Here is a 72,089-nt window from a genome sequence, read left to right on the forward strand (position 1 = left end):
ACAAAGGCAGAAACAGAGAGCCTGGAACTTTTATTCTTTTTCTTTGGAATGATCATAGGTCCCAGGGAAATAAGGGCTGGGAGAGACCCTGGAAGCTGCCAAATTGTGGGAAAAGAGGGTTAGGAATGTGAGAATACCTACACAGGACATCTCTGAAGGCCTGGAATGCCCTTGTGAGGCAGGCTGCCAGTCTACCCAAAAGCCTACAAGGGGGCATAATCCCTAGAACACAAGGGAAAAGTAGATCAAAGAATCCAATCAACTAAATTCCTCCCCAAAGAACTGCTCAAGGCTTCATAGGTATTTTGTGAGTATTGTAGGGGGTTGGTAAAGGGTGGAAGGTATCTAGGGATACAATCTTTCCTAGAAGGACCCAAGGATACAACCTGAGGAACATAAAAAGAAGGGGTCTACTGCTCAGGTTACAAAAATTAACACTGTCCCTACCAGTTATAGGGTTCAAGATTAGGAAGCACAGTACAGCAGATAAAGACAGAGTTTCCCCCATTAGATTACATGGGTTCAAATTTTGGCTCCGTTTTTCTAGATATATGACTATAAGCAAATTGTTTAAGTTTTTTAAGTAAGTTTTGGTTTTTCATCTGAAAAATGGGAATGGAAACTACTTCATGCAGTTGTGAAATTAATGAAATAATACATGAAGAGAACCTAGCACTTAGAATATCTTCTATGAATGTGAATTATTATTTAAGTACTGTATGCAAAAGGTATATAAATGGAAATTGTCATAATGGGTTATCTTAGGAACAATATTCAGGTATCAATTTTGAATTTATATGGTCAACCTGTTTATCAGGTTGCCTGCTTAATAAATAGTCAGTGAAAACTGAAGGGTAATTTTTTCAAATACTAATGATGAAATTAGATACCCTTACTTGGTACTTAATGTAGAAATGTTTTGATAAAACACTCAGATACAGTCTCCTTTCTGAGAGAAAACAGGATTAGGGGCTATGAAAAGATGTTGAGAACTCAGAAGTTATTTCCTTCTAAGGGTTCATTAAATAAAGTCCATACTAGAAGAATTACTCTAGATAATAGAAATCACTAGTAAAAAAGAATCTATAGGAATGACAACGTGACATTAATACTCTGACAAAAAAAAAAAACTAGTTATCTCCAGAGTTTTCTGATTTGTGATACTCTGTCATTATTGGTTCTGTTTTTTATAACTTCCTTTTCCAAAATTTGTTATGATTAATTTTAACATAAGCGTTCATTAATATTAACATTTTCCCCCATGAGAATCTTTTAAACTCCTTTGAAATAACTGGAAACACCACAGAATATTATGATACCAAAATTGGAAATACCCAGAGAATAAAAATTGCATTTAAAAAAGTCACATTGGACAAATATTTTTATCAATATCCAATTTTTTGGACTATTAATTCCTAAGGCTCTCTATACTGTGTTAAAATAATATAGGTTGATGTGAAAGCTGGGGATAGGATACTAGGACGTTAGAATATAACATACCAAATTTTTGCTTCCTTAAATCTGCTTTAGAGTTCATCACAAATTAACAGAAGACACATTTTATGGTTTCAAACTGAAAATTTCATCTGAATCCAAAACAAAGATACTGTTTACAGTACCTCAAATGTATAGCTCAGTTTCCAAATCTACTAACAAAGATGAACACAGTTGAGGAATGAAGTAGATTAACAGGTCTGGAATGATCAAAAGGTAATAAAAAGCAGACAGCTACTTTGAATTCAATGCTGCTTGTCTTCTTAAGCCTGAACTCTAAACATGTATCTTAAAGCCAATAAATTCAGAATCCAATTTTTTCCACCTAGAACATTGTGTTCAATGTTTACACTCTAATTCTATTTACTTATGTAAAAGAAAATGAAACAGAACTTCCAAATTGTGTAAGGTTAACATTAATACAATAGCGCCACCCAGTGAATATGCTGTGCAAATAAAAATGTTACTAGAATTTACCACTTTAAATATTAGTGCATCTTCAGTATACCTATAACCCCAACCTTTTAAATAAAATTATACACTAAAATGTCAATTCACAAATATATAAAAGCATTTTTACCTATTCATTCATAATTAACTACAGTTAGGACGTGTAAAGGATATTCCAACAGTTGTAAATAAGGGTTTTGTATATTAGATACTACTTGTAATGTTGGCAAGCAATAAATGGTAGGTGCCAGGTCAAAGAGGCACACTGTTTCCTCTCACATGAACTGTTAGGCAGATGTAAAACTATGATACTCATTTGCTTTAGTAGGTTTTACCTATACCTCATGATACATTGTTTCAAAGATTTTTTGATGCCCTGAATATAAAGTATGTGTTCATAATTTCACTTTAGCCTGCTATTCATGGTTAGTCATTATTTTTAAGACATGAATAAATATTAATTATTTGTGTAAGTGAATTGAACAATGGCATCAATGATAGTCATCAAATTTGTAAACCAACTGATAATGTGATGTGGTCAAAAAATGCTAGTATGGGGCTTCCCTGGTGGCGCAGTGGTTGAGAATCTGTCTGCCAAGGCAGGGGACACGGGTTCGAGGCCTGGTCTGGGAAGATCCCACATGCCGCGGAGCAACTAGGCCCGTAAGGCACAATTACTGAGCCTGCGCATCTGGAGTCTGTGCTCCGCAACAAGAGAGGCCGCGATAATGAGAGACACGCGCACCGCGATGAAGAGTGGCCCCCACTTGCCGCAACTAGAGAAAGCCCTCGTACAGAAACGAAGACCCAACACAGCCAAAAATAAATAAATAAAAAAATTTAAAAAAAAGCTAGTATGACCTCAGATATCATTACTATTCTACTCTATACCAATCAGATCATAGTTGGAGTACTGTTTTCAGTTTAAAGTTCATACAAATAGAACACTTCTTTCTCATCTTTTTATTTTTCATAGGAAATATAAGCACATGGGGGAAAAGTATAAAGAACCAAAGTATATTCAATAAAAAGAAAATCTTTTCACTCTGAGCCCCAGTCTCCCTCCTCAGAGGCTACTACTATTACTAATTTCTCCTGTTAGATGGACCATGTTTAAAAAGGAGTAGCTCACAATTCAACAACAAACACTGACTGGGTACCCAGTTTGTGCTAGACACAAGCGTTAGGTGCTAGGGAATCAAGTCATTTAGAATCAGCCCTGTGCAATAGTGGAGACAGACACAAAACTGATCATTTCAATAAAGTATAAACTTTTATTTTTTTTCAGTATACAAAGAATACACGTGAGATCTCTCCCAATTGCATTGTATCTATCATTTTCATGTGTATCTTCCACAGGCATCTTGAGCTAGACATGTCCAAAACTCAATCACCAGTCACCTCCCAAAATGAGTTCACCTCTATATTTCCTAAATCAGAGAATGGCATCCCATTTATCTAGGGGCTCAAGCCAGAAAACTCTCACTCAGCAGATATTTATCAAGCATCTACAATGTCTAATGACGTCTAGACCATGAACATATGATAGCAAATAGGGTCCTCACTAAAACTTGTTTATGGAACTCATTCTTGACTTCTCTCACCTCTGCCCTCCCAATTCAGTCATCAAGTCCTGCCACTTCTACTTCTTGAATTCCAGTGGGATCTATTTCCATCCATGCTGGCAATACCCTAGTATAGGCTGCCATCTTCTTTCCCCTGGATTACTACAATGAGGTCGTAACTGGTTTTCCTTCCTTCAGTCTTGCCACTCTTCAATTCTATTTTCTCACAGCAGCTAGTCATCACCTAAATACAAACCTAATCTTGTTGAAACCCTTTAAATGTCTTATTACTTTTAAGAAGAAGTCCAAATGCCTTAACATGACTAGTAATACTCTTCATGATCTGGTGCCTCTTTACCTCCCAGCCCTGTGTCTAGAATCTCTGTTCCTAGGCTGTGCTCTCCTCTCATGTCTGGGCCTTCACGGTTGTTACCTCTCTTGCCCTCCACCTTTTAACTTGGCCAGTTTCTAGCTAGTCTCCTGCATGGAGCCACTCAGACTAAACCACAATTTTTTTTTTTTTTTAATTACTTGTCTCCCTTCCCTATGAGAGTATAAGCTCTGTTAGGTCAATTATTAGATTATTATCACATATGCTTGTTCATTATTATACTTCCAGTACCTAGCTTAGTGTCTGGCATAAAATAAGAGGCTCAATAAATATTTTTTGAATGAATAAATCTATACCTAGAAAGTCAGAAGGAAAGTCAACTAGTTCAGACTGTGGATTAGGGAAAGGCTTCTTAGAAGACATCTGAAAAGTAAGTAAAGAAAGTAGGGATCAGGCAAAGAAAATCAAGACAGTCCAGATGGAGTCAACAAGAATAAGAAAAGGTCTCAAAGTATAAAACAGCTTCATGAATGGGCAGTGGGTATGATGGGAGATGACAGTGGAAACATAAACAGTGGCAAGATCATGGAGGTCCCAGGGTGCAGGTTATGGAGTTGGACTTTGTCTTGGAGGTGATGGTGGGAGGGGTTGTAGAAGTTTAACCAGACCAGTGAAATAGTCAGATTTACATTTAAGACTGATCATTACGGCTGCTACTTAGAAGACAAAGTGGGGGATGCAGGTGAGGGTTGTAAGGCCCGAAGCAACAGTGAGATAGATTGGGCAGTTGAAAAAAAAGAAAGGGATAAATTAGAATTTGAATGGCTCATGAGCCCTCCCAAATGCATCTATCTAGGAGGCAAGGAAATAAAAATCTGAATCTCAAGGAAGAAGTCAGGGATAGCAGTAGTTTTTGGATCCTTAAGCAAATAGATTAAAACAATGAGAATGGATGATACTCTGAAGGAGAAGATTTATGCAAAAAAAAAGAAAAATCAAGGTTGAAACTTACACTGTATAAAGGGCAGGCAGAGAAAGAGCCCCCTAAGAAGCACGAGATAGGCAGAAGACACAGGAGAGAAGCAAAGGAACTTAGGTTTCAAGAAGGGTCTGATTAATGGTGTAAAATGTAGCAGAGAGGTCTAGAAAGTGGCACTGATTAATAGCACAGGAGGAGTAGGCACTATTCATCTTCTGAGATCAATAAGAGAGAGGCAGATAAATGTGGTGGTAAGGGAAATGGGTGGGCAGGAAGTTAAGGAATGTGCTGCATGATGGCTTGAATTTTCTCAATTAACTGGGAACAAGGTTGCTGGAAATGTCTGTGGCCCCTGGGAAATCTCTATATTCAAATAAGTGGGTGCTTGATGGCAAGGAGGGTGTAGGACCCAGTCTGAGTATTTCATCTATTCCTACCACACTAGACCAAGTGAATCAACTGTTCATCCTCACTGACCCACTTAAAACAAAGCAGAAACAACAATTTGGAATTCCTGTCACTTAAAAAAGATTTTAAAAATTTTAACCAAAAGCACTAGCTACCACAGGACCACCACCTGAATTAAAGATAAAGTCCTAGTTGCAGGCTGCCATGGTCTCACTGAGCATCCCATCTTGTCAGTCAAAGGTCTGCTCAGTCCTTACAGGTCTGTCATTCAGGATCTGAAGTGCAATCTAGAAAAGGAACATGGAATTAAAATTAGAAAAGAAACTGGCATAAAAGTCGCAGATGCATGTGAATGTGTGTTAAGTGCTTGAAAAATATCTTTTACACTACTCTAGTCACCTTCAAATAAAAATAGAAGTTGAACCTGAGGATGGCAAGGTAGTTATGAGAAATCACTGCAAGTTATAAGACAGGGAACTGACAAATGATAAAGGAGTGTCAAGAATTGGGGGTGAGCTGAAGCTGCAGACCAAGAACCTGTTGTATATCACTTTGTGTGATTTTCTCCAGGGTGCTCAGCTGGGGATTTATGGGACAGATTCAGGGTTAGGATTTTGACAGGCACTGGGGTCAGAGGCAAGGGATGCTGGGAGTTTGGATGTTGATAAACCATGCAGTCTAGGCTGGGAAGGGAGGTAATGGGAGGAGAGCTGACAGGGAAAATGAAATATAAGAGCAGATACAGAGCATGTGAAGGTATATAGGTCCAGGGGAAAAAAGATGCTACAGCCATAAAGAGTACTGGAGTCTAATTTTCTGCTGTAGTTAATGTCTTTATGGATAATGACAAAACTCTAGAAAGTTTAGGTTGGGATTTCTGGATTTCTGCCCTCTACTTCACAATGACCAGTAACAGACAACTGAATTTTGAAAAATCAGATCTACCCTTATAATCGAGACAATCTGAATAAATACCCATTCGTTTTTTTCTTAATTTTACTTCTAATATAACTATCAATTTGCCATATCTACAGTAAAATTATCCACCAAATAAACAATTATTTTATTGTAAATAGAGTCATCCTGCTCTTCCTTCACCTCATTTTTCTCTCTCCATATGGTCCATTCTATTCTTCGTTTACATATAGGTCACTCTTTCCTTGTCTGGACTCTTAACAATGGTTCAGGCATTTGTCGAGCACTTACCATTTGCAAGATATTTTACTAGGACAATGTATAAATAATAATAGTCAAAATAACAGGTAATACTTATCGAGTGCTTACAATTCTGCCAGACACTTTACCTGAATGAATCCATTTAATCTTCATGACACCCTATAAAATATTATCGCTACTTTAAAGATGCATAAACCAGTTTACTTAGGTTAAACAACTTGCCTGAGTCCATACAGATAGTAAGCAGTGTGATGAGGGATTTTTTTTTTTTTGGCTGCATTGGGTCTTCGTTGCTGCGTGCGGGCTTTCTCTCGTTGCAGTGAACAGGGGCTACTCTTCGTTGTGGTGCGCAGGCTTCTCATTGTGGTAGCTTCTCTTGTTGGGGAGCACAGGCTCTAAGTGCGCAGGCTTCAGTAGCTGTGGCACGCGGACTCAGTAGTCATGGCTCGCGGGCTCTAGAGCGCAGGCTCAGTAGCTGTGGCACACAGTCTTAGCTGCTCTGCGGCATGTGGGATCTTCCCGGACCAGGGCTCGAACCAGTGTCCCCTGGGTTGGCAGGCAGATTCTTAACCACTGCGCCACCAGGGAAGCCCTGTGATGAGGGATTTAAGCCCAGCTCTTTCTGACTCAAGAGCTGAGCTCTCAGCCATTATGCTAACTATGGTCCTTTACCCTGCCTCTAAGAAGATACCGCCTAGTGGAGTATGTACATGCACAAGTAATCAGTTTGATTTGGTAAGTGCCAATGAGAAAGGTCTTTTTTCTCTCCTCTCCTCACTCCAAGTATTTTTTAAAAAATCTATTTTCTAACTCACTTTTGAATTTTACTAGATTCTGACTCTTGAGAATTACATCAGTAAGTGGACATAGAAAAGGGAAAAGGAAGCCCTAAACTACTGAATATGAAATGTATTTTTATTTCAAATCGGTATAAATTTCTATATCAATAGGTATAGACTCCACCACCCCCCTACAACAAAGCACCAGAATTTGTGTACTTTCAATACAGTCTTTCCAGTATTATTTTTCACTTGATTCAGTGCAGACTTCCCACCCAATACACCACCCTCACTAGATAATACTGTACGCTGCAGTCAGAAGCAAGTCCTATTACGGCTTCTAGAGCTCCAAGCCATAATAAAACTAAATGATCCCCCCCCCCGACAATTAGGCCAGTCGTATCTTCTGCTGCAAGACCCAGACTTGTGATCATGTATGAAGTGCCACACATCATCTGAAGAATCCAATTCACTCCGGGACGTGCAAATTTGGGGAACAGTTCAATGTTGTTAGCACCGGGAGTGCCTGGCTCCTGTATAGGGATGAATGAATGAAGGGAGGGAGAACAAAGGACACGGGTTCTACACTAGATAGTGCCACTTACTATACAAGTGGAAACAAATCACTTCTGAGCCCCAGGTTTCTTGCCTGTAAATGTGAAAGGATTTGACCAGATGAACTGTTAAGACTGCTCCCACCTTTTGAAGTTAGGCTCACCAACGCAGAATCAGATGATCTGTGTCCAAATCCTGGTTATGCTACTTGTGAACTACTGCGCACAGCTTTGGGCTAGTTGCACAATATCCCTGATTTAATCCCTCATTTGATGATAGTATCTATTAGCCCCCTTTCCCTTTTTCATGAAGCCTAAATGAGATAATGCCTATAAGCATCCAACACAGAACCTGGTGTCTCAATCAACGCTCAAAAAATATCGGTGTTATTACTCTGAGACTCTGTGACTTACCCTGCCCCACTGAGAGCCCCACGTCCTCCTTCCCTTGGCCCCTTGAGTTTAGCTCGTTTCCAGAAACCCTCTATTCACTTTCGCTCTTCACCTCGGACGCCAAAACTGTTCAAAGGTCTCGCGGAACTTCGTACCAGCCCCGGACTCCTCCCCCAAACCGCGGCGCTCCCGTTTCCTGCGGAATTTAGGTCCGACTAGACGCCAACTCCGCGAAAAATAGTTCCGCTCGGAGCCCGGCGTCCTCTCTCGCAACTCCAGCACCAGCCGTCTCGTGTCTTTTGAGCCCAACCGGCACCCGGCGCGGCGGAGCGCAGGAAGTGGGCGGGGCGGAATGGGGCGGGACTTCCAGTAGGAGGCGGCAGGTTTGAAAAGAGACAACGGTCGGTGTTTGCTGATTTTTGAGTTCGCCTGTAGCTGCTCCGCGGACTCGCAGCCTTCCTGTGGGCGGCTGGTGCGGTAGGTGAGCGTAGACACTCTCGGACAGAGGACGCGAGACTGAGTGCGCCCTCTCGCTCCGGAGCAGCCAGCCGGAGCCTGGCAGTGTTTTCGTTACGCATAGAGCTGGGTAGGAGGCTGGAGAAGCCAGCCCCTGGGAGGTAGGGGAAAGCTCATAGGTCGTTTTTATTGGATTTTAGTCCCCCAAACAACCTGAGCCCAGTTCCTACGAAACGAATGGGTGTTTGCTGGTACAGCATAGACTACGGGAAAAGAAACTTGAGGTGCAGCTGGTCAGTTAAATCTTGTATTTGTATATTTTTAACCCAGTTATTGAGAAGGTTATGGGGTTGCAGATGCTGGTCCACTGTCTTTGTAGACAAGTCTCCGTTGCTCAAACATCGCTTAACCAAAGTCAAACCCAAAAATCAAAAGGCAAAAATATCATGCTTAATCCAAAAGTCAGAGGAAGAGAGCGGTGTATGCGTGGCGCTTTGCATGCGTGGCACGATCATTTTCCCTGAATGAGTTCAGGAAACTTTTTACTTAATTTTTTGAGGTTGGGAGTCTTTTCTCTTTGTTTTTGTTTAGCCTCTGCTTCCTGGGAGTTTGATTTCCACGATCTAGTTTATTTTAGAAAAATGAAGTGTCTGAAATTTAATCGGTATTCTTTCAATACCTACTGTGCACAGGATCGTGGTGTTGCAAATAAATGAGGAACGGAGGGGTAATTAGTAGTAAATGCCTGCTACTTGGTAGGCGATCTGAGGGTCACTTTACATATACTAGGTCATTTATATACTTTATCCCACCAGAGCTCAAACTGTATTGGAAGGCCTCTCTCCCCCTCTCTCCCCTCCGTCCTTTTCTCTCCCTCTCCTCTGTCCGGCTCTCCCTCCCTCTCTACACACACACATGAATGAATTGGAACTGAAGTTGTACTATCAAAGAAAGATAGAAATTGGATATGGGAGGTGGTTCCAAAAGGAAACATTGGAAGTTTGGGAAACGTCTTGAAGGAGACTAACTTGTAACAGAAAATTCATGAGGTTATTTGATGTGGTGGGTAGGATGAGTAATTAAAGTATTTTTGTAAAGATGTTACATGATGCATTTGGTGTTCTATACAGATTCATCTGATAGCACAGTGTGCAAGACTTTAGAAGAGAGGGATGTGCGATAATAATTAATGAAGATATTTTACACCTCTTTCTCTATTGTGATCATCTCTGATCCAGATATAGTTTGTTTTGGAAAGTTGACTTTTTCTGCAGTCTTTGGGCAATTGATGATTTTTAAATCTATGACTTAGGTGAAAATATAGAATGCATATTTATGTTGAAAATGACATATAATATATGGGGTGTCAGAATCTGGATCCAAAAAGATTCTGGCTGTAGAAGGAAAGCTTGGAATTATGAAATTCAATAATAGGAAATAGGAATAATAGGAAATTCAATGATAGGAAATGCAAATTACAAAGTTCAATAATAGGAAATAGGAATAATGGGAAATTCAATACTAGGAAATGCAAATCCTTGCTTAAGTTTCAAATAATCAATTATGTAAAAAGAACATGGAGAAGTCCTGGCTTGTTGGCTATGAAGTCACGTAAGAAGTCATGGAGAAGCGGGCTATGTTGAAGAAGTTCTGGGAGTTTCAGTCAATCACACACACATATATATATTTGTCAATAAGTGTTATAGTAGCACAAGATCAGCAGTGACCATCATCAACTGTGTTGATATTCTGCCCTAAGCAGACCATATCTGGAGTATTGTGTTCAATTTGAGCATTACACTTTAAGAAGACATTGACAAAACAGTTTCAGAGGAAAGTGAGTAGAATGGTAAACTTTCTAAAACAAAGTCATAAAAGGAGTGGCTATTCTTAAATTATACTTACCTTAGACAAGACAGGGCTAAGCAGAGATATGATAGCTTTCTTCACGTTTTTCAAAGTGGAGTCATAAAAACAAGGATTAATATATTCTATGTAGTTGCAATGACAAGAAGTAGGACCAGAAGGTAAGAGTTACAACAAACATATTTCTACACAGTATGAGAGAGAGTTATCTGATTATTAGAGACATACTAAGGTAGACAGAAAGTTTCCCTGAGACAGTGAATTCTGTGATGTTTGCAAGTGTTTAAGCAGGACTGAGAAGTTATTTGTTAATTGTCTTTTAGAATGGCTTCCTGCATTTGTCAGTGGTTAAAGTTGCCAAAGCTGCCTTTTAACCCTAACATTCGGAGAAACATTAGGAGCCTAAAGAAATAGATTTCCAGAATTGTGGGTCATTTCAGTTTGTTTGCAAAAGTGAGTGTATTCACTTTGGATCTCTGGGCTCACACTGATTCCCTAGAGAGTAGGAGATCCGTAAGTAATGAACCAAGTATTGTTAACTGAGTGGTGGAGAAAGTGGCTTCTGTTGCTGCTGCTTCTATTACTATTGCTATTCTGTTAGGCATAGCTAGAGATATGGAGAAAATGAAAGTGTCTTAGCTTACTGTTGGCTCACAATGCAGTGCCAGAGTTCTATAAACATTATCACAATACACTGTGGCAAGTATTATAACAGAGTTCAGTGCTAGCTGTAGGGTAGGATTTCTTAACCTCAGCATTATTGACATTTTGAACTGAATAATTCTTCGCTGTTGATTGGCCCCCTTTTGCATTGCAGGATGTTTAGCAACATGCTGGGCCTGCTACCCACCAGATTCCAGTAGCGTCCTCACTCTAGTCCTGACAACCAAAAGTGTCTCCAAAGTTGTGAGAACTACTGCTCTAGGAGAACACAGGTGGGAATATTTTACTATCTAAGGACATTAGGGGAAGTGGTTTTTTGTTTTATTTTATTTTATTTTTCAAGTTCTCACTCTGGTGATTGGAATTCCTGCCAATTACAGTTGTTTTTTTTTCTTTCTCTTCCTACTTACATCTCAAACCTTATTAATCATCTCACTGTGTGTACATTGAATAGAATGTTAAATCAGAGTACAGTTTTATTATTTATGCTGTTTTGCTGTTGTTTGTGTATAGATTCTGCTGATAGTGTTGCCTATATATCTTGCTTTGAGGATTAATTCTCAGGATAGATCTTATTAAACTCTGTGCCCCCCCAGATTTAAAGACGTTTCTCATCTGTCTGTTCAACCTGTCTTCTTTCCCATATGAAAGAAAACAGCATTAGGAAAACTAGAAAATGACTGTGTTGCTTTAGAATAAAAGTTATTTTAGGATATATATATATATATATAGATATATAGATATATATCTATATATATATATATGTTTGTCTTTAATGTTATCTTACTAGGATGTTTGATGATTTAATGGTAGTTAACACTACTATGAATATAGTTCAACCTTGGGTTGTTAATTTTGTCCTTATGTTTATCAGCTTCTAGATAATGAAAACTGCCTGTTGTGCCATGTTTCTGATTTTTGTTTTCAATTCCTTCAGACTAACAGGAGACTCCCAAGATGGAAACTTTGTCTTTCCCCAGATATAATGTAGCTGAAATTGTGGTTCATATTCGAAACAAAATCTTAACAGGAGCTGATGGTAAAAACCTCTCCAAGAATGATCTTTCTCCAAATCCCAAGGTAAAATGTGATCGTGTTTGCATGTGGTTAATGTTATTTGAAAAGAAATTAAACTACTAGGTCTATAGAATGTGGAGAAAGGCATGTATATTACTATTTGATATAGGCTAGTCATTTTAATCCAGAGGAACTCTCTCACCTAGTGTAATTTTAAAATAACATTAAGTTTATATGTGGGGCGACTTCTACATTCCCATTAGGAATTCAAATCTTTAATATGGTTGTTTTCTCCCTCCGCCCTGAAAAAAAAAGCTTCTAAACCATAGGCATATTAAAGTATATTAAACTTTTTATTATCGGAGTAGTGGTCTGAGGGTATCATTTATTGGTAAAGCTTGAAGGAACTTAACTCCAAGTGGTTTCCAATCAGAAAAAGTGCTTAGAAACAGTCTTCTTTGGAAGCTTACAGATTAATTTTCTTGCATTATGCCCCAAGGGGGAATTGACTTGTTTTGACAGAAAGTGTTCTTTATATCTTTAGTTATTAAATGCAAAAAAGAACTATTCATGTGTCACAGAAAATCCCAAAGTCTCCTTCCAGTTTCCTGTGTTCATCTTGAAGTGATAACATAATAAAACCTGGTTTAATGATGTAGAACTTAAACTTTTTGATATTGATGCCTCTAATTCTTTAAAATAGAACAAATAATCTCAGAATAAATGAACTTGTATATGGATGAGAACAGGTTCTTATAGGCCAGCATTTGGGAACCACTGATTTAGAAGATAAAAGTTAAAAATCCCATACTATCCTATTAAATTTATACCTCCTGGATCATAGTAGTCACTTTAACAGCTAAGGCATCTTAACCTTAACATCTGAGGCATCAAACAAGGTTTCCCATGTTCTTTTTAAAAAAATACACCCTCATTATTTTTGTCATATGTCTGACAACCTGTTTTGAAAGACTAACCCATCTTCCATTCCCTAATGTGGATAGATTGCCTGGACTGGATTTGAATATACTTGCTAACATTCTGTATATAAGCTTAAACAACTGATCTTATTGACACTTATCACATGTGAGCAAACTGGTAAATATATAAGGTGTTTTAAAATTTGGAAAAATTAAGAAATATTTCAAGGGGATTGGAGTAATGTTATGACTCTTTTCTTCTTTGTATCCATTTACTATAATATTGGACAGTAATGGGGATAGTGGTGCAACAGAGTATTAAAAGTTATTTTTCTATTGTAGCCTGAAGTCTTGCATATGATCTACATGAGAGCTTTACAGATAGTATATGGAATTCGACTGGAGCATTTTTACATGGTGGGTTTAAGATGAGGCAAAATTATGTTTTTTGCTGCATTTCTCATGTTCACATTGAGTACTGGTTTTCAGGATGGGAAGTTCTTGACTTTATTTTTAACAAAATCAAGGCTTATTTAAAATTAATGTCACTTACACGGGAATCTTAGGCATAATAATGGCCTATACTGATAGCTTTAGTAAGATGAAAACTATTACTAAAGACCTAAATGACACAAGTTATTGATGCTATGCAGTTATTGACAGATTTACAGTTTGTCTTCAGAGACTATAGTAAGCAACAACAAAGTCTTTACAGATACTGTTCTCTTCTCAGGAAGGACTCCCAAATTAGAGTAGGAGATACGCACTAAGATTGAAAACAATTGAAATAAGGCAATTGAGCTTTTAGCAAATTAGGTATTTCTAGTAGGAAGATTACTTTTCTTAATCTTTTTTTGCTGTTGTTGTTAAATCATCAGGGCATCATCTGAAGATGTACAAAAATGTTATATCTGTAGAGTCTCACCAATATTATATATTATTTAAAAATCAAAGGGTTTGTCACTTATTTGCTACGAAACCTTGCTAAAGCTTAGTTTCTTTGTCTATAAAATAGGGATAGTACTCTGTCCTACTGTGGTTATAAAAATTAAGAAATAATATATTGAAAATGCTTAGCATAGTACCTGATATTTTGTAAATGCTAACCATTACCCCTTTATTTTTTTTTGACATCTTTATTTGAGTATAACCCCTTTATTTTTTAATTCATTTAAAAAGTCTTTATTGAGCACTGACTGTGAACCTAGCATTATTAATATTAATGACAACTCTAGTTTTGTGGCAGGATCTGTATTGTTTGCTTGTTTGTTTTAAATTAATGATAATAAGTTAATATATTTTGATTGTAATCTATGATTAAGATTTCTTGAGGTTGAAGATTTTTCTCATTTTGTCTAATCAATGTGTAACTTCGATTTTCTGGTTTATTTCATTTAGATGCCAGTGAACTCTGAAGTCATGTATCCACATATAATGGAAGGCTTCTTACCAGTCAGCAATCTGTTTATTCATTTGTGAGTAAAGAGTCATTATTTTCTTAGTCCACATTCGTATGTACATTACATTCAGCTTTCTTAAAGACATGATTTTCTTTGGGAGGGAATTTCTACTATTTTTCTTTCCACTCCATCCCATAAATATCCAAAATTGTACACTTTCAGCAAACACAGCTAACTGCCTCCACCTGTGGCAACTTCAGTTCATTCAATTGATGTATTAAGATATTGTGAGTCTAAAATTGTTGGAGGGTTTTGCATTCTTGGAGAGTCCTAGTACCTCAAAGATTGTGGGTTGTTTATTAGAATCTGTAACGATACCTTGGTATTACATGAATATTTGTGTAATATGCAGAAAAAGTAGATTTCAGTGCTGTAGGATTATATATTGTAGTAGACTTCTGACTTGGTCCTTTGACATTGAGAAATATATCCAGAAATCTTTTTGAAAATAAGATGTTTATGCCCTTTGGCTTAGTATGTAATTCACAGTACACTTTTCAATATGCTTGCTCCACTTTATCTTCAAGGGACTCATTTCTGCCCATCTGTCGGGTGAATGACTTCGAGATTGCTGATATTCTATATCCAAGTAAGTGAGAATTTAAAACAATTTTTAACGTTTGGCTTCAATCTAACATTTTACCTTTCCATCAATAAATGTGAAAAAATAAAGAGAAAAGACTTCAAGGAACTTGGATTTAGAAAGTATATCTGATTCTCAAGGATGGATTTTTTCATATCCTATTATTGGAAATTTTTCCTTTGTAAAGCCACAGAAAAGCTGTTTTTCTGATTAGTTTTTTTTAACTCCTTACATTTGAAAAATATCCTGTAAATTTGAGAATATGAATACAAATAATATGCAAGCTATGATGTTGCATAGTGGGTTAATTATACCAGTTTTATCAACTGTAGTAATTACTTTTTACCATGGAGAAAGTACCTTTTAGCACTGATAATAGTCATGATATTATATTAAAATGTAAAATTCTCCTAACTTTGTGTCCGTTTATTCATTTGACCCTTTTGTATTTATATATCAGGTTATCTTATGTTGGAAGATATTTGGTGTGCTATTTAAAAATTTGTTTTTATCCTCTTTTGGATCTCCTCCTTTTTTTGTTGTTGTTTATTGACATATAATTTACACAAAAGTTCACCAATTTTAAATTTTAATTGAGTAAATCTTAACAAATATATACAGTTATATAACCAGTGCCACAATCATGACCCCCGCAAAGGTCTCTCACATCCGTTTGAAGTCAGTTTCCTTTGGTCACCCCCTTTTACCTGCAATCACTGATCTGCTTTTTATCACTATAATTTTTTGACTTTTCAGAACTTCATGTAAATGAAAGCATATAGTCTGTAGTCTTTTGTGTCTGGCTTCTTTAACTTAGCATAATGCTTTTGAGATTTGTCCATGTTATTGCATTTACTAGTACTTTGTTTCTTTCATTTTGGAATAGTAGTGTATCATAAGTATATACCACAATTTGTTTATCCATTGTCCAGTTGATAGACATTTGAATTGTTTCCAGCTTTTGGCCATTGTGAATAAAGTTGCTGTGAACGTTAGTGTACAAATCTTTGTATGCACATGTTTTCATTTCTCTGGGTAAGTACTAGAAGTAGAAATTCTGGTTCACGTTGTAAGTATATGCTTAGCTTTTTAAGAAACTGCCAAACTGTTCTTCAAAGTGGCTGTATCATGAAGCTAGTGCATTACCACTAGCAATATGTGATAGTTTCAATTGCTCCACATCCTCCCTGGACTTGATATTGTAGGTTTTTAATTTGACATGCTAGAGGCTGTCTAGTTGTATCTCATGGTTTTAATTCACATCTCCCTGATGACTAGATAATAATGAGCATATTTTCATATGCTTATTTGCTATCCATATGTCTTTGGTGAAGTGTCTATTTGAATCATTTACCTACTTTTTAAAAATTAAATTGAGTTGGAAGGCTTCTTCAGATATTTTGGAAACAAGTAGTTTATCAGGTATGTGTTATGAAAGTATCTTCTCTTGGTCTGTTGCTTGCCTTTTTAATTTCATAACTGTGTCTTTTCAAAGCAAAATATATTTCAATTTAGGATATTCTAATTGATCATTGTTTTTCTTTTGTCATTCATAAAACTATTTTTTGTGTTCTACCAAGAAATCTTGGCCTTAAGGATTTATTTGGCTAAATTTTATCCTATATTTTGCTGTAAGCGTATTGTAGTTTCAGCTATTATTGTTTAATGCCTGAATTTTTGTATATCATCTGAGGCATAGGTCAAGGTTCATTTTTTTTCCTTTATGCATATGGTTATAAAATTATTCTAGCACCATTCATTGAAAAGATTATCCATTCCCCATTGAATTACCCTGGCACTTTGGTCAAAAGTAATTGATTAACCACTGTACATCTGTTAGAATGGCAAAAATCTAAAACACTGACAATACCAAATGCTCATGAGGATATGGAGCAACAGGAACTCTCATTCACTGCTTGTGGGAATGCAAAATGGTATAGTGACCTTGGAAGACACTTTTCAGTTTCTTACAAGACTGAATGTATTCTTACTGTATGATCCAGTAGTCATGCTCTTTGGTATTTACCCAAACGTGTTGAAAGCTCATGTCCACACAAAAACCTGCAAACAGATATTTGTTGCAGCTTTATTCATAATTGCCAAAATTTAGAAGCATCCAAGATGTCCTTCAGTAGATGAATGGATGAACTAGTACATCCAGACAGGGGAATATATTCAGTGCTATAAAGAAATGAGTTATCAAGCAATGAAAAGACATGCAGGAATCTTAAATGCATATTACTAAGTGTAAGAAATCAATCTACAAAGGCTGTTTACAGTACCATTCCAATTATGACAATCTGGAAAAGGCAAAACTTATAAAGATAGTAAAAAGATCATTGTTTGCCAGGGACTAGAGGGAGGGAAGAATGGATAACCAGGGCACAGAGGATTTTTAGGGCAGTGAAACTATTGTGTATGATACTGTAATGGTGGATACGTGTCATTATACATTTGTCAAAACCCATAGAATGTGCAACTCCAAGAGTGAACTCTAATATGAACTATGGTCTTTGGCTGATAATGATGTGTCAGTGTAGGATCATCTTTTGTAACATATATACCACTCAGGTGTGGGATGTTGATAGTGGAGTAGGCTGTGCGTGTACAGGGACATAGCGTATATGGAAACTACTTTCTGCTCAATTTTTCTGTGAACTAAAGTGCTCTAAGAATTCTGTTTTAAAAAGTCAATGATCATATATATATATGAGTATATTTCTGGCTTCACTCTTTGCTCCATTGATCTATATGTCTGTCCTTACACCAACCATACTACCTTGATTACTTTATCTCTATAGTAAGTCTTGAAATCAGGGAGTGGAAGTCCTGCAACTTTGTTCACTTTTTCAAAATTGTTTTAGTTTTTCTGGTCTTTTGTATTTCCATATAAATTTTAGAATCAGCCTGTCACTTTCAACCCCCCTCCACTCCCCATAGCCTACTGGAATTTTGACTGAGATTACTTTGAATGTGTAGTTCATTTGGGGGATAATTGACAACTTGATAATATTGGGTCTTCTAATCCATGTGTATATCCCTCCATTTATTTAGGTTGTCTTTAATTTTTCACAACAGTGTTTTATAATTTTCAGAGTACAGGTCATATACTTTTTGATAAATTTATCCCTAAGTACTTCAATTTTAAGTGATATTGTAAACTTCTTTTAGTTTAAATTTCTGATTGATTGGTTATTGCTAGTGTAGAGAAACAATTGATTTTTATATATTGACCTTATTTCTAGTAGATTCTTTAAAATAGATTCCTTAGGGTTTTCTACACGGACAATCATATTGTTTGAGAACAAAGACAGTTTTACTTCTTTTCCAGTCTAGATGTATTTTACTTATTTGTCTTTCCTTCTGCAGTGGCTAGGACTTCTAGCGTAATGTTGAATTAAAATGGTGAGAGCAGGCATCATTGTCTTGTTCCTGATCTTAAGGGGAAAGCATTTAGGCTTTCACCAGTAAGTATAATGTTAGTTTTAGGATTTTCTTAGATTGCCTTTATCAGGGTAAGCAACTTCTATTCCTAGTTTGTTTCATGAATGGGTATTGACTTGTTTTAAATTGCTTTTCTGCATCTAGTGAGAAAATCAAATGGTTTCTCTTTTTCAGTCTAGTGGATTACATTGTTTGATTTTTGAATGTTAAACCAACTTTGTATTCAGGATGAACCCCATTTGATTATGATGCATTATGTTTTTTAATATATTGCTGGATTTGATTTGCTAATATTTTGTTGTGTTTTTGTGATGATGTTCATGAGGGCTATTGGTCTGTAATTTTTTTGTAATTTTACTGCAGTGACAGACTTTGGATATCAGGGTATTGCTGGCCTCTTAGGATGAGTTTAAAAAGATTCCCTCTTTCATGTCCAGGAATAGTTTTGTAAAATTTGTGTTATTTCTTCATTAAATGTTTGGTAGAATTCACCAGTAAATCCATCTGGGACTGGAGTTTTCTCTGTGAGAAGGTTTTAAATTAATTAATAATTCAATTTTTTTTTTTAATAAATAAAGGGCTATGCTGTTTGTTTATTCCCAGAGCTACTGAATGAGCTTTTGTAGGCTACCTTTTTCAGCAAGTTTATCCATTTCATTTAAATGGGCAAATTTATTAACATAAAGTTGCTCCTAATTTTCCCGTATCATTTTAATAGTCTTTGGGGTTAGTAGTGATGTCCCGTCTCTCATTCTGACATTAGTAATCTGTTTTTTCACTCTTTTATTTTTCCCTGATCAGTCTGGCTAGAGGTTTATCAATTTTGTTGAGCTTTTAAAAGAACTAGATTTTTGTCTCACTGATTTTTATGTATTTTATTTCTATTTTCTGTTTTATTGGGTTTTTGTGCTATTGTTATTCCTTCTTTTTTCATGCTTGCTTTGGGTTTGCTCTTCTTTTTTTTTTTTCTCCTAGTTTTTTAAAGGTTAGAAGCTGAGGCCATCAGTTTGAGATCTTTCTTCTTTCCTAATATAGGTGTTTAGTGCTAATAAATTTCCCTTTAGCCCTGCTTTAGCTGTGTCCTACAGACTGATTATAGATGGTTTCATGTGTGTGTGCACACGCACGTGTGTACACGCGCACATGCATTTTGGATTATAAATTTAAGCTCATCTTCAGCAGGATAGTCCTGTGCTTCTTTGGCTTCTGGGGTTGAGGCCATATCCCTCCTGAGATATCTTTTGCTTTTGGAAGTTATTCCAGGATTATCATAGGCTAAAGACCACTTTTTATCTTAATTCCTAATTTCGATAGTTCTTGGATCAAATATATAGTTTAATTTAAACCAAAAACCCATATGGCAATGAGCCCAAGGTTTAGAATTCTCAGAGGAGACTATTTCCTTACTAGAGAAAAGGCTGAGCCACTAGTAACTTTGTCATTTCCCTGCACTGTTATGAGAAATTTTTCTTTCCTGAATCTACCTTTTCTCTAAGGATGTAGCCTTTCTAGAGTCCCACATCTAGTAGCGATCTCAGTTCCAGTTCCCTGTGTCATGTGAGTCCAAGGCATCATCAGCCGTTCCTATATGAAAGTTGATAATCTAAACCACTTGCTTACTCAACCTGGAGTTATTCTCTCTTGGTTCTCCTCATTTCTGGCTGTTTGTTTGTTTTTTTTAATAAATTTATTTATTTATTTAATTTTTGGCTGCGTTGGGTCTTCGTTGCTGTGCGTGGGCTTTCTCAAGTTGCGGCGAGCGGGGGCTACTCTTTGTTGTGGTGCGTGGGATTCTCATTGTGGTGGCTTCTCTTGTTGTGGAGCACAGGCTCTAGGTGCTTGGGCTTCAGTAGTTGCAGCACACAGGCTCAGTAGTTGTGGCTCGCGGGCTCTAGAGCGCAGGCTCAGTAGTTGTGGCGCACAGGCTTAGTTGCTCCGCGGCATGTGGGATCTTCCCAGACTAGGGCTCGAACCCGTGTCCCCAGCATTGGCAGGCGGATTATTAACCACTGCGCCACCAGGGAAGTCCCTGTCTGTCTGTTTTTAATAAGACTTTCTCTTTATCACACATTTTCAGCAATTTGATTATAATGTGTGTTTGGGGATTTTATTTTATTTTATTTTTTTACCCCCACTTAGATTTGCTCACTTCCTTGGATATGTTTATAGTTTCTATCAAATTTGGAAAATATTTAGCTATTTTATAAAAGTTTTTTCTGCCATTCCTTTTTGTAGGACTCCAATTACACATTTGTTATGCTGCTTGATATTGTCCCTCAGTTCATAAGTTCTCTATTCTTTTTTTTCTCTCTGGCCTTCATTTTAGATAGCTTTTATTGCTATGTCTTCAGTTTCACTAATCCTTTCATCTGTAGGTCTAATCCTATCTAGTGCATTTTTCATTTCAGGTATTTTATTTTTCAACTGTAAAATTTGATTCAGGTTTTCCCTTTCTCTCCTTATAATGCTAATGCTTTTCTCTACCTTCCTGAACAAATGGAATATATTTATAGAATATATTCATAGGCTGAAAGAATTCAAAGGCTGAATCAAGAAGATAGAGTTTTTATAAATTTTAGTTGCCTTGGCCTCTTCAGACTCTAAAAATTATAGTTGCTTTGTTCTCTCCAAACTCTAAACTCTATCTTCATGACTCAGCAGAACCATGAGTTCTGTTTATATTCTACCTCCCTGGGGTACAGCCTGAAAATTCCCTTAAGTGGTGGGCTAGTGCATTCATTAATAGGGTTCACCTCATTTTACTTCTCTTGTGGATTGCTGTCCTATATTGCTTGTTGTTCAGTGTCTAAAATTTGTTGTTTTATATATTTTGTCTGGTTTTCTGGTTGTTTAAGATGGGGTAGTAAATCTGGTCTCTGTTGTTCTTTCATGGTCGAAGTACTTTTTTTTTTGGTTAAGATAATTCTGATCATCAAGTTAGAGCAGAAGTTCTTCACTTTGGTTAATTAGCATACACACATTTTTGTTCTGTAACTATGAGCGGAATATATGGTGGAAAAAGGATAAATTTTCACTTTTATATTATATTGTTTCAAAGATTTATTTAAGGAGTCTTTCTATTTTAGAGGCAAAACGGACAAGCCGGTTTTTAAGTGGCATTATCAACTTTATTCACTTCAGAGAAGCATGCCGTGAGACATACATGGAGTTTCTTTGGCAATATGTAAGATTTAAGTGAATTTTTTGGGTCACATACCAGATCAATAACATCATTTATGCACCACTAATCTGTTTTGAAATGGTTGTCACAGATACCTAATTGTTTTATGGCCATTAGAATTAAATTTACATATCAATATTATATTCATATGAAATTGCAGATTTTAGTAAGCTGATCTCAGAATGAGATTTTCTTCTATATTTGGTATCATTAGGGAGAAGCTGGGGTTTTTGTTTTAATTTTGTAGCTGAGACTCCTTTTCCTTTATTAGGAAATGTAAGAGAAGAGAATAGTGATAACCCATTCCTCTTCTTTGAAGTTTAATAGATAATGTAGTGTTCTTTAAATAATTGAGATATTTGACGTTTATATTTGCTTTCTAAATAATGGCCTAATTAGGTGTTTTGTTCTATGTATCATGCTTACTCAGCATTGCATTATAAGATTCAGTTCAAGTAAATCACTTTAACTGCTAGAAACTCATTTCATCAACAATTTAGGGAATTTGGAAAGATTATGGGTCATCTGTGTGATTTGTTCCCATCTGTCCTCAGCTTGAGGGTACCATGCTTTTAGAAAAGCACCGGAGTAACACCAGAGAATTAGGCCTTTAGTGACTGAGCTACACTGATAAATATTTCCTTGTACAAATCATGTTCAGCTTATACCACCTAAACATCACATACTCTCCAAAGTGTACAGATGTATGTGCCGACACATACAAACACACAACTTTGTTTGGCTAATTTCGCTTCATTTTTTTAAGACATGGCTCAGACAGCTATGATTTCTGTGAACCCTCTGCGATACACCTTCCCAGCCATTGCCCAAGTTGGATTGGATGTCATTATATTCAGTTCTATGACAAGTTGTTTTGTAGTTTTATATTCGTTTTTCTGACTTGTCAAGGAGACTGAACTACTTACGTCAAGGAACTACAAGTTAGTCTTCTTGGAAATTATTCCTGGTACCTAGCACAGGGCCTGACTGTAGTAAGAACTCAGCATTTGTGTGTTGAATAAGTAAAGGAATTCCTAAGTCACTTGTCGTAAATGCCAAATTCTTTCTTAAATTTCTTATTTCTCATGGTGAAAGTTGTGGAGTGAGGAAGCATTTTGTAGCCAGTACCGGTAGATACTTTTTTAAACATGTCTCTGATTTTGTTGAAAAACACTAATATGAAATTGTTAAAATTGCTTTAATAGAAATCTTCTGTGGACAAAATGCAGCAGTTAAATACTGCACACCAGGAGGCAATAATGAAATTGGAGAGACTTGAGTAAGTAGGAGATTTACAAATAAAATAAATGCAATTTCAAAATGCAAAATGAATGTAAGTAGTATTTTACAGTCTACAGTCTACTTCATCTCTTTTATCTTCCTTATTAAATAGCAGAGTGTTTAAGTTTACCTTTTTTGAAAAAGAAAAACTAGCTTTTCTTCTTTCTAACTTTTAGTGCATAATTTACTCTTTTACTTCTTTTTTGTTGTTAGTGCATCAGCCAGACATGTTTAAAGCCATTAACTTACTCTCCTAAATTATATCTAGTGGTATTTATCTTACGTAGGTGAGCAGTTACTGACAGGATTCTCTTTTTTCCTTCAGATCAGTTAATTCTGTTAAAATTTTTATTCCTTCCACAGAGGTTTGCTGTTTTGTTTTGTTTTGTTTTGTTTTTTGACTCAAAGGTCAGATAGGAGAAGGAATCATTCAAGGGTTATGATTTCTTGGCTTTGTATATATTGATTTTGAACAAAAGGATTTTTTTATCCCTTCTAATATGTTGATGTCTTTGGATTTTTCCGTTTCAGGTGAGAGCTCTTTTTTAGCCTGCCCTGGCATAAATTGCCTTTAGAGACAGCAGTAAGCTGAAAAGACTGGGAGTAGGAGGCAGATATTAAAATTTAACATGGTAAATTCACCATAAACCACGTCAAAAGAGAAATGACAACCTGGAAGAGAATATTTGCAACATATGCAGCGAAGCCTTACTATCTCTAATAACAAAGGCCATGTAATATTCTTAATCTACAAAGAACTCCTACAAACTGATAGGAAAAAAGATAATAGAAAAATGGGCAAAGGCTATAAACAGGGAATTTACAGAGGATTAAGTGCAAATAGCTAATTAAAAATACGTAAAGATTGTTAAACTCAATAGCAGTCAAGGAAATGAAAATTAAAGTAACAATTCTACACCATGTTTTAAAAACTAAAGTTGAGCACATTCACATGGAAGAGACTGAAACATGTGTAAGTGCTGTTAGGAAGGATTAGGAGAGCAAAAGAAATGGGTGATACAGGAGAGAGATGTGAGAAAATGAGGGCCAGAGCAGAGGTGGAGGAATCAACACTAAAATTAGGAGTGGAGTTAGAAAGGGTAGGAATGTATGCAGATGAGTCCGCACAGAGATTTGGTGGCAGGAAGTTGAAGGAGCTCCTCTGATTTTTATTTTCTCTTTGTAGTAGAGGCCAGCCAGATCATGGATTTTAAATTACTGTCATTTGGAAGAATGAGAACTCATAAACATGAAAGCAGATAGTTTTTTTCATTTAAGTTATTGGAGAGCAGAGACTGTTTTTGTTCTTTCAAGGTTAAGAACTTGATATATGTTATTTTAATTTATTTTGCTGTGTTCAGTTCTGTTCCAGTTGAAGAGCAAGCAGAGTTCAAGCAGCTTTCAGATGATATTCAGGAGCTGCAGCAATCGCTGAATCAAGAGTTTCGTCAAAAAACGGTATCTGTTGTTGGACACCTTAAACTTTTTTAAAGTTTTTTTGGAGATGTGGAGGAGCTAAGATCACATTGCTTTCAATTTACTAAAGAAATGGGGTATATCGCTGTGTCCATTTGTGCACCTTATAACAGATATATACTTCTGTTGTCCAGGTCAAACCATGATTATTTATTGATGTTGTCAAAGGTATATGCTATCTTATTGACTAGAATTTTTTAAGATTTTTTTGTGTCTAAACCTGATGTTTCCAAACTGTATGCTGAGGCACCCTGGATACTGCAGCATACTCTCAAGGGTGCTTCAGGATATTTTAAATTTTAAAGGGAAACAACATTCAGCATCTGTCATACACTGCTTGAACTTTTCTAGCTCAAGGTAGTTCACAGTTTCAACATGAACTCACGTTACCTTCCTTTCGTATCTTTGTGAACATGGGTTTTTGGCTTTTGCCATGATAAAAAGCAAGTGCTATGTGAAAATCATCGTGCAACAGGAAAATAAGAATCGTCTGTGTCCAATGATTATAAGATGTGTGAATTTGTGCAGTGCCCAATTTTTGCAGTACACACATCCAATTTGGAAGTAGTTGTGGCTGTTTAAGAATAAAATAAAAATAGTATTTTTCTTTCAATTTGTATGTATTCCTTTTTTAAAGGGCTACTAAGTTATTAGGACATAAATACTTATTCAGTTATTTGGATTTAACTACTTAATAAAGGAACTGTTAGGTGTTTCTTTTGTCCTTAAGGTCATAATGAACAGAAAGTTTGAGATTATCTGGTCTAATCCATTTAATTCATCTCCTTTCTTACTTTTATTTTATTAAAAAGCATTGACTAAATTTAAATCTGTTTTGAATCATTATAAAACAGTTGTTTGCTTCTTTCCCTAGATAGTGCTGCAAGAGGGAAATTCACAAAAGAAGTCAGATATTTCAGAGAAAACCAAGCGTTTGGTAAGCATCTTTTCATTTAACTAGCATTTAAGGTTTGAATCTTTTGTTTGGAGGAGTATTTTAACTGTGTGTTATTATTGTTAAATGTTTCTCTCTTTTTCCCTTAAAGTGAAACTAATTTAACTTTTTCCAATTTAAATATAATAGATGACTATTGTTTTAAAAAATATGGAAACACAAAAATGTATGACAGAAGTGAAAATCACCTGAAAGCTCACCATGCAGATACATGTCATAGATTACATTTCTCTGTGCAAATATACACATATATGTGTAATTCTACATAAATGATATTACACTCTACATGTCTCAAACCTGCTTTTTTCTCATTTTACAATATAGTGTAAATAGTTATCACATCAATATATAGCCTCATTATTTTAATAACTGCATATAGTTGTGCATTCTATGTATATACCTTAATGTAGATTGTTTTAGTGTCTTATTGATAGACATTCACATTGCTTCTAATTTTTTTGCTATTGAACAATAGCACATGTGTGTTACACACCTACCCATGTACCTGCATATTTGTGCACCAGGCTGCTTTTTATCATACAATAGATTCCTAAATGTAGGACTTCTGGGTTAAAGGGAATCACACTTAAATTTGGCCCACATTGCCAAACTGACTTCTAAAAAGATATCAATTTGCACTTCTACCAGTAGAATATGAGAGTATTCTTTTCCCTACATTGTTGTCAAAAGTGGATGTTTTTACTTTTCTTTTCTTTTTATCTTTGTCATTCTTATAGGGGAAAAAAACACCTCATTTTAATTTTGATTTTTTTGTTGTTGTTGTTTAGTGATTTAGACCACCTTATTCAGTGATTTGTTGTTATTTCTTACTTTGTGAACTGTCTGTTTATGTTCCTTGTTTATTTCATTTTTTTTTTAAAGTCCATGAATTAGGGGTATTAACTCTATTTGTCTTTCAAATTCATCATTTTTTCCTATTGGCAGGTTTATGTATTTTTGTAGTAAAATTGATAGATATAGTGTTCTACATTTGGGTTTAACTCGATACAGAGAAAGGCCTATCTCATTCCTCATTTTTTTAATCCCATATTTTCTCTTGTACTTTTATTATTTCCCTATTTTTTTTTGTTGTTGTTTTTTTAAATAAATTTATTTATTTTTGGCTGCGTTGGGTCTTCGTTGCTGCATGTGGGCTTTTCTCTAGTTGCGGCAAGCGGGAGGCTACTCTTCGTTGCAGCGCACAGGCTTCTCATTGCGGTGGCTTCTCTTGTTGTGGAGCATGAGCTCTAGGCATGCAGGCTTCAGTAGTTGTGGCTTGCGGGCTCTAGAGCGCAGGCTCCATAGTTGTGGCGCACGGGCCCAGTTGCTCCACGGCATGCGGGATCTTCCCGGACCAGGGCTCGAACCCGTGTCCCCTGCATTGGTAGGCGGATTCTTAACCACTGCGCCACCAGGGAAGTCCCCCTATTATTTTAATGTTTATACTTTATAGCTATCTGAAATTTACTTTGGTATAATATATTCCTTATTTTTCTGTCACTTTTTATTGGCAGATGTTTTCATCAGAGTAGTATTGACTATGGTTCAATTTTATTACTCATTTCTCTCTGTCCCATTTAAATCTATATTAAAACAAAATCACTTTGTAGTTAAAATAGCAAATTTAGGCTTTTTGAAAAGGGAAGAAAATTGATGAAAGTCAATGCTAATGTAAGGAAAATGATCTCTAATTTTGTAGGGTGTTAAAAGAGTAGATAATGTGGTGGTGTGCTAAATTCTAAGAATAAAGTAAATAATATTGTTTCAAACATTCAGTTTTGGCCTCTGAGTTAGTTGATGAAAAGGTAAGAACTTTTTAAAATTTTTTAGTTAAAAATAATTTAGGCAAATTATACAAGCTGTATAGTAATACATTCCTATTGTAAAATACTCATATAACACACATATGCATATATAAAGAGAGAGAGAGAGAGACCTGAAAGGCCCTCTTCTCTCTGCGAACTGTACCTAGAGGTTACACTTTTCCAGTCCTTTTTCTGTGCCGTTACATGCACAGATGGAGGTGCATATAGACATTTGTTGCTGTTTTGTTGTTCTGTTTTCATAGGAATGCATTTGTGTTATATAAGAGAATTCTCAGATACCCTTCATCTTAATTCCCCAAATGGTTTGAAATTCAGGAGAAGGAAATTTGTTTTAGTTTAGTAACTGTGTACTGAGTACCTTCTCAGTGCTATTACTTTCACTGGGTTCTGGGAAAGCAAAGATAACTGTTCACAATCCCAGGTTGCTCAGTTAATTCAGAAACACATATTAAATACATAGTTACAGTATCACATGTACAATAACTGTTTATAGAAAGAATACAGAGGAAGTAGGAACAGGATTTTCAAGGATTAATAGAAACTCACTTGCAGTACAGGAATGGGATGATGGTACTCAGGAGGACCATACTATCAGAGAGAGATCACTTATAATTGTCCAGACATAAGACTGACTATATTACCAGATTGTAGAGTATAGTAGGAAGCTGGTGGAAGATGACACTGGAAAGGAGAGTAAGAGCTACATAATGAAAGATCTTGAATGGTGTGTTAAGGAGCCTGATCTTACCCTGCAGACAAATGTGAGCAATCAAGCAGGGGAGTGATGTGGTCAAAATTTAATTTAACCCCCACTACAACAAACACAGACCCATTTCTTTGTTCTTTTCCATTACTGTAGTGGCTAATCACCAGTTTTATTATTATATCTAACAATATAAAAATGTTTTCTCAACAGAATGAACTAAAATTGTCAGTGGTTTCTTTGAAAGAAGTACAAGAGAGTTTGAAAACAAAAATTGTGGATTCTCCAGAGAAGCTTAAGAATTATAAAGAAAAAATGAAAGATACAGTCCAGAAGCTTAAGAATTCCAGAGTGAGTTTCCTTTTAATTTTAATGCTTTTCTCTTTTTCTTTTTAGCAACTCTTGTTTAATTGTGTGTTAATTTTCTAATTTCCAGATTATCTGTACATCTCTTCTTCTTAGGCTTTTTGCCCTTGTCTTTAATTTTTAGCTCTTCTCTAAAATGGATGTAGAAAAAGAAGTATAATTTCAAGATATTTGTTTAATTATGCAACAAATTTTTGAGGCTTTTGCCCTGGGTGATCAAAACAGAAATGACCTGTCCTCATGAGACTTAGTTACTTTATCTTAAGTGAGAAAGGTGTTAAACAATTTTAAAATTAGTTATATAATTATAAATTATAATATGTATTATGAAAAATTATAGGGTGTGCATGTGTAGAGGCAGGAAGTATATGGGAACTCTCTGTACCTTCTGCTTAATTTTGCTGTGTACCTAAAACTGCTCTAAAAAATAAAGGCTATTTTTAAAAAAGCACCAATAAGAGAAACAAACAAATAAAAAATAGGATAGGGTGCTTCAAAATAACATAATGAGAGTAGCCTAGTTTAGTATTTTGGAAATCAAGAGGTGGAGGTGGGAAGGAATGGAAATTTATGTTGAGATCTGAAGGATGAACAGAGGTTATATTAATAAATTGATATTGGAAGAGCATTCAAGGCAGAGGGAACAGCATATGCAAATTCTATGAGTTAGTAGTAGAGAGTAAGTTATATTCAAGGAAGAAAGCATGATGTATAAGAAGGAGAATGGCATGAGATGATGATGGAAAATGGGCAATGGGCAGATTATTCAGGGTGCTGGATTTTACCTTAAGAGCAAGGGCATACCACTGGCTAGTTTAAAAGGGGAGTGTTGGAACATGGTATGATTTAAGTTTAAAAAGATTATGGGTTACTCTGGGAGATGGATTGAGGTATGTGGGGCAAAAGTAGAAGTGGGTAGACAATTTAGCATCCTTTATGAGGAAAGGTTTTTAACTATTAATTAAAAAGAACATTTCTGGTTTATCTCTGAATTTGTTATTCAAGTCATTCCTGATAATTGAGAATTATCACACGGGAATAGACAAAGATTACTAGAACAGAAATGAGAGCTCAGAAATAGATCTGAGTATTTATGAGATCTATTTATTTAATAAGCAATTCTGATTCAATTGGCAGTTCATCTAGACGAAAAGCAAGTTGAGTCTATACCTTGCACTATTTACAAAAATAATTTTTAATTGGATTGAAAATTTAACAAGTTTACAAATTTTAGGAGAACACTTGTATTATCTTGCACTGGGGTAGAATTTTTAAATTAAGATTGGAAACTCAAAAGCTATAGAGAAAAGTAGACGTGTGGAACATATATATAGTGCATATGACAGGTAAAGGGATTATATCCATGATATGCAAAGATACAAGAGTATTTACAAATTAGTAGGAAAAAGACAACTTAATGGAAAAATGAGCTGAAATATGATTAAGCATTTCACTGAAGACAAAATCCAACTGGTTAATAAGGCGGGAGGAGGGAGAGACTAGTGGGGAAAGGAAAGAAGCCTTTGTATTGTTGCAGTGCTTGTGGTAAACATGTGCTCATTTCCTAATTTTAGAAGATTAATCTTTTTGAAAGAATTAGCTGTAGTAATAGTTATTACACAAATGAATAGGAAGATTATAATTGGTAATATAATTGCCCAGGAATAATCAGGAGTAGTTTGAGTATTAGCAGAAATGAACTCTTTTAAAATCATTATGAATAACCTTTGGAAGGTACTTCAATGAGTGATTTAGTAAAATTATGGTAGTTTTTCTTTGTTCAAGGATATTTGGCAATTAGGAAGCATAATTATGTGTGCTTAGACACATGTCAGTAATAGTGCTTTGTTACTGACCTAGAAACTTAATTGTTCTCTGCTCTTAAGCTTTCAGTATTAAGTACAGAAATTATTTAAGAGCAAACAAATTGACATTACTGCAGTTTCATAAAGAAGAGTGTCAACCTGGTTTCTGTGTTTTTTTTCTTTCAAAGCAAGAAGTGATGGAAAAGTATGAAATCTATCGAGACTCTGTTGACTGCCTGCCTTCATGTCAGCTGGAGGTGCAGCTATATCAAAAGAAAATACAGGACCTTGCAGATAATAGGGAAAAATTAACCAGTTTCTTAAAGGAGGTTTGTATTGTATGGAGTTTTTATGTCTTTATTATGTAATAGTTTACTGTAGTCCCTTGGATTTGCTTTTACTTTCTGTTGCTATTTTCCTACAGAAAAGCTGGGTCATTCTACATTATAATAGATGTGGCAATGTGTGCTCAAGGATAAAACACTGTTGTTTTTAAACATAGCAATAGTAGACCCATTTTAACCTTCAGATGAAATGAATAATAAATTAATTAACATAGCATATTACCATGTATATTTTGGAAAAAAGTAATGGAATTTTAAACTTGTTCTGACAGTTGGAAATGATCTTCTAATCAGTAAGCATAAAGTGCCAACTTACTGCCTAACACTGTAGCTAGGATCTATAAAGAGATTTAAAGTTTAAGACACAGACCCTGCCCTGAGTGAAGATGGACAGCTAAGGCCAACGTTTTTAAGTTTCTTAGGCTAGAAACTTGAAAATCCTTTTCACTTCATTGTCCTAATCCAGACTGTCCCCAGGATCACTGACATAGCGTTTGATGAAAGATTTCTTTCTTGAGGGAAAAAGGGGTTGAAGGGTGCATAGCCTGAGATATTCTTTCCCAGCTACACACTTCCCTTATCTCCCATCAAGAGTCAGCACAAAAAAAGATTGAGATCCACTGCTTTTGTTTCTAGGGTCTACTCTTTCCTCTTTATTCCTACTACCTTAGTTCAGACGCTCACCCCCTCAACTTAGCTTGTTGGCTGATCTTATTAACGTGTTCCTCTATTCCAATCCTTGCTGATAAAATGACATGATAACTAACACCTCTCTAGGTGTCAGATTCTTTCTCAGTATCCCTAGTGCCTTCCTGTTGTCTGTTTTGTTCAGTCTGTGTTCTTGTGCTGGGCTTTCAGTGTTTAAACAGTTTTATCACATTTTAAAATTGTATTTTATTACAGCTCATCCTAGAAAATAGTCCTTCATTTTATTTGTAAATCCTAATTGGTTGTATTGACTTTAAATACATCTCATAAAATACAGAGCCTGAACTTGGAGGACAAAATTGAGAGTGATGAGTCAGAACTGAAGAAATTGAAGGCTGAAGAAAATTCCTTTAAAAGACTGATGATTGTGAAGAAGGAAAAACTTGCCACAGCACAGTTCAGAATAAATAAGAAGCATGAGGATGTCAAGCAGTACAAACGCACCGTGATTGAGTATGAACTTATTTTAAATTTAATGCATTAGAAAGTAATTAGAAAAACCTAATTCACTTTTTCCCTAAGATTCCAAATCTCCTATAATTTCAAAAAGGTATTCCACTGTTAGGTGACTAAAACAGATGAGTTAATTATGAATCTCATAATGTTGCTATATCTAGATTTAGAGATGTTTTAGGTACTAGTTTTTTTTTCTTTTCCTGATATCACAATTCCAAATCCTTTGCATAATTCTTCAAAAGGGTTCTGGTGCTACTGCTTATTTCAGTGTACTTTAGAGACAGTGGTCTAGAGTTGTATTAGAGTGAATCAACTGGTTCATTTTATTGTGCAGCTGGTCTGTAACATAGCATATTTTGAGAAAAAGTCTTATTTTTTTATTCATATACGAAGTAGTACTTTGCTAAGCATTTTGTCATGGCCGTCGTCATCGTTGTTGCTGGCCAGTATGTTTGGGTGTTTCATTGGTAGAGTCTTCTTCCCATCCGTTCCAAAAATGTGTTTTTAGAATAAATGCCCCAGATATGTCTATGAGATGACACTATTTCAGCCTCTAAAAGGTGTATTAGGATGGTCTGAAGATTTCCTTTGCTCTTCCTCATGCAGATGAAGAAAAAGGGCAGAACCTGAGGGTTTTAATTTGTTGCCACATGCCTTGCAGGAAAGTTGTGCTGATTCGCACTCCTAACAACAGTACATGAGTGAGCACAACTGGGGAGATGTGACTTAAGATCTCCATGTTAAATAACAGCTTTGTGTGGAAGAGCTTACTGTATGCCATGACCTGAATATAGCGCCACCCTGCGATTCTCATCTGTTTGCTTTTGTATCTTGAGAAGAGTTTTAGGTGTGTCAGTCAAATACAGACAGTCTCTTTGGAATCAAAATTAGAGTTAAATGCTTGACTGTTTAGATTCTTAAGAAGAATTATAATTTAGCTGTCTCTATTTTCCTTTAGAGACTGCAATAAAGTTCAAGAAAAAAGAGGTGCTGTCTATGAGCGAGTAACCACAATTAATCAAGAAATCCAAAAAATTAAATTTGGAATTCAACAACTAAAAGATGCTGCTGAAAGGGAGAAGCTGAAGTCTCAGGTGAGTATATGTTCATAAGAAATTAATTTTAGATAATCTCACAAGTTTAAAATGTAAATTGTGTCTTCCTCATTTTGAAGATTTTGTCAGTTCTCCAGAGTAGAAATTGACCCCTCAGGTCTGTTGCTTTTATTTCCATTTATAGCACCTTTTCCATTACCCTGGGATAGTTTGCATGTATGTCTCCTCATACCTTTTTTTTCCTTGCCTTTTTTCCCTGTTAGCACCTAGAATCGTGCTTTGCAATACGAGTAGGTGCTCCATAAAGGTTCTGAATTTTTTTGATACATGAATTTAGATGGTGATTTAAAGTAATGTCTTCTAAAAAATTTTTGCAATTTTTCCTGATAAAAGGATCTCAAAAGTATTTCTTATCATCAGTGTTAAATGTATTTGAGTTATTACTGGTATTTTGAGATTTTTTTTTTTAATGATAACTTTATCATAATTACCTAAAGTTAGTCTGCTTGTTTCAAGTGTATTTATTTTATTGTTTCATAAACAGTCTCAAGTTTAATGAGGACAGGCATCTTGTCTTCTACATTTTTATCTTCCAAAATGTCAGTATAATGCCAAACATAATATGTTTATTATGTTTATTTCTCTTTTTTTTGTTGACTGCCAAAGACCCAAAGAAGTAGTCTATTCCTGCTGCCTTTATCATATCTCATTCTATCCTCAGCCTTTAAAGTTTGTCCAGTGTCCTCAAGATTGTCCCAAACTGCTCTACCAGAAGTCACTAAAAACAGCCCTTTATCATGTAAAATCCCTTAGCCTCTTTTTCTTCTCATTCTTCATCTTGCCTACATTGATATCTTATCCTAAACCTCTGAAACCTGAAAGATATTTAAACATGCTGTCATTACCTTTCACCATTCACATTTAATTTGCAAGGATTCTTAATACTAAAAGAACCACAGTAGGAAATCCCCTCTCTTGTTCTCAGGAACTTTTATCCTCTGAAATATTAGATTGTTAGCACGTGCACATGTAAGTGTATATATACGTAGTGAGGATTGTCTCAAGGCTACTTTAAAAGGAAGGAAAGAAAGAAAGGAACAGAAGAAAGAAAAAGAAAATGGCTGGGTTTCCCCTCCCATGGTCTGCCCAGTACACTGTCCTGATTTTTTCTATTCTTCCTTTCCTTTCTACGTTCAACTACTTTTTTTTTTTTTTTTTGTTCTGCCCCTTAACTGGATATCTACCAAGCCTTTGGCCCTCTGTTTATCTCTAGAATGGGGGTTAGAAGGACCTTAGGAGATATTTAATCCTGCTTCTTAACCAAATCAAATGAGCAGATATTTATTTGTTATCACATGGTCAGATGCAATTAATGAACCAGTTACTAATGTAAGTAAGTACCTTTTGTCTATAGTTCATAAAAGGTGCCCGTGCCTGCCTTAAATTCCTTTTAGTTTTGTGCATATATGTCTTGCCAATAACATTTTAAGTTTCTCAACAATAGCAATCTTATTTTTTACCTTAGTATGTCATGTCAAACCATGCCTAGAATGCTGCCTTATATGTAGTATGCTTTCCATAAATATTTGTAAAATTGGAAAGCCATCTAGCATGCTGTTTCTAAAAATTAGCCATGTAGTAGAACTCAATGAGGAACTTAAAGATGAGCAACCCCCCACCAAAATATATTGAATTAGAATTACCAGCAGTGGGGCCCATGAGCCTAAATTTTTTAGCATGGCTCTTGAGAACCACTGATGTGTCCTGCTTCATTGTTTTCAATATTATAGAGCTCATCACTACCCAAGCTGTTCTACTAGGACAGCTATAGTTATTAAAATGTTACTTCTTATTTTGAGTTTAAAAATTTTCATTTCTGTACTCTAGTGAGCCAAGATCACCTCTCTGGAACAAATCTGTGTCCTCTTCTACTGAATAAAACTGTACTTAAGACATTTGAGGGTAAAGATCATGGGTTCTTTCAGCCTTCTCATCCAGGTTAACTAGCCCTCGTTTTCCAGCCATTCTTTATATAGTTTAATTTTCAGATTCATTATTCTGTTTACTGTCCTCTCTACTCTGTTTCCTGCTTTTTTTATTCTGTTTAACATGTAGAACCCAGTACTAAACATAGTCTTCCAAGTGATGGTGTGACCAGCCCCAGAGCACAAGGCTACTGTTAATGAAGCATAATATTGGGCTGGATTTTTAGCAGCAGCATCTTGCCCTTGGCTCATATTGTGCTTGTGATCAATTAAAGGACTTCTGTCTTTTTCATGTGAGGTTCTGCCAACTTAAAATTTTTTCACCACACTTTAATGCAACTATTTCTTTGAAATTTTAATTCTGGATTTTACTGTTATTTATTGTAGGTTTCATGTTATTTATTTCCACCTAGGTTTCCAAAATTTCAAGGTCAGTTTAAATCTATGTATCATTCACATTAACTATTTCTCATGGCTTAGCATCACCTACAAATGTGACCAGCATGCCTTTTGCTCCAGGGGAGATAAATGTTGAGTAGAACTGGGCCCTTTGCTGTGTTGTTTTTCTTCCTTCAGAATGGCATAGAACTATTGATCAAAACTTTGGATACAGTTGTTCAACTTGCTAAGTTGTTCTAACCATACCTCTACCCAGACAACACTGTGATATCCACTTGTTCCAAAATAGCTTGGGAGAGTCTCTAAGTCCCCTGGTGAAATCAAGATATATTTTGTCAAAGAACCCTCTTTAGCTTACTTCATAATCATCTTTCATGAAAAGGAAAGAAGGATATGTTAAGATTGCCAAACTGTTCTTTGTGTAATTCTGTTGGATCCTAATGATCATCATATCCTTTTTTTTCACTAAATATTCTTTTCCATAGATATTTCATCTCTTCTAGTTTCAATCATCATCTTTATTTAGATAGCTTTCAAAAAGCTGTTTCCTGTTCTGTCCACCTCAACTCTACTTCTTATTTTAGCTGCCTGATGGATGTTTTCAATGGATTAGCTTATCACAACAAAAATAAACAATTATTAAATTACATTCAACATCTTTAGTGTCTTTCCTCTTCCTCACTTTCTCCTTCCCCCTCTCTCTCTCTTTCCCCTTCCCTTTCCTTCTCTCTTTCACTTAGTTTCTTCATATTCTTCAGTGGCATCATCTTTTTCAAAATATCACAAAGAATTGCAATTTTGGATTTTCTTTAGATAATCCTGATACCCAATCACCAAGATAATGTCATTGATACTGTTCATAACAAATCCTTTCTAATCATACTTCTATCACATAATTTTCTAATACTCATGAATTCCAGCAAACACTGGCTAAATTTCTTCCTTGACTTAAGATTCTCCTGCATCAAATCTTCCCTGAATCCTAAGTATTGCCAAATTTAACCTGCTAAAATATCACTCTTATTACTACACTTTCTCGTTTAAAACAGGAACTCGCTGTTTTCCTGTAGTTATTCATGCATTTAGCCAGTCATTCAACATAATGGTCTATGCACCTACTAGGTGCCAGCCTTTATATTTGATTCAGGGAGTAAGTATGAACAAGGAAGGCATGCATGATCCCTACCTTCTAGGATTTTTAAAGTTTTGTATCTAAGTTAATCATTTTCATTGTTTAAGGTTTAATGGAAAGTGTATTCTCAATACCACTTTCTCTGGCTCCTTTCAGATATCTTTGATTTCTCTCCTTCTCAAATACTGTAGCATTTTTAGTCTATTCTGATCTGTGCTGTCCAATGGGGTAGCTACTAGCAACATGTGGCTATTTACATTTACTTTTAAATTAATTAAAATGAAATAAAATTTAAAGTTTAGTTCTTTGTTTATACTAGCTATATTTTAAGTGCTCAGTATCCAGTCTGGTCTGGATTGTATGTTTTTTTAGGGTAGAAAGCATAATTGCATGTTCCATCGTACTGTTGTACTATTTACAGTGCTACTTGTAGAAGGTACTCAGTAATATATTGGTTGATGAATGAATACATACTTGGTGGGTAAATGGCTACACTGGCCATAAAATTCCTTGGATGTTATGTCATCTTGAATTTCTCTGATTTGAAAAGTGAGATAATTACCTAGACCAATGCTGTCCAAAGAACTTACTGCTAGGAATGTTCTGTACTGCTCAGTACGGTAGCCATTAGGTACATGTAGCTACTGAGCACTTGAAGTGTGGCCAGTGCAACTGAGGAACATGTAGCTGTTTAAATGTAAATTTAAATAATCACGTGTCCCTAGTGGTTGTCATGTTAGGCACTGTAGAACTAGAGTTTGAGTTTAAAAATATTTAACTTCAGCCAAGCTATCACTGTAAGACTTACTTATTATGTGAATGAATATGATAAAGTTCCACTTGGATACAGAATTTAATTGGAAATTGAAATATGTAGCTTTTGTGAGGGCTGTGATCTATTGCTATTAATATCCTGTGAGGGTTGGCTTAGAACTTCAAATGTTTGTTTGCTTCTGTGGATGTGCCAGTGGAATTGGGCTTTAATGTTTCATTCATTTATTGTGGCTCTACCTGTAGGATTTGGTTCCTCCTTGAGAATATAGTTGTTCTCAGGAGAAAATTGTTCCTCTGAGTGTGTTGAAATGGTTGGTTCAGATATTTACAGATTGTATATCTTTATTTAACCACACTTCATTTTAATAATTTCTCATGAGTAATGTCTTTCTACCAAATTTATTCAGCTTTCTCTTTGGAATGAATAAATACGTATCTCTGTAGAGCCAGGAAATTAAATTGATCTGTAGCTGCTGAATGTGCTAATTTTTTTAAAAAAATGGTGTTTACATAAGATAGCAACTAATTCACCTTATTTTTCCTACAAGATTTAAGAAATAAAGGTATCAAAAACTTTTGATTTATTTTCCTAATGATTAATATTCCATCACAGTTGTGGTAATTTGATGCCTGATTTAGATCTTGGGAATCTAATTACCCTCTTCTATTTTTGTATTAGGATTTAATAATGATCTATGTTTAGATTTTGGGAAAATGTTTAGCCTTAAGCATCTATTTATATTCGCTTAATCTAGAGCAGTAGTTCTCAAACTTGCATAGGTGGCAGTCTCTGGAAATAGTGTCGTCCTTTTTTGGAACATTTTGAATCCATACTATATTAAATTATAATCTATATAATTTGCTCAAAATCAGACAGTATCTACACTAGAATTTAAACTAAGATAAATAGTAGCCAAACTATGGGTTTAAGAAAAGTTTAATGGGAGCAGCACTTAAAATTGAGAACATTTATACCCATTATACCCATTTACTGCTTTTTCCTTCCATTGGAAAAGGCCTGCTGTTTTATTTCAGTGGTGAAACACCTTTTGTAATCTTCCAGAATACTACTTTTTCTTGTATCAAGGTTTGAGAATTGTTTTGTTTAAGAAAAATCAGTAATAAACGGATCAAAATTGGCATTTGATGAGTATGAGATAGAATAAAATGTATGCAAAGTGGTTCATTTATTATTTTATTCAGTCTATAGAAATTGTTTTGTAATTTTTTTCTTAATTCTTAACACATCCATATAGGTTTATATGAAAACTCACTATTGCTTATAGTAGGACTGCCTGATCAGTTTGTTAAAACAATTCTAAAAGGTATTCCTATATTTCTCAGTCCTGTAGATTACTTACTAAATCTGTTTACATATCATTTAAATAATGATCAGGGTCAAGTGCAGAGTACAGTAATCTAGGTATTTGCCAAGTAAACATGAAAAGCTCCAAAGTAAAAATTTTTATTTGATGATTAAAAATATGTTCTTAATGTCTTGGAATTCAAGCCATTGTTAATGTTTCTGCTTTGTTCTTTCTAAGTAGCTGACTTTCTGATGCATCTGCACAGCTTAATAAGAGTAGGCATATGAGTGTGTACATGTGCATAAGGTACTTCAGGCTTTAAAATATTATTAATAAATATGAACGAGACTGTTGGAATTCTTGTAACTCATTTTTAGTTTAGGTCATTGCATCGAATCATTCTTATTATATTTCATTTTCTACTTAGGAAATATTTCTCAGCTTGAAAGCTGCTTTGGAGAAATACCATGAAGGCATTGAAAAGGCAACAGAGGACTGTCATACTAAAATAGATGAGAAAACAGCTGAACTGAAGAAAAAGATGTTCAGAATGTCAACCTGATTAACAAAATTACACATCTTTTTGTAAATAGCTTGCCAATTTTTAGTTTTATATTCGGAAAGGGAATAGTTAAGTTGAAGTTAATGGAAGTATCAAAAGTACCAAATAATGTTGGCTCAGTTATTTTTTATATACTCTCATAGGTTATTATTTTGTAAGATAATGCATTTAATGTAGACTTTTGTGAACTTAAAATTAAAATGGCTTGTGCAGCCATTCATGTCTCTACTCTGCTCCTTGTTGTAAGTGGTGGTTGGAGTAAAACAGAAATAATTGCATTTGAAATATATAATTTTTCTCTGTTATTATCATGGCTGTTGCTGCTTTGTTTGTTGACATACAGAGGTATAGTATTATTGAGCCCTGACTTTGCACTAAGCATTGTGGGATCTCATTTGATCTTCACTCAAGCAACTCTAGGTAGACATTTTTATAACTACTTTATAGATGAAGTAGCTATGAAGGTCCTGAGCCAAAATTTGAACTGTGCTCTGTATGAGACTGAGGTCTGGAATGTTTCTACTGTACCACACTTTCTAATGTAATTATTTAAAAGAGAAAGTATGAGTGTGGTAGTCTAATTCTTCACTGATGCTGTGGCATTTTTATGAGGAAAATAAGTTAAAATGTGCAAACTGCTTAGAACAGTGCCATGGTAGACATATGTATATATTAAGTATTGGTATTTGGAGTTCCAGGTACTTTTCTCTTTGTCAGAAATACTAAAATACTACGGTAAGTAGAGAGTAGGCTTTCAGTGAGAGGAAAAGCCCTGGAATAGGAGGAGTGGAAAGAGCTAGGTGTCCAGGGAGGAAGAGTTGGGACACGAATTTGAGCTATTGCTCTATCCCTTTCTTGCTTTTTTAAAATAGAATTTTAATCCATAGAAAGGTCTGTTCAGGAGGCTAGGTAACGGGTGTAAACATGACCATGTCTCTCATTTTATATTTAAAAAATTTTAACTCCCCGGGACCCACCTCCACCTTCAGCTCTTGCTCTTTTTTTTTCCCACAACCAAATTTCTAGAAAACCTAATCTATACATGTGCTTCTACTTCATTCCCTGCCCATCATGGCATTGTTATTTCTCTGCATACCAATTCACTGAACTTTCTAAGATCACATTAATAGTTATCAAAATTCCCTGGACGTGTTTTAATCTTTATCGTCCTTACATTCTACCCGTCCAGTACTTTCTTCCCTTTGTCTCAGTAACACTGCTCTCTTGGTTCTCTTAATTCTCTGTTCCTTTTAAATGTTTTTCCACGAGGGCCTCATTCTCTGTTCTTCTCTGATGTGTTTGTGTTCTCTAGACTTCTGCCCTTGACCCTCCTCTTCTCAACCTCTGTACCCCTCCTTGAAAACTTTTATCAACACCCACCACTTCAATCACGAATTAAACATCCATGCAACTTTTACTGCATTATATACATTTAGTTACACTTGTCCTATTTTTCCGGAATTTCAGACTTGGGTATCCAATAGCCAGTACAGTTTACCCTTGACAACCCTGCTTTGAACTGCAAGGGTCCACTTTTACGTGAATTTGTTTCAATAGAACTACATGATCCACCGTTGGTTGAATCTGTGGATGCAGAACCACAGATACAGAGGACCAGAGCGTAAGTTGACAAAATCTGAGGTGGGTCCTCGGACCAATCTCCAGCAGATACTGAGGGATGACTGTAAATGGTTTTAACCTTTTGGCATTCTGGTGAAGCCTAAATGGACCTTTTCAGAGTAATGTTTTTCATGCATGAAATAAAACACAGGACTGCAAGCGATTAGATTCAAATATGATTATCAAAATACTTAAAAACATGTTATGGAAAAGGAACTCACCCACTTTCCCTCTTATGCCACTACCCCTCACTCCTTTATATCCATTTAGTTAGCAAGAACTCCATTGATGTACCCAAGTCTCCTTCTCTCACAACTTTGCCCATGTTGCAGTTTACATCATCATCATTTCTCAGCTAGTGTACTTGCAATAATCTTTTTTAACAGGCTTCCAGTCTCTAACCCACCTCTACAAAGGTATTAGGTTATTCTAAACATGAAAATTAGATTATGTCAGTAATTTTTACAAAGTTTTTTAGATTTTCAAATTGTACTGCTCGGGTGCCATAGTGAACTCACAGGGAAACCATGCAATATTTAAATTTGCAAAGAAAGCAGAGTGATAGTTGCTATCTATTGGACACCAGTGCAAACTACTAGCTCAAGGACGTTCACAGTTTCAATGTTAGATCACACTACATTCCTTTCAATGATCTATCTTTATGAAGCTGGGTTTTTGGCATTTGCTGTGATACAAATCACATATCACATGAAAATCATTATGGAATAAGAAATGAGGGTGGCAACATCCAATCTGATTTCAGGATCTGAGAATTTGTACAGTGCCGGATAGGCATGCACATTCAATTAATAATTGGCTATCTAAGAGTAGAATAAAAATATTCTTTCAGTTTGTGTGTTTTTCTTTCTTAAATACACGTTGCTAGGGCATAAATACCTATTAAGTTGTTTGAACTTAGGTTCAACTTGATACTTGAAACTGCTTGATAATGGAACTGTTAAGTTTCTTGTGTTTTGATTTTTTTGGCCAAGGGGCACAGTAAAAGAATTTCTGATATACTAAGGGCTTCATGAACTGAGGAAGTCTTGGGACCTGTCACTTACTGGAGAAATTTGCGTGAGTTTCAAGACCTTTCATACTCTAGACTCTCATGTCTTTTCTCTTGCCAGTTCTCATTTGAACTTTATCCTCAAGTAATACTGAACTGTTTTAGCTTCCTTAGCACCTCACACTTCTCTGTGTTTTCACATTGCTTCTCACAGTTTTTCTTTTGTATGTCCAACTGGAAAATACGCATTTTTCAAGTCTCCTCCCGAACTACAGCTGTAATACTATAACTTGTATCATTATACTGTAATTTTTTACGCATCCTCCACTGTGCTAGGCTTCATGTTTCTTGAGGCCAGTGACTGTCTCTTTTTTTAGTACTAATAGTATAGCATAGTGCCAGGCACCTGGTTGGCCACTTTGTTTACTTAAGGAATAGCCATTTTTCTCTCCTATGACCAGATAATATAGCCATTGAGGCCAAGTTATCTTAATCCAAGAAGAGATACTTATCTTTCATGCATTTTTTTTCACATCAAACATCAACGGACGTTCTAGTAGTTCAGTGTCTTCACTCTCATCTTTTTTTTGCCCCCGAACAGGTAAAAGCCTTAATTAAGAAGCCCTTAGTATAATCCACATTAAAACCTATATTTGGCTGTTTTGATTGGAGAACAAATGACAAAATTTAGAACTTTTTTCTAACACCTTCTTGGAAATGACTATTTGGGCTGTGTAACCTTTAAAAGTTTATTAATATAGAGAAATGAATGCTCTGAAAGAAGGCAGTGGCATCGTATATATGTGACATATGCTGAGGCCTGATCTTGAAGGAAATTCTGTGTGTATATAGACTTTAGTTATCTTTTATGAGTCCAGCTACTTATTAGCTATATGTAGAGCAAATATTTAATTTCAGGTTCAACTGACATATTTCAAGGAGCTAATCCATTTTATGACAAAGCAAGGGAAATTGAAATATGCACCTTCATAAGGCCGAAGTTAATACATCTGATTTTAGTTTAACGGGATGTTTCCTATTTTTAGTAAGACCAGAAAAGTTTTATATGAAATTCCATTTCAAGTTCAGGGCCTGCCACCTATTTCAATTAAGTTGGCTCTCTTTTGATTGAAATATGCTTCTCATCTTCCTATCCATATTGCCACCAGGGGGCATAACACAACTTGTATAACCAATGCTAGAATAACTCAATTTTAATATTTGAAGCAGCAAAGCTGAAAAATTTTAAAGTGGTAGTAACTCAAAAAATTGTCAAAAGGAACTTAAAGACAATCTATTGGATTGTTGAAATCTATAGAATTGAAATAGGTTCTAAACAGTATCTTAAAATTATTTTAAAAGTTTGCTAAAAGGATGATCCTTAGGCCAAAGCTCCAATCCTGATCCTATTTTATTATCTTTTTTAGATTATCTTGTCTAAGTTATCTTCCTAGTACTTGTTCAGGATTTCTAGCTCAGATTGCATGCAACTCTTAAAACTGAACTTTCCTGAGACAAGAATTTGAGATACTCATAAAACAATGCAATGAGCAAGTCACTTAGGGAATGAACCCTAGACCACCACCTGGCACTGACGTCTCAGTGTGACATGCTTTTTTTCTGATAAGATGATAAAGTCAGTCTCTACTACCACCATCCTCCTCTAATCCATTCATAACTGCCACTACATAGATCTCCCTAAAATACAAATTTAATCATCTCTTTGCCACTGCTTTACAAATCTTTGCTGCTACCCCATTTCAGGGTAAGATCCATAATACTTTGAAGGCCAGTACTTTGATGGAGGCAGTGTGGTGTGGTATAGTAGTTCCCAAACTGTAGTGTGTGTAATATTTGCCTGGGGTACTTGTTAAACATGCCTTGATTTGGTGGGTCTCTGGGAATCTACACTTGAAACAAGTGCACTAAGTTCTTGTAACAATGATCTTTGGAGATCACTTTAAGAAGCTCTGCTGTGTGATTAAAAGCATACACTTCAGAGTCAGTATTTACATTTCTTTTCTTATAAAATGAGGATAATAAATACATCTATAGTTCATAAGGATTGGGTGAGTTTTATAAAACAGCACACCGCCTGCTACGCAGCGAATACTCACATGGTAGCTGGTGCTGTTATAAACATAACTGGTAGTAGATTGCTCCAGGGACCAATCTGATATGTTTTCTATTTTCTGCACAACCTCTATCGGCAGTCCTTTACACCTACTTGGTGATGAATGAATAAATGTTTGCTGAATTAAAAACCCTAGTCTGCTTGACCAAAATGAATGCAGGATCCTAAAGCAAACAGTTTACAGGGAAAGAAATCAGCTTTATATTTTCAGTGCAAAAAACATAGATCATGACGGTTTTATCTTACCAGGGGAAAATAGCAGGTACACTCACAGAAAACGTGCAAGCTTCCCTTGGTTCCACAGGGTGTCAACTGCTGACTCCTCTTTCCAGGTTGAGCATGAGTGTGAGGACAGTACGGCGTTTGGAGGAGGGTTCTCAAAGCTCAGGTTTCATCAGAATCACATGGAGGGCTAAGACAGATTGCTGCCCCAGAGCTTCTCATTCAAAAGGTCTGGGGTGGGATTCTAGAATGTTCATTTCAATCAAGTGCCCAGGTGAAGTGGACACTCCTGGTTCGGGGATCCCACTTAGAGAACCACTGCAGTAAAGAAATCCACCCACAGCTGGGGATAGGTTTTTTTTAATAGGTCTTCCACAGCAGTAGGGGCACATTGGTGTGCTTACAAGTCCCCTAGAGATCTTGCTAAAATACACATTCTCATTCAGCTGGTCTGGGTGGGACCTGAGATCCTGCATTTCTGAAAAGCTCCTGGGTGATACCGATGCTGCTGAACCACAGACCACACTTGGAATACGGAAGTCAATAGCCCTCCCTGTCTCTCCTCATTGATTCCACATTCATATCACCAAGTTCTTTGCCCTTCAAAAGAGATGGTATATGTAAAATGCTTGACACAGCACCCAGTGCATAGCCCAGCACTTTATATTGTGTTAACAATTATTAAGATGAGGTATTTAGTGCAGTGGTGAAGAATGTGCGTTTTGGAGAGACTTTCAAATTCCATGTTTGCAACTTACCAGCTGTGTAAACTGGGTCATGTTACAGAATGGCATTGAGCCTTGGGTTCCTCATCTGTAAATTAGGGATTATAGTAGTCTTTATTTCACAAAGTTCTTGTAAGAATTAAATCAGAAAATAATTGTGAGCTACTTAGCACTCTTTGTAAATGGCTATTATTACTAGTGAAATCCAAGAAATAGATGAGACAAAAATGGCTGCAGCAGATGCTAGGTGAGATTTTACGATTTGAAAGAAATATAATCTAAACAGAAAAAAACACCAGATACTCATGATTATGACCTACCCACTAGTAATGTTTATTTATTGCTCTCGGGTATGTCACCAGGCATACCTCAGAAAGGATTCAGAAAACACTGAGATGCTTAAAACCATCTTTTAGACTAGACTTGAAGAAGAAAATGTTACAGAAATATTAATATCTTTTTAAAAGTTCTCAGAAATCAATTGCATTTTATCTCAGAGGCAAATTTGTCCTCATGTAATCAAGGCAATTTTATATCAGCGCTCTTTCAAGCCAGAGACTGTAATTTATCTTTTAATCTACAGAATTTAGCATACAATGGAAGCAAAATAATATTTGGTGAAGAAACGAATGAAGAAACCCCACTGTATTCAAAGGTGCTAAGGCTGTCCCTTGTTAAGTTCTCCTATTTATTTTCCATTTTTCTTAGAAGGGTTCCTTTAGTTCTCTCACTGTCCCAGTTTTAGCTCTGAATGCCCCACATTCCGGGAAACCGGCTTCTGAGCGAACCCAGATGGTTGGTCTCCTTAGACATATATATTACATGAAGCCCTATTTGCTCCCTTACTCGTATCCATGGTTGGGCTCCCTTTACTTTCACAGAATTTAGGTCTCATCTTCAATCAATATCTCAGTGGTCATTTACTAAGAGTCCGCTTTATACCAGATGCCATATGAGTATATACACTGGAAGAAGTCAAGTGAAAAAGATAATTCCTGCTCTCAAGAAGTGTCCGTGGACATTGTCATCTCTTAAGGACCTTCTCTCCACCCAAATGTTGTTAGTCTTTTTTTGCCCAAATCCTTTATTAATTATCCATTGCTGTGTAACATATTAGGTTACCAGGCCCCAGACACTTCTGGAGAAATCTCTCCCATCCTCTACCAGTACAGAGAAGTCTGACTATTTTTTTTTCTTTTTTTGCTTACCTTTTATGTTCAGGGTGAAGGAAACTACCAAACTTTCTGTAAGCGAAGATTATTTTTCCAACTGCTCAGAAAGGCAGGTGGGGAACAAAAGCCAGAGCTCCACATGCCGTACCCACCAGGGGTATGCCTCTGCAGGGCATCTGCCCAGAGGTATGCTTCCTTCCCTCACTCCCCAGCCATCTGCAGAAGCCAGGGGAAAAGCCCTTCTCCTTTCTACATACTTAGCCCCAAAGTCACACTTAGCCCTCCCCTTTTGTGGGTATATGAAAAGGAAAAACAAAGCAAACCATGGGGTTTGGGCTTGAGTTCCCCCAGTTGTGATGTAACAACGTATCAAGGAAATAGCTGATGTTCTAAGACCCTCTGTGACTGTACATTCTCTATATTTGCACTTAGAAATATTAAAGATTTATTTAGTTATTTAAAAAATTTGCTTCCAAATAGGATCTGATCTTCTTTGAACTTTTCATAAAAGCAAACTCATATTAGCCATATTTCTAGAATTTAGGAACCCATAGCCTGAACTCTACAAACCAGGTGAAATTCCAGAAATTTAGATCTGAAAACTTTGGGAAGCTCTGTTTGGCTCTTTAGCTGGGGTGCCTATATAAGAAACACAAATATGGTTTTGGGATGCCCAGTTTGATGCCTTTATAAGATACAAATATGAATCTTTTCCCACCCTTGTTTCTATTGTGGCAGTCTGGGATTACCATGTCCCATATATGTCTTGGTTGTCTGCATTTTTTCCTTGAGGACTCCAAACCAGCGTACCCTACACTAGTCCCAATGATTTGATAGCTACATAGCATGCCCCAAAGAGTGACTCCTCCCAAAGGTGATTGCAGAGTAAACTAGTTCCTCCAATGTAGTCCTGCTTTCATCAACCCCAGGAGACGTGTCCCCTCAAAGTCTTTAAAATAGGTCATCGCCATGCGAGGTTAGGTGGCACTGCTCTAGTGGAAGAAGACTAGTAATCATAGTCACTTTTGTAAGTATCCACTGAGAAGTTTTCCCTAACTATTCCAGATAAAATTAGTTTTAATTTTCTATTTTCCCTAAGGTCAGCATCTTTTTTTTTTTTTTCCTGGTTAAAAGTGAATTTCTACTAAGAAATTATAATCATCTGACATGGGGCCCTAGCCCAGAAACACTGACACAACATCAATGAAGGCTCTGTTTTAATTCATACTCAACCAAATCACAGTCACCAGCACTATTCTCAATGTAATGAAAAAATCTCTAATGTGCTTAATTTGTCATCAGCTAGCGGAATCTATTCTGGATATTCAGAATGTCAGGCAGACTCTTTAGTTTGTTTTTTTTTAAATTTGATTGTAACATTTAATAATCAAACTCTTTACGTAACGACTGAGCATAAAGATGTTTCTGTTTTCCTTTAAGAAAGGTATTATATTTCAGAAACATACAAGGCTACTACATTGTGAATAATAATGAACATCCATGGACCATCGCTCAACTTAAAAATGAAGATACTAGCAATACAATCGAAGCCCTTTCCATAGCCCTCCATGATGACAAACCCCAGTCACTGCTCTCAGGTAACTATTATCCTGAAATTGATATTTATTATTTCCATGAATTTCTTTATACTTTCACTGCCTAGATGAAGCATCCCTAACAATATGTAGGCATATTGTTGAATGGCATACTATATATTCTCCTGTAACTCACTCTTCACTTAATGGGAACAACTTGAGAGTGATGACTTTTTTTTCAGTGCTGTCCATATTCATAGCACCTAGAACAGTGCCTGACACATAGGAAGCCTGCAAATATTCTTTGAATGAATAAGCATTCTATTTTTGAGCTATGTTCGTATTTATATGTGTAGCTATTTTTGTTTCATTTTTCACTTCTGTATAGTATTTCATTGCATGGCTATATCACATGCTCCTGTTGAGGGACAGGAGTTTGATAACTTCCTACTTTTTTTTTTTTTTTTGGCTGTTGTAAATATGCTAAGCACTAAGAAAATCTGTCTACATATTTCTTTATGCACTCATGGTGAAATTTCTCTGGGATATATACCAAAGAGTAGAATTCCAGGGTCTCCAAAGTGGTTTGCCATTTTTCATGAGTACTAGCAGCATTTGCGTGTGCCAGAGATTTCATATCTTCATCACCACTTGGTATAATCAGACTTCTTAATGTTTGCCAATGCGATGAATGTGAAATGGCATTTCACTTTAGCATTCATTTTCCATTTTCCTGTTTACTAGTGAGGATAAACATCCTTTCATATATTTATTGGCCATTCAAGTTTCCTCTTTGGTGAACTACCTGTACATGTATTTTGGTCATTTTTCTATTTGGTTACTTATTTTTTTCCTTATTGCTTTCAAGGATACATATTCTTACATTCTGGATACTACATTTTGTCTGTTGTATGCTTTGCAAATGTCTTCCCTTTGTGGCTGGTCTTTCATGTTCTTCTCCCCACAGCACTTTTTAAAAACTTTCACTGTTGTACTTGTTCCACTGAATTGTAATGTTTTAATCCACTACATCTATTAAATCCGTTAAAAGTTTACTCCACTAGACTGTGAGATCCTTGAAGGCCAACCATTCATCATTTATGATTGAGGGCCTCGCACCATGCCTTGTACTTACTGGGACACAATCAATGCTTTTTGATTTTGAGTTTTGATTTTTGAAATGAATAAGGCTCTTTTTCCTCAGACAAGGTGAAAAGCAGCTGGTAGGGGTAGTGCTGGGTTTGGTAAACCAGAGCCCATGGGCCAAACCAGCCTGCTCCCTGCTTTTGTAAAGAAAGGTTTATTAGAACACAGCCAGGCTCATCGCTCACATATTGTCTATGGCTGCGATCATGTCAAGATAGCAGAGTGCAGTAGTTGTGACAGACACCATATGACCCACAGTTCCAAAAATATTTACTATTTGGCCCTTCACAGAGGAAGGTTGTGAGCTCGGTCTAGTAGATAAAGGTGGATGCACTGGGAAGCCTGCTTACATGACATATTTATGGCTTCCAAAGAAAAAGTACACCTCATCTCTTTGCTGTCACTTTCTTTACATTGCCAGACTATGTATGTTGCAACGTCTTACCTCACCCTACCTTAAAAGAATGAATAACAAATGATATAGAATAGTTTAAAATAATCTGAATTAATGTAGGCCCCAAATAATGCCATCAGCCCCCAAATAATGTCATCATTCTATCTCTAATCCATCAATACGGAAATGGATCTTATTTCATAAGAATGTTTACCAAAAATTGCCTCCTGGATCATCAACTACTCAAGGACAGAGGGAATGTCTTTGGATTCCTTTATAATCCACCTTCCCCCTGCCCTCCTCTCCTGGCACCTCATTCAGTGTTCTGGTCACTGAGGTCACTCCATAAATGTTGACTTGGGGCTGGTGATGTTACAGTGGGTTATTTACCTTGCTGTGCTTTGTAAGAAATAACTGTGGCAGACAGACAAGGTGTAGGATGGGTGTGGGGCAGGCAAAGCGACAGAGGGAAGCAATGGAGAAAGTTAGTCCTAAAAGCATTTGCTAATTTACAACTCCTGGGGCTGCTGAAACCACTTTCAAATTTTGCAGCCTTTGACATTTTTGCAATTTTTCCATGTCTTTGCTGCTGTTCTAGTGCCACAGATAAGAAACCCTCAAACCTTGCTCTGTTCTTGAATAATGAGATTGGAGAGAAAAGATCTTTTTCATCTTTTTAACATTAAAAAAAAAAACTAGTCAAAGCCCAGCAGTTCAACAAATATTACTCATGTCACGGCAAGAAGAAAAGGGGACTTTTGAATAAAAAAAAAAAATGGAAAAGACGAACACAAGAGGCATTGTTTGCATATCAGAAAAATTAATCTACATAGGAAAGTGTAAGAGCCTGCAATTCAGAAAGCAAAGAATTAGGACAGCCCAGCTGAGAATAATTTTCTAGCCAGTTAATTTAATTGCATAAATCATTCCTTTGTTAGCAATAAAGAGATATAATTAAAATGAGATTGCCTCTAGTTTCTATTCTCTAGAAACTAAAGGAATTGATTTTGGGCAAAGCATTCTTCCAAATACCAGATCGACAAATTACATTTACCTTTTTAGAAAAGCTAAATTATTTTGCCGTAATATCATGGTGGGTTTAATTAATTATAGATCTGCCATATGATCTTAAAGAAATAATTTATTTAATGTCCTTATAACAGAAGTTTGCAATCATGTGTGTATCCCTTTGGTAGATGCTGTGCAGATTTTTACAAACAGGTCAGAAGTTTAACAGGCAGCTGTCAGGAGGAATTTGAGGCAGTATAACGATTGTTTGGGGTTTTGCTTTGCTGTCCTTGTTTAAAATAAAAAATGCCACTGCTTAGTATTGCATAATTTAACTGAACTCATTTAGATTGGCTTTATTCTAAAATTGCTACTGGTAATTATTTGCTGTCTCTGAACCTTTGGGATTTAAAGAGCCTATAATTGTCTATTAAATAGGGGGAAATCAGATCAAAGAGGATTGCAAAAAGTCTCCTACTATAAAGCCCAGGTCTGCTGATCAGTCAATTGAATGTCAGAGAGAATTGCAAGCTGTGACAGAGAAGAGGCTCATTTTTATGGTAATGAATTTGAATTTTTTAAAATGTACTAAACTACAGTTGCTTGCTCCAGATTTTTGAAATTCATTGGCATTACTTAGCAACAGGGATTTACACAGAGGTGGGAGGGGATCCCACCAGCCTTCAGAGGGCCTGGGCTCAGGGAAAACTATGCCCCTGCACTATGGCTGCTGTCAAGTTTTCATACCACATCCTACCCCCGCAGAGACCGGTGACCCTCTTTGCTGTTTCAAACTTTAATTTCATAGTAACGTTTACCTGAGAGCAATGGGGGAGCTTGTCATCTTGGAGGGTTACAGAAAGGGTTTCAATTGTATTGCTAATGTTTTCTTTTAAGTTAGGCGTGGAACATGGGTGGTCATTATTATTCACTCCATAGGACGGTACAGATGGATCTGAACTCCCTCTGCTTTAAAAGTTGCAGAAGATTCCTGTCTCTGCTGGGCAATCTCTGTGTATGGACATCTTCTAGGTAGGTACTGCTAGAGCAGGTCCAGAACTTAGGTCCCAGATGCTTTGTAGACTTTTTACCTAATGCCACAACTTTCAGTCTCACACTTCTTCTCTTGACTCATTGCCTGACACCATGAAGATTGGCTGGTCCCACATCAACCCTTTCAATGTGCTCAAAGCCGGCAATATCTCCTTGTCTTTGTGACTAAGACCATTGACTTGAGCAGGCTATTAGTGCAACTAATAACTAAAATGTAATGTTGAGGTTAATCAACAAATATCCTGATCTATTTGGAAAGTCTGGACTGGAAAATTCGTCTGGAGGCACATTTAGTGTTGAAATGATGGCATCAGCCAGAATGGTTATGGAATTTAAATAATATTACAGTGTTAGCATTAGAAACAGCTCTTTACCCTCCAGTAGTTTCCAATTTATCACCTGATTCTGGATAATCTCTGTTAATTAATTTCAATTTTAGTCCTCCTTCTACATATTGTTTGTCTTAATCCACATCAATCAGATGAGGATTCTGACTTGCTCCACCAATAATGTGATTTTGGTTTTACTTTCTATTCAGTAAGTTCATTCATGGGTGGTTCAGATAATGTTGCTAATTAATTGGGTATATCAAGGGACATGCCAAGATGCAAAGCCTAGCCCCATGTACTTCAAATGTAATGCCTGTCCTGAAGATACATCTAAAAGACATATTAGTGTCACCAGGTGTAACAAGAATACTTAGGATATCTTGGGCCATCCCCTGAGTGCTTGGTCTGCTTCTGAGACATCATGACATTCATCCTCAAAACATTCAGAGTGTCACATGCCGTTAACTAGATTACTGACTGGGGACATTAGGGTCAGAGCAGCTTAATATCACACGTTTAGCCCAGGTACAAGGAGCAAATTATCAGCAGTTCCTAGTAGCAGTCTCTGGCTTTCCTACATTAAAACTTAGACCCCATTCAGTCAGCTGTCCTGCACCAAGTAATGGTGAGCTGATATTTAACCAAATTATTTTGCATCAGTACCATATATGGCCCTCATTACTGTAGTGTTTGAGAATAGGTTCAAAATACCCTCCAGTACACAAGTGCTTTTTGAACTGTTAGGAGTTTTAAGGGCTTTATCTTTGCAAGTACTGATAAGGGTTAGTAAGATTGCTTGATATAACCTGTCCTAGGGTTAGGCATTTGGGCTGCAACCTAGGACCAAACTCACCACCTCCTCTCCATGGTGTTCCAGACCATTACTACCACTTCTCTCTTCTGTGTCCCACAATTCCTTTACCTACCTCTTCATGTCTCACAGTAGCTTATTATTATTTCCCTGTATGAATAACTTCACCACCATCTATGAGCTCTTGCGCTTATTCACTGTTTAATCTCCAACATCCAGCACAGTGCCTGGCATAGAGACACTCGATTACTGTTTACTGTCGTTATTAACCAATAGGGAATGGGGGGGTGGTTTCCACATCCTTGGCCTCCGTGGCATCCTATTCACGTCCTTGTCTTCCTATACACAGTTCTCATCGAGAGGTATGTTGAATGCATTATACCATGTCTAGCACAGGACATTTCTCATGCTGGGTATTTAATAAATTTTGCAGAATGAAAGTCATCCTGCACCATGACAGGCCTTTTAACATCCACCAGGAGATATGTTTAGAGGTTGTCTAGAGTACGTAACATTGGACATGAAAAACCGTCATGCTCCTGAGTGGCCGCAGGCTGGCACTCCTCAGGGCTGCATCTGAGGCCCTCTTTTCATGCCCTGCACTTTCCCTAGGCTTTGTCTGCTCTTCTGATAACTCCCAATTCCACATGTCCAACCCAGACCTTTCTTCTGAGCCCCAGGCCCATGTATGCCAGTTCCTGCTGGGCACTTGGATGTCCTAGGGACCTCAATCCAACACATCTGAAATATAACTCATCATTTCCATCTCCCCTTCTTAGCAAGCAGTACCACCAGCAACCCAGTTGCACAAGACAAGGGAGAAAAAAGCCTTCCCTCATTCCTTTCTCTACCTCATGCCCCACAACAAACCAATCAACAAACCAACCAACTCTCTTTTCCAACCTGATATTTTTTTCCCATCCCTTGGGCCCATCTGCCACATTCTGTCTTGCTCTTCTCCATTTCACATGCTACAGCAAAGCCAAAATAATCACTGTTTTTAAAAAATTACTCATCTCCTTAAAACGCTCCGATGTTTTCCCATTGCCTTTGGGATAAAGCCTAAACTCCCAAACATGGCTTTCAGAGCCCTTGGTGATCTTCTTTGTCTCATGATCTTCTTGCCTTCCCCAAGCTTTAAACAGTGGTCGTTTCCTCTCAATGTGCAGATCTCAACGCAAATGTCATCTCCTCAAAGATATACTCCCTGACCACCCTGGCTAAAGCAGCCCTGCCCCTAACCCACTCAAACTCTGTCTCATTATTGTATTTTTTTTCCTTTGATGAACTTATCAGTACATTGGGTTATCTTATTAATGTTTCCCTGTTTGTTTTTTGTCTTCTACTAGGATTTAAGCTCGTCTTCAATGCCTATCATACTCAAAGCTGCACCTCTAGATTCTAGAACAGTGCCGGCACATAGTAGACACTTTATAAATATTTGTAGATTCTCTGAAGCCGGCTTTATGTTCTGGTTATTTTCATGACACATCATACTCTGTCTCTCTCATTAGGGGCCTTTACACATGCTATTTTGCCCCCCTACCCCATGCCTAACACCCATTTTTCTTTTAAGCTTGCTAACTGCATTATTTACAGTAAACAAGATATGGAAGTAACTTAAGAGAAGGTGTGGTATGTATATACAATGCGATATCACTCAGCCATAAAAAGAATGAAATCTTGCCATTTGCAACAACATGGATGGACCTAGAGGGCATTATGGTAAGTGAAATAAGTCAGGAAGAGAAAGACAAATACTGTATGATGTCACTTATATGTGGAATCTAATGAACAAAACATGACAAAACAGAAATAGAGTTATAGATACAAACAGGAGGTTGCAGGGGGTGGAGGGAAAGGGGGAGATTAAGAGGTACAAACTTGTAGCTGCAAAATAAATGAGTCATGGTTATGAAATGTACAATGTGGGGAATAGAGTTAATCACTAAGTAATATCTTCGTATGGTGACCTATCATAAGTAGACTTATTGTGGTGATCATTTTGAAATGTACAGAAATACCAAATCACTATGTCATGTAAGAGGAACTAACAGTGTTGTAGGTCAATTATATGTCAAAAACAAACAAACAAACAAACTCATAGAAGAAGAGATCAGATTTGTGGTTACCAGAGGCGGGGGCTGGGTGGAGGTGGAATTAGATAAAGGCAGTCAAAAGGTACAAACTTCCAGTTATATACATAAGTACTAGGGATGTAATGTACAATATGATAAACATAGTGAACACTGCTGTATGTTATATATGAAAGTTATTCAGAGAGTAAATCCTAAGAGTTCTCATCACAAGGAAAATTTTTTTTCTGTTTATTTTTGTATCTATATGAGATGATGGACGTTCACTAAACGTGTTGTAATCATTGCATGATGGGTGTAAGTCAACTCACTATACTGTACACCTTAAGCTTATACAGTGCTGTATGGCAATTACATCTCAATAAAAGTGGAAGAAAAAATAAAGTAAAAACATTATTTCCTCTAGGAAGACTTTCCAAACCTAGGTAAGGCCCCCTGTGGCATCCTCACACATACTATACTTTTCCTATTGAAGACATTCAACACTACTGAAATAATTGAAGAATTAACTGCCTTCCACACTAGACTATAAGGGGCATATTTATGTTGTTCACAGTCATATTCCTAGAGCCTAGTATAGTACCTGGCACATAATAGGCGCTCAGTAATAACGGGAGTGGAAGAATACATGAATGAAATCTATGTTTCTACTCCGTGTTTTCAGATCAGATCCCAAAGAGAAAGCACTGCTTCCTTCCTCCCAGGAGGGTGGATAAATATTCTCCTGTCATCCCAGCATGCAGACAATCCAGTGGGCAGGATGCTGATTGCACAGGCAACTCAGATTAGAAAGCTGCAGCACCAAGCAGACAGATAGAGAAGCTATTCCTAGGGTGGTGAGTAATTAGCATACACTTGGCAGAGTGTATTGGAAGGAGCAAACATCCTTAGCAGTACTCTTGGAAAACGCTCAGAACTTAAAGCTGCACGCAAACAATGACCAATTGCAGACAGATACTAAGAAAAATCTTCACATAGTAATAAGAGCCTTATTGTTTGGAGGCAGCATTCCAGAAAGACTAATAGGACAAGAACAGAGTATACTATAATATATGGCGGAATCTCCAAAATTAGAACTAGGCAGAAGAGGAGGAATCTGGCTGTCACTAGAACAGAGCTATTTTTCTTCTCTTGGCCACACCAAGCTAAATAATTTTTTTTCTAATTCCTTAATGAGGAACAAATTGAAGAGGAGTGTTCCAATCCTATTTTATGATTGCTCTGGTTGATGTATAGAGAGTTCTTCCTAAATTGGTCATATTCCTTAAAGTGAATATTTTCATTTGCAGTTCATACTTTTTTTTAAAATAACATCTTCATATTTTTTAAAAACTCCAATGCCATTGTACACTTAGACCAGGTAGCTGCTACTGTGACACTACCAGTCAAAATGCTGGCTCTCAAGTGAGCAAATTAGGTAATTTGTAGTTTTGCTTAAACAAGCTTATTTCTCTCTGGGTAAGCTACATAAAATTCAGTGGAATCATTTGGTAGATAATGAAATCCATCAAATGACTTGCCCAGCCAAAGCGTTCTAAGGTGTACTGATGAAAGAAAATGCAGCTGGGGCTGAAGAACAGGAATTCTGCCCTAACGGCATAATTCAGATACAACCTCTCACCTCCGTGTTCTCCTATGCCTATTAATAGTCCTGTATTTTCTCTAAAGAAGAGCCTTTGCCATCCCAGCAAAACCTTAAAATTAGGGTTGGCAGATAAAATATAGGGTGCCCAGTTAAATTTGAATTTCAGGTAAACAAGGAGTACTTTTTTAATATAGGTATGTTCCATATTTATATTTATTGTTTATCTGAAATTCAAATTTAACTGGGCATCCTCTCATTTTTATTTGCTAAATCTAGGAATCCTAATTAAAATTCATTCAACATTAAAAGGAAAATACCGTTCCTCTCAGTTCTTTCTACCCATAATCACATGAGACCACAGAAAGTTAGAGAAGGAAGTGAATAAAGGTTCTTTGAGCTCTTACTAAGTGCCTACTGCTGTCACATGAAGCACAAATGTTACATTACGTGGACTTCTTAGGAAGGGAGAAGAGTTAAGAATCTGCTGAGGGAGGTGGCATTTGTGAAGCTGGTGACTGGATTTCCACATGTGGTTTTTCTTTGTTCGTATCTCTGTTGGCAAAGCAGGTTGGTGTGTTTTGTAGCATTTATCTCCTTTGATAAAAGCCACGTACTGATGAAGCTGTGAGCTCAATTTTCAAGAGTATAGGGTGACTCATTCTCTTAGTTTAGGGACCTCAGTTACATTACACTGGGAAAAAGAGGGGCCCTTTGATAAATCGTAAACAACCAGCTGATTGATTGGTCCCAGGAATTTAAATATCTAGGCATTCATTATAATTAAGCACTTCACTGGAAAACACATAACATAGACTGTAAGCTCTAGAACTGTGACAGCTATATTGCAGTTTTATAACCCCAAATTTAATCAGCAGGTGCTGATTAATCCTGCTGTAAAACTCTTCCATAGCAAGGCAGTTGCCCAGATTCTCTGTGCTTCAAAAGGGGAAGCGGGGGTGGGTGGATGCGGGGTGCTCAGTGCTAAAAACATAGATGGTCATCCTTTTATTTTTGCTCCCTCGTTCTCTGGAAGTTTTGATCTCAGCTGAAGGCAAACTACCCTCTTTAGCACATGTGTTCGTATAACCACCATTTAATATTTTTAAAGACTTAAGAAAGAGTCCCCTTTTAAAATTATCCAGCTTGGAGTTTATAAAGACTGGGTTCAAATTTTCATAGCTCACTTTCAATCAGTTAAATATAAGACCCTTCCTGGCACCACCTTCCCAGACTGATGTCCCTCTTAATTTCGGTGCTCTCTTCCCCCAAACTGCACAGGGCTTCTCCCCTTGACCCGTTCTCCTGCCTAGAATGCCCTCACTTTCCTTTGTTTAGCCAAGTGGTCTTTATACTTCTGTCAACCTCCAGCTCAGAGGCCACCCCCTCCTGAAGCCAGCACTATCTTCCCCCTCAGACTGTACCAAGTGCTCTTCCTCTGTGACCCCACAATTGCTTTGATGTGTCTGTATCACTAGATGCATGTACACTAGATTCACATTTTAAAATATTTATTTTTATCTGCTTCTAAAAGTAAAGTTTGCTTGTAGAAAATGGAAAATGGAAAAGTATAAAAAACTAAGAATCACCAGTAATTCTGCCATTCAGAAATAACAGCATTAATATTTAGATGTATTACCTTTTGGACTCCTCTCCACGTACATTGTGATAGGTTAATTACAAACATTTCCCCAATTCTCCCCCCCTGCATGCACTCTTGTCATTTGCAATGTGACTTTGAGGGTCCTTCTGTCAAGAGGTGAGGTCTATTTTCCCTCAGTTCTGTTTGGGTTGATCTCTTGACTTTATTTGGAAAATAGAATATGACAGAAGCGACGGTGTGCCAGTTCTGAGCCTTGTACACTTCCACTCTCTCTCGGAACCCTGATTCACCATGAGAACAACCCCAGGCTAGCCTGATGAAGCCTAAAAGAACATTTGGAGAGTAGATGAGTCATTCCAGCTGAGGCCATCCTACATCAGCCAGCTCCCAACTGACCGGCTAATCAAAGATGCCCAAACAAGCTTAGTTGAGATAAACCTAGATGAAAATCGCCTAGGTGAGCCCAGCCTAAAAGTGGCTGCAGAATTATGAACTAAATAAATGGTTATTTTAAGCCACTAAGTTTGGAGAGTAGTTTGTTATGCAGCAATAGCTTACTAATGCATATATATGGACAGGGACCTATATATGCAACAGTAGTTTACTGATACATACATACATATGTATACATATATACATTTACATAGTAGAGAGTACAACAATTACAACAAATTTGTATCCTGCTCTCCCTGAACATTTGAATTAAAACCATACCATTAAAAAAATCTTGCCAAGGATTATATTTATCACTGTATGATAGTCTATTTTTTGAATGCAGCATATAAAACCTTACATTTTTCTATTATTCTGTATCTATATATATATATTTTTTTTATAATAGAGAGCAGTTTAATGGACATCTTTAAGATAGAAGTAGAATTACTGGGCTAAAAGCCATATGAACATTTGGAAAGCCCTTGATACACATTGAGTAATTTTTTTCCAGAAAGATTACAACTATCTACACATTCACTGGTGCTGCCAGAGATAGCTCATCTTACCATGATCTTGCAACAGTTAAATATTACTTTTAAATAAATTGTAAATTTGATGGCCAAGAAATGCATTAAATTATATTTAAAAAAATTTTTTATAAGTGAAGTTGGATTGATGTTCTTTTTTTTTAATTAGCTATTTGTATTTATTCTTTTGTGAGTGGTCTCTTCATGCACATTGTTCATTTTTCTTTTTTTTTTTTGTGGTTTTGTATTGATTTGTATGCTCCATATCTTAATAGCATATATTACCAATAGCTACTATTTATTTCATGACTATGAAGAAGCAAACACCTCATATAAAGTATCTCATCTAAATTCTCTCAAAAATCTTTTCAGGGTAAATTCTAGTATTTTCCTTTTTTACAGATGGGAAAAGTGAGGCTGGAGAAATTTAGTATCTTGCCCAATATTATACATAGAAGATCCAGGTTCCAGAGTCTGGCTTTTACCTTTAGACACTGCTACTTCACTTTGTTCATCACAATTTTTTTTTTTTAATTTACTTATTTATTTACTTATTTTTGGCTGTGTTGGGTCTTCGTTTCTGTGTGAGGGCTTTCTCTAGTTGCGGCAAGCGGGGGCCACTCTTCATCGCGGTGCGCGGGCCTCTCACTATCGCGGCCTCTCTTGTTGCGGAGCACAGGCTCCAGACGCGCAGGCTCAGTAGTTGTGGCTCACGGGCCTAGTTGCTCCGCGGCATGTGGGATCTTCCCAGACCAGGGCTCGAACCCGTGTCCCCTGCATTAGCAGGCAGATTCTCAACCACTGCGCCACCAGGGAAGCCCTGTTCATCACAATTTTGCAAGAATTTTTTTTTTTTTTTGGTCCTAACTTGTCAGTTATGATATTACATAGAGATTATCTCTTTAGAAGTTCATCTGTCTTTCCCACTATACTGTAAACTTCTTGTGGTTGGAATCATATCTTTAAAGCCGCTGCACCTAACATGGTCCCTAGACATAATATACATTCCATAAATATTTGTTAAACTAAATGGTTTGCTCTCACATTGGCACTGATACTTGATGGCCAGAGTCTTTGTCTAATAGGCTATTAAATATATTAGAATTCCCTCTTCCACAACCAGATATTATAAAATTAGCAGGCTAATTACATTAGATCATTTTACTTAGTCAATTTATTTTTCCCAGAATCAGATAGCAAATGATGCCAGATCCACAGTCTATAATCATGATTGAAAGCAAATAACATTGGGTTTTAGCATTCCCCTAATGGCTACGATCCCAAATCACCTGAGGTAGAAAATCATTCACAATGCTCCTCAATCCTCTTCCGTATGACTGGACTTTGGTCAAAAGTACATTGGTGGTAACTTTACCCCTTCTCCTTAAAAATCGTTAGTGGCCAATCCGACTACTCCTTGAAAAATTGTTCTGGAAAAAACAAAACTTCGTTACTGCATACAAGATCTGTGCACAACTTTTATGGTCTTTTTCATATATCGGTCACTTTGAAAAATAAGATCCAAAACTATGTTTAAGAAGATATTAAGCTAACATAATGAGACACTGAACTGATGATTTGTTTTACAGTACCGACTTAAAAACTGTGCATGATTCCCCTGCTTTTACATTTTAAATTCACCCTAAATTGGCCCAATTTTGGACTTTGTAACTTTTCTGAATGCCAGATTATACCCGTTATTTCTGTGAAAGTTCTTCAAAATCCTTGGTCAAAATAGAAAAATTTCTGATCAGATTCATAAAAGAGAGCCTTTCCAATCTGCACGCATATTGTCTGTGGGTACAGTGAAATCTCCTTGGAAACAGGAAGGATGATGCCATATATATTTATACAATGAAATAGTTACTAGGTTAACAAATGAGTTCTCATAGGCGCTTACAAAAATTTGTGTGTATATGCTTTCTAAAGCAAATCAAAATTAAATAAGCAACACTCTTTTCTTTCCTGGTGGGACGTTTAGCAACCTTGGGGATAGATTGACAGAACTGCTAGCTTCAGCCTAGGGAGGGGTTGGAATAGCCTGGAAATGCTGAGCTGTGCCTTTGTAGAAATGTGCAGCACCTGGCACTAGTATTTTAAAACCCCCTGGAGAGAGTCACCAGTTTTTTAAAAGCTGAGCAACAACTTGCTGGGCTCCAAACTAGGTCAGGGAACGTAGAAGATGGGAACTTTCTGTTAAGATCAACTTCTCATTATATTTAATAAGAGTTTCAAAAACAAGGTGGGGAGGGCATGCACGTAGGATTTCTCAAATGGAAAAGACCACCTGGCTCCAAAATTCTGAAGTCTATTTAATGATACTCCAATCATTTTTTTTTTCTATGTTTTACAGCGGGGTTATTAACCAGTAGATTGGAATCCTTTAGCAAATACCTTTTTCTTTTAAAAATGAATATAATATCAGCTCAGAAATATGCAACTAGATCAGCTCAGTGGTATAGTATAAATAAATAGCGTAGAAGAGATATTGAAATATATATGAATTTATTAGATAATCAGTGTGATGTTTCAAAATGATGGGCAATGGCTGGTGTAGATACCAGAGGCTACTTATCTATTTTGAGGACACAAAAGCCAAATTCCTGTCTTGTACCCTGCATAAAAGTAAATGTCAAAAGAACAAAGCATTAAAAGTCAGAATTTAGAAAAAATTACAAATCTCGTGCTGTGTTCTTCATTAATCCTGCACATTGCCTTACATATTTATTTCTGGATACTTTATCCTTTTTCTGCTGATGGGATACCCTTTTCAATTATACTTTCCATCTGATTTTTAAAGATTTTTTTGATGTGGACCATTTTTAAAGTCTTTATTGAATTTGTTACAATATTGCTTCCTCTTTATGTTTTGGTTTTGGCGGTGAGTCATGTGGGATCTTAGCTCCACCACCAGGGATCGAACCCACACCCCCTGCATTAGAAGGCGAGTCTTAACCACTGGGCCACTGGAGACGTCCCACCACCTGATTTGTTAATATCAAGGACAGCTGTTTAATGTTAATCTTATACCCAGCCACTTTCTAAATTCTCTTAGTTCTAATAGTTGTTTTTATTTTGGGTGAATATATACATATGTCTTTTTATTTTGTTTATTTCATTAGCTATTAACTCCAAAATACTGTTTAACTGGTGAAGACAGTAGGCATTTCTCTCATTTTTGGCTCTAAGGAAATATATCCACAGTTTCACTATGTAATTTTACGTTTGTTATTGATTTCTATTTCATGCTCTTTGTTGTTTTTAAAAATTTTCATTCTATTACTATTTTGCTTATGATTTTTTTATGAATTGATGTTTATTTTTATTAAATACATTTTTAACAGTCATTGTTCAATGGCTTTTTCTGTTAAATAACAAACATATTTAAAGTGAAAAACCACTGAACACTAAGATTTTTTAAAGCATTTAATAAAAATAACACAAGTAATATCATTTATTGCTACCTTTTGCTCTTACTGAAACTTCTCAGAATAAGTTCAACTTGGTCATGAATAATTTTTTAATGCATTGCAAGACTCATTGCTAATGTTTTATTTGGAATTTTTTGTATCTAAATTCATAAATGTTATTGGTCTATAATTTCTATTTTGTGTTTGCTTCCACCTTTTCTAATCTTTGATAATGTATACAATATCCTCTCTTATTACTGGTCTATTCAAATTTCTGTCTCACCTGAAATAAGTTTCGGGTAATTTATTTTCTTAGAAATATGTCTATGTCATATAGAGTTTTCAAATTAATTATTATACTTTATATTTTTAAATAATTATTTTATATTTAACTGTATTTGTAATTGTAACAACTTTGTTTTCTGAATTTGTATATTTTTGTTCCCCTCCTTTTTTTGTCTTTTATTTCCTCTTTGAAATGTGTTTATATATATTTTTCAAGTTGTTACAGCTTTGTCATTGTCTTTTTGTTATTTTCTAGTTTTATTGCATCATTCTTAAGAGAGTTTTGGAGTCTACTTTCTTTGTGTGCACAAATGTGTATTCTCCTTCAGTTAGATACAAATTTCTATATATCCATTAAAACAATGCATTATTTGTGTTAATCAAGTTATTTCCTTATTCATTGAGCATCTACCAAGTGTTGGGCACTGTTTGAAGTTCCAGGTTCATAGTGGAAACCAAAATAGACATCCTCCCTGTTTCAGATTTTAATAATTTTAATGAGGTAAATTTTACATAAAATAAACTGTTCCCACTCAAAGCACACAATTACATGAGTTTTGTCAGGTGTGTATACTCGTGAAACCAAAACCACAGTCATCATACATGACATTTTCATCCTTCTCTAAGTTTTCTTGTGCCTCTTTGCAATCCATCTCATCCTCCTGGTCCCAGGCAACCAGTGATCGCTATTCTGTCACTATAGGTTATTTTGCATCTTTTCGAATTTTCTATAAATGGGCTCATACAGTATACACTGTTTTGTGTTTGGCTCCTTTCAAGCTGCATAATGATTTTTGAGATTTATCTAAGTTTCTGTATATGTCAATAGTTCATTCCTATTTAATGCTATATGATATTCTATTGTAAGGATATACCACAATTTGCTTATTGATTCACCTGTTAGTGGACATTTGGATTATTTACGGTTTTTTCTATGATAGATAAAGTTGCTATGAACTTCTGTGTACAAGTGTTTGTGTGGACATATGTTTTATTTCCTTTTGGGTAAATAATTAAGAGTGAAAGCCTGAATCCTAGGGTAGCTATATTAGATTAATCTTTATAGACAGCACAAACTTAGATTTTGGCTTTGGAACAATGTGTACGTTTTTCTTTATAACAATAGAATTTAATACATATATATTTATGGGCCCAACTGAACTTTATAGTCTCACTTATGTTATTTTGTTTTTATATGCTTTCTTTTCATTTTTCTACTTAAATGTTTTCCCTGATAATTTTTTTTCTTTCTGGTGTAACATTTCCCAAAAATGTACTGTAGAATAAATAGTCCTATTGAGAAGCTTTACAAAAAGTAGTTTTCATAATCAAATAAACTGAGGAAATGCTTCTTCTTAAATATTTACAATTCATGTTAGTATTTTTTTAACTTATTATTTATTTATTTATTTTTGGCTGCATTGGGTCTTTGTTGTTGCGCATGGGCTTTCTCAAGTTGCGGCAAGCGGGGGCTACTCTTCGTTGCGGTGTGCGGGCTTCTCATTGTGGTGGCTTCTCTTGTTACTGAGCATGCGCTCTAGGCACGAAGGCATCAGTAGTTGTGGCACGTGGGCTTCAGTAGTTGCGGCATGTGGGCTCAGTAGTTGTGGCTCATGGGCTCTAGAGCACAGGCTCAGTAGTTGTGCGCACAGGCTTAGTTGCTCCGTGGCATGTGGGATCTTCCTGGAACAGGGATTAGAAGCACTGAGGATTCAGCAAAGTTTCTGTGCCCATGTCGTTTACCTTTTGGTGGGGCCAGCCAGCCAATAAATGTCTAAAAGTAAACAATATGTCAAGTGGTAATGAGTGTGTGAAGAAAAAGAACGGAGCAGGATAAGAGGATAAGGTATGGTACTTTGATTTATAAAGGTGGGCAGAGAAGACATCTTCCATAAGGTGATATTTGAATGAAGACCCAAGATGAGTAAGCAGTGCTGCTATCTGGGGAAGAGAATTCCTGAGAGCAAACAGCAAGGGCTAAGTCCCTGGGGTGAGAACTCATTTGGCAAAGAATTGAGTATAGTGATAGCAAGAGGACTGCCAGGGAAAATGGTGGGTGATGAGGTCAGAGAAGGTGGGAGGAGGGGCGTGATGTTGTGCAGGACCTTGAAGGTTCTGCTGAGAGCTTTGAATTTAACTCTGAGGGAGATGTGAAGTTATTGAGCAGAGCAGGGATACGATGTGATTTATTTTAGAAAGGTCACTGGTTCTTGTGTGGAGAATATCATAGGAGGAAGGAAGATTGTTAGAAGTCTTTTGTAAAAATATAGATGCAAGACATAACTAGGTAATGGCAAACATAGTGGGAAATGGCAGGATTCTAGATATATTCAATATAGAGACACCAGGATTTGCTAATGGATTAGGTTTGGGGTGTCAGAGAAATACAAGAGTCAGCCATCACTTGTGGGGTTTTTGGCTTAAGCAACAGTTCAAATGGTGTTGTCACTTATTGAGAATGTAGATTGTGAATAAGGAGACCTGAGTTTGGTTTGATCTTGCTATGTTTGAGATGCCTACTAGAAATCCAAGTGGAGATGTAGATTAGGTAATGGCATATATGAGTCTAAAGTCAGGGAAGAGATCAGGGCTAGAGATATAAATTTGGAAGCCAGCAATACATTGATATTTTTTAAAAACTACTGGACTGGATAAGATCACCAAAGAAATGAGAATAGATCAAAAGGAAAAGGAGTCCAAAGACTAAACCTTTGGTTCTTTAATGTTATATCACTCATGGTAGTTAAAATTGACAACCTCGCTATCTAAGAAAATAAAATTGTCATAAAAAGCTTTTCTCCTTGTTGCCAAAAAAATTTTTTTTTTATTGTATGAGAAAAATTTCTCTTCTCCTTTCTTTTTGAAAACATATTTTTAATAACCATTTAGATCAGTATATGCTCACAGCTTTCTTGTCTTTTTTCATTTTATGTTGATTCATTCCTCAATTAATAGCACATATATATGTATATGTATAACTTATTCACTTTGCTGTACAGCAGAAACTAATACAACATTGTAAATCAACTGTACTCCAATAAAAATTAATTTAAAAAATAACAAATGACTTACACATTTTCAGGATCGGTACATAAATGATATCTTTTCTTAGTCCTCATATATTTGAGAGCAACTTTTTCTTAACACAGGTATTACAACTTCACTGAATATGGAATCCTTGAATTATAGCTATTTCCTTTGTACGCAGCAGTTGCTGATCTCTTGTCTTCTAGTCTTCTGGCATTTACTCTTAGAAGGAGAGATCCTGTGTTTGTTGGCTTTTCTTTACTTTTATTGTTGTGGTTATAGGTGTTTGCCTTTTTTTCCCCTGACTGGATATTCATGGGGTTATTTCTTCATTAAATTCAAAAAGTTACCACAATATATTGAGGTCTTGATTTCTGTAATTTTTTTTCAGATTTTAGTATTAAAGTTATACTTTCTCCATAATATAAATTACAGAACTTCCCCAATTTTTTTATGGTTTAAAACAGTTTAAACAATACCAAATATAAATGATAGAATTTTAATTATTTTCCAAATTCTTCTATGGTATCTGGGCCTTTTCAAATTTTCTATTTCTTCACAGGTCATTTTTATTCATTTACATTTTATTAGTAAATTATACATTTTCTCTAGGTTTTCAAACATGGCTGCACAGAGGTGCATGCTATATTCTATTCCAAGTTTCAAAATTTTTTCCTCATTTCTTTTTCTTTTTTTAAGTTTTATATTTTTACTCATTTTTTCTTTTCCCCTTAAACAAGATTGTGTGGAGTTTTTAAAAAAATTATTCGTTCAAACAGCTTTTGGAGTTATTAATATTCTTTAACATTTTGGGGTTTAATTGTGGCATTTATCTTTACTAATTCTCTTCTACTACTTTCTTTTGAACCCATTTGTTTCTTTATAAAGTTCTTAAATTGTGTACTAAGCTCCTTTGTGACTCTTACGTATTTAAAAATGAACATTTTATTTTTAATAAATTTTAAATAAATATTTAAGTAACATTTACTGAAATTTTCCTTTGAGTAGTAATTTAGCTATTTCTCATAAGTTACAATATGGCACTCTTTCTTTCTAGAGATTGTAATTTCAATTTTTACTTCCTTTTGGATCAATGGCTTTGTATCAATAGAACTACTTTTATTAATTTCTAATGAGTTAAAATTTTTATGCCATCTTTATTTCTATTTGTATTGAAATAGATTATAAAAATCTGTTCTCTGAGAATTGTTAAAGTTTGTTTTATGGTAGTTACATAGAGTGATATTTATGTCAGGCTGGGGAAGACAGGAGGGTAGGATAGGGAAGGGATGATATGGTTAGATGTATGTTCTGGTTGCTTTCTTACCAGTTATTTTAGGTAGGGTTTCTCAGGTGTTTGTAACATAATTAAAAATAATGAACAAACCATTCAACTAACTAAATAAAAGTAAGCTATGAATGGACCAATGGTGAAGAGAATATATCATGAACTAGGAATTATGAATAATCCACTTTTGTGAGCCCAAGTTCCAATAAAAATAATAAACTGGGCTTTTAAAACATCAACATACAGCTTCCCTCTTTGATTTGTTAATTAACTTTAAACAGTACCCCACCTGATATTAATCTTGATACTAACTTGTTTTGTTTGTTTGCATTTTTCTGGTACCTCTTTGCCTAACTCTCTATTTTCAACGTCCTTTTATAAAATTGTTTTAAACATGTGTCTTGTAACATAATATTTCTCAAACTTTAATGTGCATGTGAATTACATGGAGATTCTTTTTGAACTACAGCTTTTGTTCAGTGGGTCTGGGGTGGGACCTGGGATTTTGCATTTTTAGTCCAGGCGATGTTGATGTTGCTGGTTTTACACACTTGGGGTAACAAGGCTGTTACAACTGAGCTTTGTTTTTTTGTTGTTGTATTTTTCCTTTGAGCTTCTTTTTTTTAACCAAGAAAACCTCAGTCTCTGTATTTTAACAAGGGACTTCAGCATATTCACATTTAACAAAAACAAGGAATATATTTGGTTTTAATCTTTCCATTCTACTTTATTTAGTGTAATTTAGCATTTTATTTTTTATGTTAGTTGAATCAAGTTACTATTTATTCACTTATTCTCTTGTTTGGAAGTTCTAAAATAATTTTCTATTCAACTCATGGTGTTTTTCTCTTTCTCAACACCTGCAATTTATTATTTCATCAAATATTAATAAATGCCTACAATTAGTTGTTGAGTGTATTTCTTTACTATTCTTTGAAAATAAAATGCCAACTATTTCCTCCTTCCATATAGGATTCATCCACTGATTCTCCCACCCCAATAAAATTAGACCTTCAGACTATTTTCTTCCTCTCTTTCCCAACGAGGGAATATCTTTATAATTCATTCAACCCATCCCCCTAGTCTATAACCCGCAGGTATTGCTGAAGTAGTGTTATACCTTTAAGTTCAAGCTATATTTAGGTTTTCCCTTTCAGCATGTACCTTTTATTCTAAGAATTTTAGCTTCACAGGGATGCTGCTCATTATCATCACTCTGTCATTATTCTTTTAGATTCAATTATACACATTGCAAGTTTCATCCCTCACTTCTTTTTCCTCTCCTTTTTGTCTTCCCCCGACTTAACTTCTTTCTTGGGATTCATTCATTGTTTAAAGTCCCTTTCATCTATGTTTCTCTCAGGGAGGTTATGTGAGTGGTCTATTTTCTAAATTCTTATATATCTTTCTCTTATTCTGATAGATAGATGATTGCTATCTTGGCTGGATATAGAATTCTTGGGTTGCATCTACTAACTTTTAAAATTCAAAACTTACATTTCAAGTTCTAAGAAGTGTCTGTGCTTTAATTTACTTTCCTGAAGTGTTCATAGTATTATTATTACCATTATTTTCAAATTATGTTCAAATTGCCATCTCTCACCTCCAAGAGTTCTTCTTCACTAGGAAGGAGTTTGTGTGGGTGCTTGGCTTGTTATTCTTCTCTTTGAATATTTGTTTTTATCCCTTTTCCTTTTATGTCATTGCTCTTTTAGATCTTGGGGCTCAGGTTCAGCCACTATGCACTCTCCACGGGGTCAGTGTTGGTCATGAAGTTAAAATAGTGCTGCCTATCCCTATGGACCAGGACCAGGAGTACAATGGCCAGCAAGTCACCTCTCCATCTCTCAACTCCAAAGGCCAGTGCTCTTTAAATTTAGATGTCAGATATTTCTGCAGTTTTTCAGGAGCTGGGGAGACCAGATGGTCCCAACACCACTTGTTCATGTTCACTCTGTTCTTTCCCTTACGGGTTCATTCTACAGGAAGACTAAGCTCCCTAAAGACAGAGTAATCTGGCAGTTCTTCTCCTATGATCATTCACCTCCACATTATCATCAACACCAGGATCCCTACTACAATGATTTTCAATCCAGAGATTGTTTCCAAGATCCAGATGGCATGAGTAATTGTCTAATCGGACCGGGCAGTTATCTGATTACATTAAATTATGTCACACATTCAGGTGCTCAGGGCTCTAACATGATATCAGCATAGAATAGAGTTTTAATAAGATATTTTTTTCTTAAGGAGTGCCTTTGTTAGTTTCTTAGAGATTAAAAGCAAGAAAACTACTGGACTACCATGGCAAATTGTAAAAAATACAGACGTTAACCATAACATTTAGACAAACAAATCAATTCTTACTCCTCTTTAATGTTTCTAAAGCAGTAGCTAGTGGAATATAATTGTTTTTCTTTCCATTTTCAACAGAAAGATCTGTATTGACCACCTTGATAGGAAGTTATGGTTAAAACAGTTTTGGAATGAAAAACTATGCTGATTGCCCTGGGAAATTCATTGATTAATTTATTGGGACATCAACTGCACAGATACCTATTGAGTATCTGCTTTGGGTCTGTTGCAGCAGTAATAGCTTGGACTTAACACTTATGTCCACCCTCTGGATCCAGTTTCTTAATTTGAACAGTTAGGGATGTTGATATAACTTTAGCTCTTATCACTCAGACTTCATAAGTCTTTGTATTTTGTCACTCTTATTATTTATATGACATCTAATGAGTGATTGATCTTCTATAGGACCCTATGGTCATTCACATTTGCTTATCATCGGCACATGGGGGCAATCCACAGATTTATGGCTGCCAATAAAAGTTGTTACCAAAAGTACAATTTCTTTTTTTCTATGTGCTAATTTCTAATAACTCTTGTGCATGAGAGCAATTACTGACAAAAGTCAGCCTCTGTTAATAGAGTTTATCACACTCCATCATATATCCTTTGTAGTTGGAAGCATTTTGACAAGCCCAGGGTTAATTAAAACCAAGAAGACAATAAAATACACCTAATCAAACATTACAGGTACAGAAATCAATTAGCAGATTTATAGCACTTTGGAGGTTTCCATAATGTATAAAATTCAAAGAAACTGTCGTTTCCATTTCCTCAGGACAGTGTAATTAAATTTCTAATTGAAACTATTTTTCAGTAGGTAATGTACAACCCACCCAAGTTTGATTTGCATTAAAGTGGGGTCTACAGAGGTTGAAAGAGCCTAAGAAATTAAAGAGATCATCAAGTCATTTCCATTACTGTTATTTTGTCTACCTGAAAGTTAGGAAAATTTATACTGGATAAAAAAGGGAGGAGGGAAAATAGTGCTTTGCATGATAAAGAGAAAAAGTGAAGTCACCGTATATATCAAGGATCTCTGTCTTTACACAGTGCAAAAAAACATCAAAGGAGAGTACATATCTCAGATAATTCACTAGATTTTTCGGCATTGTTAAATAATAAATCTGACTTATTTGTTTCCTCTAACTTGATTGATTCTTTTGACTGAATTGATTGCAATGATTTGTTGCTTTGGTATCATGTAGATGTGGCTTTAAGTAAATCACATCTTTTTGCAGTTTTATCTCCCACCCCTGCCCCCACCACAGCTAGGTTAAATGTGGTGCTGACTGCCATGCCTGGAACACATTGTCTCAGTGGGGAGTGGGCAGGGGGATCAGGCAGACAATGTGTATTTGTTGAATGTCTGCAAGGCTGTGTTCAAACTCCTTGTGGGCTAGCTGAATAATGGGCACATTTTCCCTCACTGTCTGGGGTTTTCTCCTTTAGCCACTTGTAAGAGTTATTAACAAAATATCTTACCACTAGCTAAGCACAGAAATGATCATATTCTTTACCCTGCATTCAAAATGATCCCTGTTTTGAAATTTCTGTGCAATTGACATTTGATTTAAAGAAAAAAAAAACCTTCTTTTTCTTTTAAGTACTATTCTCAATGTAATTATTATATTAACAACAACAAAAATAACTTGTATTTATTTCCTGAGTTCAGAACCAAACCATACCCATTTTCAGGGTTTTACTTTTACACTCTGAACAGATCAAAATGTACTCTTCCTTTCATAGAATGGTTGCTATAGAACAAACCTCAAGGTTAAATTTAGGCTTTAAATATTTCTTTTGGTTTGTGGGGTTGTGCCTACATAACGTCAAGAAAATCCAGATAATTTGAATAATTTCATGGAAAAAAATCAGTTGAAACATTTTTGGGGTTAACATAGACAACAGCTAATTAATTATATTTTTCTGTTAAAGGTTAAGATATGTTGTTAACAAAGTAAAACAAATGAAAGATCCAAATGTACATACACCAATTTTAAGTCAAGTAAAGGCAGATATAATAATGTTTTCGCAAATCAGACCTCAGGCTTCTTCTTCTTCCCTAATGCTACCTGTTTTCTGGCCAGTTCATCATTTTCAGCAACTTCAGTTGAGTGTTAATGGGCATTCAATAGATATGAAAGAGACAATGATCCCGTGGTGGTTGATTTACACTGCAACATGTCCCTAGGTTTAGAATGGTGCTGTTTTCTGGGCTTGCTCTGCTGTTGGTCAGTGCACGGTGCATCAGGAACAAACTAAGGCCGAAATTAGATTTTAAGCTTGAGCTGTTTTGTTATTTTCATATACAGTCATCCCTCGGTATCCGTAGGGGATAGGTTCCAGGAGCCCCCCTGGGGATACCAAGTTCCATGGATGCTGAAATCCTTTTTATAAAAAGGGGTAGTATAATAAATACAGCTGGCAGTCTGTATCTGCGGGTTTCATTGCCACAGATAAGGAAGGCTATCTCTAAACCTTTCTCAGTTCTTCACTGGCCCTTCTTCCTTCTTCCACTCCGTAACTATGAACATCTATTTAAGACTCAGACCTCAATTCTTATTCTTACTTTCTTATACTCTCTTCATCTGAGAATTCTTTTATTCTGTGGTGTCAACAAATTTTACTTTGCAAATAACAAATCTCTATTTCCTATTGAGTCCTTTCTCTTAAGCTTTGGTCCTGCTAGCTGCCTAATAGACTTTCTGCTCTGTTTTATTATTTTTCTGAACCCCCAAATGAACATCCCCTTCCCAACTCACTACTTCTGTTAGTGGTGCCACCATTCCTAAGACAATGGTTAGATCGTCTGATTTCTAAAATAATAGACAAAAAATGTATAATGATTCAAACCCAATAGAAGTTTTCTTTTTACAAAACAGTATAGGGTAGGGAACAAGTCTGCAGTGTAACCCTTCTCCAAGTTGTCATTTTGGAGCCCTGAGGCTTGTCTCCATTGCAGCCAAGTAAAAGGGAGGAAGAGAACGGAAGATTGCCTGCAGGGGGTTTTATGGATGAGGCCAAACTTGACCTTAAAGCATTGCATAATCTCTGATCTCTCAATTGCTAGAGCTCCGTGTGTCATGGCCACACCTAACTGCCAGGGAAACTGGGAAATGTAGTCTAGCAATTTTCCCAGGAAGAAAAAAGCAAATGGATTTTGATGTGAAGCCATCAGTCTCTGCCATAGCCATCTAAATTTAAAACTGTAGATTTCAACTTTGTTTCATTTCCCATATCAGGTCAAAGACCAAATCCTAACATCTTCTCATTTAAATTGTCTCTTATTACTCCATATACTCCTAATACTATCTCATGGTCCGGGCTCCTATCACCTCGCATCTACATTACTACATTAGTTTTCTAGGTGATCTCCACAACTACAGCCTCTTCTTCAATTCAGCAAACAAACCCTTTTCATACCTGTTTTCCTTATGTACAATTTTCATTGCTTTATGTCATAGTTCAAA

The 72,089-nt window shown here is 36.1% G+C and overlaps 1 protein-coding gene and 1 long non-coding RNA gene across 5 annotated transcripts; one reads left to right on the top strand and one right to left on the bottom strand.

The window, feature by feature from the left end:
• Positions 1 to 3,959: 3,959 nt before the first annotated feature.
• Positions 3,960 to 8,264, bottom strand: LOC137762796 (uncharacterized). Its single transcript, XR_011073618.1, has 3 exons — positions 8,151 to 8,264; positions 6,626 to 6,995; positions 3,960 to 5,514 (listed from the first exon to the last, which is right to left on the bottom strand). It is a non-coding gene; the product is annotated as an uncharacterized lncRNA (long non-coding RNA).
• Positions 8,265 to 8,496: 232 nt separating this feature from the next.
• Positions 8,497 to 39,158, top strand: NUF2 (NUF2 component of NDC80 kinetochore complex). 4 transcript variants are annotated; one of them, XM_068538342.1, is made up of 15 exons: positions 8,497 to 8,610; positions 11,269 to 11,386; positions 12,052 to 12,194; positions 13,394 to 13,468; positions 14,450 to 14,526; positions 15,039 to 15,100; positions 21,625 to 21,722; positions 22,925 to 22,998; positions 24,362 to 24,458; positions 25,351 to 25,413; positions 28,174 to 28,311; positions 30,320 to 30,460; positions 31,461 to 31,636; positions 32,598 to 32,733; positions 38,719 to 39,158. In XM_068538342.1, exons 3-15 carry the CDS (start codon positions 12,072 to 12,074, stop codon positions 38,851 to 38,853), a joined length of 1,395 nt encoding a protein of 464 aa, XP_068394443.1. In that variant the 5' UTR covers positions 8,497 to 8,610; positions 11,269 to 11,386; positions 12,052 to 12,071; the 3' UTR covers positions 38,854 to 39,158. The 4 variants fall into 4 exon arrangements, with proteins under 4 accessions (XP_068394443.1, XP_068394442.1, XP_068394446.1 ...); XM_068538341.1 differs by having other exon boundaries at positions 8,497 to 8,606; XM_068538345.1 differs by lacking the exon at positions 8,497 to 8,610 and adding an exon at positions 8,649 to 8,746.
• Positions 39,159 to 72,089: the final 32,931 nt, after the last annotated feature.

The sequence above is a fragment of the Eschrichtius robustus genome, chromosome 3, assembly GCF_028021215.1.
Source record: "Eschrichtius robustus isolate mEscRob2 chromosome 3, mEscRob2.pri, whole genome shotgun sequence".
Lineage (NCBI taxonomy): Eukaryota > Metazoa > Chordata > Mammalia > Artiodactyla > Eschrichtiidae > Eschrichtius > Eschrichtius robustus.

Excerpts from the sequence above, each read along its gene's own strand:
- NUF2 (XM_068538342.1), top strand. The coding sequence starts at position 12,072 with ATGGAAACTTTGTCTTTCCCCAGATATAATGTAGCTGAAATTGTGGTT. Across the intron at positions 15,101-21,624 it reads TGCTGATATTCTATATCCAA|AGGCAAAACGGACAAGCCGG; the intron begins GTAAGTGAGAAT and ends TTTCTATTTTAG. Across the intron at positions 25,414-28,173 it reads CAGAGAAAACCAAGCGTTTG|AATGAACTAAAATTGTCAGT; the intron begins GTAAGCATCTTT and ends TTTTCTCAACAG.